Consider the following 68,487-nt stretch of genomic DNA (forward strand, 5'->3'; position numbering starts at 1 on the left):
GAGAACATGTAGAGAATTTCCTTTCCTTCCTTCGAAACTCCAGCCAGGTACTCCGTTCGCCAACGTTTTCTTCATCTGTGCCTTCGAACTGTCGGCGGAAGATTTCTGAATTATCGGACCTCGGCAGCGGTTGCTCGTCAGGGCTGACGAGTTGTTTCGGGGACGAATCACGAATGCGACCAACGATCATTCATCACTACGATTCACATGCGTTGCATTCCATAATCGCGCGCTGAATGGGCATCTCGCTCCTCGGCGATTGCGTGATCCGACAGAGAAATCGCTGCGAGAAGCTCCACAACTTATGAAATTCGCGCGGCCTCCCGCTCCCATCCCCCGGCTTTCGGAGCAACAACATCTTCGAGGAAGGAGTTCTCTCCGATCATGACCCCGGCAGGCGCAGAGGTTCATTTCGTGGAGGTGGGTATCGTTCCGCGGACAACGGGGAAAACAGAACCTTAGGTCCAAAGATTATTATCCAATCTGATTTATTGTATTTTGTAAGCATTCCATCGACATGTAAGAATTGATCCAATCTGCGAAGTTCAAGGCACACTTGCAAACACAGAGAAGGCTGTGTAACGCCACTCCCGCTTCCGAATGTTGAGATATGTCAGTCCCAGGCCGAGCAGACGATCCGTAGTCTTTGGTTATGTATCTCTCTACTCCGATGACTTCAAATAAGCATAAAGCGAAGGGATTTATTCTCTCCGGGGCCGACGAGAAGGGGGTACCAAGACTTTTTTCCCCGGGCCCAGAGTCTCCGGAGGGGTCCCTAGCTCAGGCTTTAGTCTAACGATTTAGTCTCCGTCTTAAATTTCCCCCTTTCTGAAGTATGCATGAAAGAGGAACTGCTGCTCTTACCCATTTGTTATATCACTTTTCTAGTGACAGATCGCAGACCATGATCGAGAGGGGCCCACGACCGAATTTCCCCCCGGGCCCGGGATCTCTCTCTGCGACCTTGATTTTCTCTGAGCCTTTCGAAAGCCAAAAGATTCAATAAGTTCAATAATTCTCCGAGGTATTGCTACTTCTAGCGATTCCGGGCTTGATTCAGTCGCTGAATTCCCGGATCCCGAGGCGCAGTCAGCGGAGAGTCTTCCCACAAAGTATTGCCGGAGAACACGCGTCGCCTGGCGACGCGTGTCCTTCTGTCATACCCATGGACTCGTAAGATGTCGCGGGGGTGCGGAAGCGTCTAATCCTCAACTTGACTTGTACAACAGAAACAATGTCTGATCTCGAAGCCGGCGGAGACGGCGAACGCGAAACAAACAAAAAAATGAGTCTGCGGAAGCACCGCGCCACTAACATCCGAGCAAGAGGAGCTCAGAATCAACCCGGAAGCGCTTCGGATTCCGTCCCCGGAATTTGAGAACTCCGTCGCATGCGGTCGGGAACATACATCCGGAATCGGAATCGTAATATCATCGTTCGACAGCATTCCAGGGCTGGAGAATCCAAGGGGTGCTGTTCGCTCAATATGATCTTTCAGGTCGGGGGATTCCGAGCGAGAATTTCGATTTGGCGCCCCAGAGGGCCGATCCCTCCAATGCGATACTTTTCACAAGAATCCTGCAATTCGCTCCTGGCTGTGTCCTCCTGTACCCACTCGAAAATTAGGTCGCTCCGTAAAAGCTGTCTGACTGAGTATATACTCACTCTACTCCGTGGCTTTCGATTTCCATGATGGATCAATCCGTGTAAGCAATGTCACAGCAATGAATTCCCCAGACTACACGGATGAGTTCCTCGGCTCCGGAAGGTCGAGCTTTTGGAAGCGATGAAGCCATCCCCTACCCCAAACGTCGAAATCCGGCCGCTGCCCGCGCTCTTCCCGCGCAGAATGTTCAACGTGGTCGAGAATCTGAATCCATCTCGAGAGAGAGGGGGACGACACTGCTGTGACATCGGAGGGATAGCAGATGAACCTGCGTTATGGCTATCGCGAGACGACGCGACGAGATGAAGAGACTGGATCCCTCCCGGCCGGCCGGTGCATTAAAGGCACGCGGGCACCCTGTAAACTAGAAAGGAGAAGGAACATAAGAAAAGCCCGACATAGAACATTAACTAATGCTCCTTTCGGGCAGGACCCGTAGACCTAGCTCTAGCTGGCACAACCACGTACTTTCTCAGCTAAGTCAACCATTGGTGTTTCTACTCCCTTTCTCTGCCTTCCTACCCCAGCTAATGCAGGACAAGCACGACACCTTCTCCTGTCGAATGGCTGTGTACCTTTTCCACCTTCTCTGTCATTACAGCCGAAGCCTATCCGGAGTCTTATCCTATCAAGGATCCATGGCGGGGCTTCGGTTGCCTGACCCGTCCCCGTAAGAAAAATATACATGGATCATCATCCGGGTCCATCCCACAATGAGTCAGCCGTTCGCCAGATCCCTCTAGAATCCTAGCTAGCTCATTCGAATCTCGAGGAAGCCGGGATGGAAAAAGGGCGCGGCGCTTAAGCTCGGGCGACAAGGCTCCGGCCCGATTCCTCGAGGCGGTTCCGAGTTGCGGGATACCGCAGCTCAGATGATCGCTCGGTTCGTCCTTTCTGGCATATAGGTACGTGAAAGAGGATCCAGCGAGAAATCTTTCGAGATAGATATACGAGATTGAAAAAATGTCTTGCGAGCTACTCCCCATCTTCCTCGCACTTAGCCTTGACCAGGGTCGACATGACCCGAGTCTCAAGCTTGAAAATAAATTTTTGCGCTCCTAAAACTCGTCGCGTTCGACGGGCTGATCCGAAGCTGCATCGTCGTGAGTGCTCCCAAGGGGTGGGGACATTGACCCATAATTTGCCAGCAGGGCAATCAACTCATCGGAAGGCTGAATCGCTCGGCTTTCGCTTACCACGTGAACCCCCGACGATTGATCGGGGCTGTGATTTCTCGCCGCTCTAAGCGTGCCGCCGCAAGTTCCTTACGCGATATAAGGAATCGAAGTATACCTACACGGTGACGTTTCGCGATGACGCTTCTGCGATGTAGCACACAGCAGGTCTTCATACTCACTCAGGAAGCTGGTCCACCCGAACATCGAATTATCGGTCAGACCCCTAACGGACGATCTGGACATTGAATCGCTCATCGAGTGTTCTTTTTTTCCTGATCGGACGGACGATCGGAAGTGCGGAACGAATGCATGGGACAAAGGTCCTTGATCCACCTGCGCTCACTTCGCAGGATTGGACGAGGAATTCCTATTGTGCGTGCCCATTGTTCGCCGCGAAGTAGGGCTCTCGCCGGCCGGACGGACGGTCCGCACGATAGAGCTCTCAGTGGGGTCTGTGCTTCAATGATTTGATTTGATCTTCAGAACTCAATAGAGCTTCAAATTGTCCCCCAGGAATTCACGTACATCGTACAGAGTGCTCGAATCTAAGAAGTCGCGTCTCAATCATTCTTCGCTCCCGAGCATGATTTTCCGTAAGCCCATTTCGATTGTCGGATGAATGAAGTTTTGAAACTCATTGGAGCGCCACTCACCTGATTTTCTCCGCTGTTCCAATTTCTCCGCACCTTGTCGCGTCTTCATCGCCGACCAGAAGATGAGTTCGCTTGTAACATCCATCTCGTATGGATTGGTTTTCTGAGCCGGCGTTCGAAATTCTCTTTATCACGGCTAGGAGAACTAGTCTCTCTTCAGCACAATAAATTTTATGACGGTAAACCTTGCTCTCCCGGGGATCGAATTTTCCTCGAGGGAATTTTTGGAGCTCTTCGCAGAACAATTCTCGCTGAGCGGCCTAATGGGCTCTCAGGGGTGGATTGACTCAATGTCTCCTGCGAAAACTTCCTCATGTGCTCTCTTTTCCCCAACGCGAATTGAAGTCTGGTTCTCCTCCGGTGATCGAGACCATATCTCTTCTGGATGAAATCCCGAAACGCGTAGAAAGCGAAAGCTTGGCAAAAATCAGGTTTGTTGATAGTAGGTCACTCTGACAACGCAAACGGAACCAAGCACAGATTCTGCACGGAAAAGTTGATCTCGTGAGTCTCTGTATCATTTCATGTGGAATTGTCGGAGCGCCGGCAAAATCATAGTCCGTGGCCCTGAGGGACAGAGGTAGAGTTTCAATTCTCGACATTGGACGCTCAGAGGGCCTTTGTTCTCCGCTAGAGAAAAGATTCGAGATTCGAGGAGCTTGTTTAGCCCGACGAGATCGCTTCGTTCCGATGAAATGCTTACGTAGGTGCCAAGTCCTGTTGACCTCCAACGCAAGAAGGGGGACCAGGGTGGGACTAGGGTGAATCAGAAGTCTGAACTGTCTCTGAAGAACTCTATAGAATTGCAAGAACCCGATCCCCGTCGGACTGGCGATCTGTGCTTCATTGCCGTTTTGGTCCGGGGACATCTATCAAACGTCGAAGTATTTCACGAAACGTTCCCGGAGCTCAGTGCTTTCTCGAATCTCCAGAAAGAACTCGTTTACTTGCGAGGACTCAGCTCCATGGACTCCCGATCAATGTCCTTTGGAGGATTCATGCTGGTGCATCGGATGTCGTCCGCGGGCCATCGCTCCCGCTCGGGCACGTAAGGCGATTTCAGAATGCTGCTTGCTCTCTGCGGAGAGCAGCCATCCGTTTGAGAGCTCTCGAGGAATTGTCCTCGTCATGACCGACTTCTACGTTGCCCCTTGACTCTTCATAGTCCGTATAGCTCGTACGAGCGCATTCTATCGAACCGAGGCCTCGAACGTATACCTCATAAGTTCGTGATATTGTCATGCCATGCTTGTGTGGAGTGAAGAGCAAGGTGAACACACTACATATTCGGGGTTCTCCTTGTTTGCAGCTAATACTCATACATAACATTGCAAGCCTTCCGTTTTCCTCAGGCTTCCGAGGAGCGTTGGAGGAATGTCTTGATCATATTCCCATTCCGAGAATTGCACTTGACGGTCGGACAACCCTTGCGGTGATCGGGAACAAATCTTCCTCGTCTGAGACACAGGCTTCACGGTAGCTGCGGTGAGTCGTCGGAGAGAAAGCGTTGCCGGCTTCCGATTACCAGGTCGGATCCTGCTAATGGTAGATTAATACTCATGAACAGCCTCAGCAGAGTTGGTCGCGATCAATAATGAACCAAGGACCCGGAAGCGAACCGGGGAGTCCGTCTGCTGCCGTTTTTCCTCTCGTTCCACCGGCGTTGATGCACATAACCTTGTATATTATACATACAATTACTAACTTTCGCCCCTCTCCCCACTCGGCAACTCGTATGGAAACTCGTCGGAAGGCCGGTCGGTCGGTCGGTCAGCGGATCGAATCGGAAATTGACTTCGTGCTGACTACCTCGGGAACAGCAGATCAGCATGTCCGGCGAGACCGCAATCCCGCAGGGAATGCCGTTTCAAAGTGGCCGGGTCAAAGTGGCGCATTTGACCATTCGGAGGATCCGGAACGAATGGTATCACTGACTGAGAGGACGGGAAGGACGTGACGAATCGTGCGCCGCTCATAAACGGATAATGGAATCAAAGGAGGGTCTACTATTCATTCATGATATGGGCGACCGGATGGAGGCGTAGCGTCCCCGCTGCCTCGTGACGGATTTTTCGCAGAGGGATCCAGACAGGAGAGAGCCACATATATTATGCATTATCGCTTCCCCTTTTCGAGCTCGAAAGTGAAATTTACAAATTTTGTCGTGCCAATCACGTTCCATAGACCTCAGAAGCAAGTTGGGAGAGATCCGGGAGTTCTCATACATTCTCTCCGGCGCGGCTCTCCGGAAATCTCAGCGCTGATTCCGATGCCTGGTCAATAGAGACGGAGCACGAGCTAGTGGTATGGAGCATCGCGTCGTTCCCCAAGTCAGCCATCTCTCTCATTAAGAAAATAATTTGCCTCAAGCTAGCATATTTCGGAGTCGCTGAAGATTTCGGAACATTGTAGCCGACTCGGTCGACTCATATACGACGAACGCAGCTCGTCACCGTCGTGGAAAAGTTCAGCCGAGTCCATTACTGCTGTATTCAACATAGAATGTGAGACGTCCAGCACATCTCGCAAACGACCACTTCCAGTGCCTCGAGAATTCGTCTCCGTCTCTTTCATGCTTTGTTTACGAGCGAAACTTTTGCGTTGGAAATTCTGCTTGACTCCTTGATCCAGAGCCGCACGTGCCGGAACTTACCTTCCTATAGGTCAGCTCGGGCTGGACCTCACGCGGCGGAAATATCATGCCGAGTCTCACGAGTTCTCTGGGACACGTATACGCGGGTCGCGTCTTGCGAAGGTTGGCTTTCCGTCAGCCGAATTGTGTGGAGGTTCGAATCCATCGAGGCTCTCACTCAGATCAAAAGGCTGTGTTTCCACGTGTACATACATCAAGGTCACCTTCTCGAATACGATAGTAGGCCGAGACGCTGCGAGACCCAGAATGATCGGGAGTATCGGATGTGTCTGTAGGAATCCGCTGGCTGCGGCCTGAGCGTCTCCACGAACAGCTTCGAATATGGAACTCCTCGACGGTGACTCGATTATTATCCATCGCTCGAGTGAAGCAGTGGAGCAGTGAAGCCTCCAAGTTCACTCCACGAGATCTGGATTCTGGAGTTGACAAGTCCAGAGCGAAGTTATGGACTTGGTCACACTAAGCTTTAGCCCCATTGAAGCCACTTCCTCAGTCGGGTGCGCCTCTCACATTTCCAGCTAGCTCCAATCTCGTCACTTGCCGGTCGCGGGTCGCGGCCACGGCCAATCCCTGTGTGGGGCCCGCCGAATCATCGAAAACATCGGTGTGCCATGTTCTATATCGACATTTCCAGCTGGTACAGATGAATCCGAAGGAGTTATCTGGGGCTTAGGGGCTGATCATTCAATGGTGCTACTGGTGTTGGACTGAGCCCCACGCAATCCCTGCCGGAAGATAATCCCTAACAAGATTCAGTCTCAACTCACATTCCCGATCATAATCGATGCTCCTCGAGGTTGAGGATCCACGCAAACTTCTCCACCCATCGTCCATGATACAAGAAGCAGCTTACCATTTTTACATGTGGGTCTGTTTTTTATTTTATTCCGGCAAGATTTTCAGCGAGATTATCACCTCATGACTTGATCATCGGGGACAATCCGATGTCGATTCGGAGCCGGAAGGAAGCCGTGAGTTGTTTGGAGTGCACGACAAGAATCCAGTGCAAGCAGATTAAAAAGATCGAATCCCACATCTTCACGTGGGGGTACGTGTTTCTGGGCGACGATACAGGCGTCGTCACAGTGCAATTCCATAGCATTTCCTAACTATATCTACAAAATCGAAAGCATCTCCGAGGGTACCGGATTAACTTGAATCTGCGAAAATGTTATCAGCTCTTTCGTTTTTCTTCCGGTAGCCAAATGTCATATCGTTTTTGAATTGTTCATCTTGACTGAGCATAGTTTTGAAGAATTCGCTATTATCCATGGGACCAAGATCACCGCCATACTCGGCGGGGAGAACGGACGCGGGGATGTGTTTGTGCAAGGACGAGTAGTCGTGGCCGTGGAAGTGGATTCTCTCATGCAGTTTGGTGCTCAAGAACCTGCAAGGGTTCAACCCGAGATATTTCCTACTCGACAGATGATTTGTATCAATTATGATTATTAATTATCATAGCGACAAATACTACGATATAATAAATACCAATAATTATACAGCCTAATTATTAGAATCAATGGCGGTACGAGGTGCTTCACGAACCTTTTGACGATGCTGAAAAGTAAGCTGAAAACAGTTGGCTCATGAATTATGTGAATTGCCTTGAATCGCGCGGGGAAGCAGTCTTGGATCAACTGCACGACCTGTAAAGTCAAGATTCGATGCTATCAGGGAAGGATGCCTCGAATTCTCGCTGTGGAAATCTCCGGTATCCTTCGGAGCAAAACCCGAACGCGTGTTGAGTGAAATTAACCTTCTGGAGGTGTGCAGGGGGACTGTGTCTCAATTGCAGGAGTCCGAAGTGCTTCATGTCCATAATCGCGCAGATCCCGTTGACCTAAAGTTTGAAATTCAATCAGGCACCCAGGAGAGCAACATAATCGAGCCGCAGAATCTGATCTATCTATTGCTCCATCGATCAGTCAGCCCCGACGATCAGCGATGGGAGCTTATTTTATCGATTATTATCATTATACCCTTAGTTATTCATACCTGAGTGACAGGATCTTGGATGCTTTGCTCCAGAAATAATACGTTTGACTTGAAGATGTCCTCTGACTTGGTGGACTTGGGGTCCCACAGGCCTCCTACACGATGGAATGAGAGCGTCAAAGGATACAATGTCGGCAAACATCATGTCAATGTCCAGAAATGGATAATCACAGGTCGACCGGCGATTTCATGACGAAGGCTCATAAGGATAAATATCGTCCCCGCGATTTTGATCCATCGCGAGGAGGGGGGAGATCATGCTGGTAAACTGTTTGGGAACCTTTGAAAATGAAGACTGCGCAGCCTTGACGATCCCGTCCTCGAAGGATGGTCTGAAGGTTCCTATCGATGGTGTTTTTCTGGGCGGATGGATAGAATTCTCCGTAGATGTTCGGATGACTGGCGCGGACCCGGTAATAGTTCTTCAAAACCTGGCCAAACCCAGATATCCCGTTAATTTATTTGGCATATATCTGAATTTTCATGTTTGTAGAAATAACTTGAGATCGCCGAATCCACATAACGGAGCCGGCCACGATTTCCGCTCGAATCGTCCGCCTGAATTGAAGTCCGTAAAAAAATGCTTTCAGAGAATGACCAGATATGAAAACATGGACAAGAGGGAGCGATCCGCGACCGATCGAGGTGCGAAACTTTAACACTGCATTGACGGGATATTTCTAGTCACGGTGTAAACTCTGAGAATCCGGACCGACATATTTCACGCTGGGGAGCTCCATTCAATGTCTAATAGGCGCCGACCCGCGTGACCGGTACAAGACCTTCACGTGTTTCGAAACCCCGGCGCTACTGAATCGTATTCGTCCGATAAAAGGGTTTCTTCACAGCGATCTCTCGGGCCCACCGATAGACCACAAGGATTTTTGCGTGGATCCGAAAATGGACCGCCTGTTGCACTGATCGGAAACTCTAGCCCAGGCGCTGGACCGTAATAGTCGCCCCGAGTGAAAACAAGCTGGACCTGAGCGACTGTGAAGCAGTGATAGGCGATCCTCCGGTGATTGTGGAATGTAGGAGGGGATGAATCAATAGAACGGATGGGAGAAAGGAGTGGTTCCGAACTGCTGACGTCGCGGGACGCTCGTTCAAGTTTAGCGTTCAAGTTTCAAGGTTTGATACTCGCGCTTAAGCAGAGGAGTGTAAATACATACCTTGTACGCTCTCTCGGAATCGTATTTTCTGCACCGAAGAAATCTCAACAAAAAGGCTTCATCCGTCCGTGGTTGGAAATCGGCCTCGCCGCTTTCTTTTATCATCCGTCGCAGATTCTTGAGCTCCGTCCTCCTCCTGGTCACCGTTTCACCCAATTCACTCTCAGCGACAATTCTCACAGGAGCGGGGAGGTCGGACATCGTCGATTCACGCTGACGGTTTCACAAATTTTTCCCTCAATTCCCGAATGGGAGAGTATCCAATCGATGGGGATAGGGCCCGGTGGTCGGGAAATTGCCCAGGAATTTAACACTGTGTTCTCACTGTGTTTGCATGATCTGTTCACACCTGCGGAATGGGCATTTGTTAAGTATTTCTCGAGTTACTTGATCCGAACTTCCCGGCTCCAAGAAAGGTCTGCGAAATCATTGGTTCAGTTATTGAAGCTATATTGCCATAGGCTCACAGTCGCTTCGTTTACTCAGAGATACCGTATAAGGTTGCGGGAAATTACTATGGTCGTAGTTTCCGGAACGGTTCGCCTTGGAGCGGACTATCTCTCGGCGTAGTGAATCCCAATGCAAAAATGAACGTCTCTGCTCTGGGGAGTCGACGGAGAACCTCGAGGAACAACCACAGTGGTTATATCGCGCTTCGGTGGACTAGATGTGCCATACAGAGGAAGGTACCGATTCCCAGTAAATCAGCGTACCCACGATCTGTCTGAAGCCTCGAAATTTCTGGGCATCATTTCTGTGCGGGGTTTCAGCGCTCGAATATCGTCAGCTATCATTCCCGTCGTCGATTGCGTGAGGTTCGGAGCTCAGTCGAAGGGATCGTCAAAATTCGAATTCGGTATGGGAGCGCATCACCAGAATCGAGCATGTCACCCAGCTTCCGAATTGAGACGACTCACGTCGATTTCCGCTGCCAGAACGTCAGGCGACTTGCTTGCAAATGAGATGCCACTCGGACTGTGGAAAACATGGGCGTCATCGCTCCGTCTCGAAGTGTGTCGCTTGGCGTAATTCCAAACTTTCACTCATGGTCTGAATAGGGGCACCGTAATCTTTTGCTTCGCTAGATGAGGAGCGTTTTCCGGCCTGCATGCGACCGTCGAAACTTCTCGCACTTGTTCGTCTGTGTGGAAAAAAACACGTATGGAGAATCCGACCTCAGAGAGGCTTAACCTGGTCCTCGGTTTCGCTACGCGCAGCGACAACCGATTCCAAGATAACTGTTCTTCTGCGAGACTCGCGGTCGGAGCTGTGTCGAAATAGGAATCTGGCGCCGGATCATGATGCTCGCTTTCGAACAGACACAAGTTTCCCAACCAAGTATCGCAATTGAGGCCGCAGTTACAGTTACGATGTAACTTCGATCATCCGAGAAAGCTCCTCCATCAAGACTCCGCAGACTCCCTAAAACTTTTATCTCAGGGTACATCTGAGGCCGAAGATGCAACGCCGACACGGACTTTCATCATTCGGATGAGTCCATCGAGAATTTCCCTCACACGGAGCGAAAATCTGGTTCAAACACTTCGATCCGGATTCCTGATTTTCACTTCGGTTCCCCATGTCTCTCTCGGCCAGGGCACGACCGATTCCGAATCGCCTCCGAGGACGGAAACTCACCTCTGAGTCGACCTCTTGCAGTTCAAGGTATTCCTGTTGTTATTGCAGCTGCGGACACGAGTAGTGAAAAGCTGAGCCGTGGGCTTGAAGTCTGCAGCGGCATCAGCGGCGGCGGCAGCGGGATTTCACCGTTGGTCCGTTCGTCTGAAGAGAAAGTGATTTTCCCTCTTGCCAACCGCTGCGCTGAGTGACCCAGTTCGGAACGCGACTTCGGCCACAGGCAAAAGATTCGACCAGACTGTCGGCGAGCCGCTCAGCGAGCAGGCAGCGCGTGAAACAGCCGACTCCGGAGACGAAGCTTGTCTTCAGACAGAAGGGTCGTCCTGGTCGCCATCGCTCTCTCGTCTTCTCCTCGCCTTCGTCTCCCTGTTTGAAAGAGTAGGTAAACGGATTTCTGTTCAGAAAGGCTTTAATGAAGCTGAAAGTGCGTTCGGACGCACACGCAATCGGAAACCCTAAAAGACGAAGACTTTTGCTTTCTGATCGTGGCGTTGCCGATTCTGCAACGCCGCTCACCGGAAACAGCAACGTCTCCCCTCGAGCATCTTCTGATCTCGTCAGCGGAATTGACGACAGCCTTGCGTGTGTTTGAGCGACGGTGTGGAGTTATGATGGGTGAACAATACAATAGATCCACGACTAGCAGGAAAGAGACAAGATAAGGATGAAAAATATTTTCCTCCTTCTCATAGCTCCGGATGACACTTCTGTGAGGGGCCAGGGTCAGGGGAAGTTCGCTCGGGCCTATCTTCGTAGACTACCGTCTACGAAGAGTTGGTACCACGCGTCCGGGAATGGAATTCTGATGCTTCACATCGACGAACACTCATAAATACATATATGAATACTATCGGGAGGCACAAACATTGTTTGTGTACCTCTTCTGGTCACACAGTCGAAGGTTCTGTCGATGCCTCAGTCTGCCGCTTGGGACCAGCTCGCTTATCCAACAGTCCGTGTTGCGTTCGCAATCAATCCATTCGCATCCGTTTCCTCACGTCTGGCTGAAGGACGCACAGGTGAACAAAAGCGTACGCGATAGAGCGCTTCTTGAATGAGCGACGTTAGCTGTCAATCAGTTACGCCGCTCGATATATGTCATCTTTTTCGGCAAATATTTCCCCCTTCGTGGAAAGATACCGTTGGTCATCGGAGTTGTAGTCTTCCGTCTGTGGACTTCCGCGACTGATGGCCCACTGCCGGCCTGGAAAATGGCCAACGACGAGGAAACATTTTTCCTGGATCCTTGTAACCCTCGTGCGTTGAGTGACTTGACGTTCGAAAGTCTACTTCTCGTAAGCCTAATTTTGGAGATAATAGAAAAAGAGAGTCTGCAATGAATAGAATCACCCCACCTGGGACTCTCGTCGGCTGTTCTAAGGCTAAAAGCAGGACCGCCTTCGGTAAATAGAATCAGAGCCGGAGCTCGATTCTTTAAATTTATTAGCCAAAGTAATTGAGTATCACAGAAAATCGTGTCGAGAACGATCCACTTACATTTAGAAAGAGTATAAATCAATTTGGTCTTGATTTCCGCCCTTACCGCAACCAATTCCAGCGATACAATATTCTTCGATCACTCCCGAGAATCGGAGTATGAGGAGCCCAGGATCGAGATATTTAGAACTGTCTCCCTCGATATGAGTACGTATAAGGAACACGAGGGAAGGAGGCTAGTTTCTCTCATATGAAATCCTGTGACTGCATAGACGGTATCCTACACCTGACAGATCCGGATATCATTGATTTCAGGAACATGCATCATCACTCATGGGCCTCGGATGCTAAATCAAATATCTCTACATGTAGTGGTGCTTGAATCTAGACGAGCGAGACTCAAGATAAGCTTTTGAACTCAAGTAGAACCTAACCTGTGAGCGCCATAGCTCCGACAGGGAACCAGAAAGGGTGGAATGAATCAATCTACAAGAGGAGACGACTAAATACAACGTTGAAGACAGTTCTCGCCATACATCATGTCAGTCTCGTGCTCGATGGGTGCTCCACGAATATCGTTCAAGCTGACCGTCCCGATGCCATCTCGGAATGCCTCCTGGATTCAGCCAAGCAGAAACGACTGGAATTCGGGTACAACGACTTGACGAAAGGTACCGCTACCATTCAGGATCAACAAGCATCAACACAGACTTGTGCCGTACGATTCCTCCGCGCGGATCTCGAGAGCATCCGGCACATCTCCCTTGTCAGGAGGGTTTTATCAGTCTTCGAATATGTGTGGCTTGAATGCATCTTGCTAGAACTAGAGTCCGTTGTAATACGATTGGGCTTCCTGCGCGCGTCGAACTGGCGATCTTCGTCGGCGGACGTGGGCTTGGTCTCGATCACCGAAGAAAGGCATCACTTCGATCAGAGTGGCCTTATCAGAATTCTGAGATAATCGGGAATTCCCCTGAAGTAACCAATTGATCACGCATCGGAGATATCTGCAAAGATTTGCCTTTAATCGAAAGCCAGCCGATCTCCAAGAATTCAGGAGTCAGAAAGGAGCAGATCCGAGTGCTGACTCTCAAGCACCTCCCGACGAGAAATCGGTCACTCCGCGGGGCACGGAGATCCTACCGTTGCAGACGTTTCCTCCGCTCCTGGACGAGCTTCGCATCTTTGTTGCCAAGGCTCTTCTTTGGAGGGAAATCGAATGAGTTGAACACACTCTGGCCTTTCGATAAAGCTTTGTGGAGAGAGTAGAATTGCGAATATCGTCGGTAAACGTTCCATTCATCCTCGCCGATTCGGATGTATATCTGTAATTAGCTCCGGATAATTCCCTCGAACTTGCGCGGCTCGACCCGAGCTTCCGACGAGGGGAAGGAAGCTGCAGCTATCGATGAGGTGAATGAGCCCAACCTGATATACGTGGAAGGCGTCAGAGCCGTGACCAGCAAGGAAGGCTGAAGGAATCCATATATTGATTGTGGGTCTGAACTGTGAGGCAGTGTCGTAATCAGATGTCACGGAATGTGTGTCGGAGGACGAGTCTTCCTCAGCCAATGGACCTCTGGAATTCGATAAATCTGCTCAGACATTGATATCGCAGGGTCGGTCGAAGGATTTTGTCGGATGTTTCCGAACGAAGGTTGGCCGCGATCGAATGCAATGAATAATCGTACCTCAGGTCTGTGAGCTCTTCTCGTAGCCGTCTGATCGTGGACTCTTTCATGGCGAGCTGTTTCTGGAGTCGCTCATTGAATTCCATGAGCTCAGCATGCATTTCAGCGACCTGGGACGGCAAATCGATTGTAAAGAATGGCATCAGGTGTATGAGTGCCTCTTCTCATTGGCTCTCGCTCGGCATTTTCCCGAATCCGAACCCATATCGATGCAGCAAGATCGCTACTCGCGAAGGCAGGAAGCTGCAGGTTCTGTCCGAGAGTCTATTGCATCACGCAACTCCATATCCTCGCGTTGCGCGGTATCACAAATGCACTCGTCTCTTCACTATTTATTACCTGGACAAGCTTGGCTTCGTAGTTTGTGGGATCTTCGACGGCGTAGCCCATGCTGTTGTTGGAGGCAGTGCTCGACTCCAGAGAGTTCTCCGGTAACATTTCCAATGATCGAAGCTCTAATTGAGGATAGTAAGAGAAATACAGATCAGCGAATTTGTGGGTCTCAGCTCTTCGAGAACAACACGGAGGGGGGATCCCTCCAGGAATGAGGGTGAAGAGCATGTCGCGACCTCATCGTGACGTTGCAAAAGAACTGAAGTATAGTGACAGGTGGGAATTCGGAAAGTTCATTCTCGGACTCCGGGGGTGGTTTCTGTCGAAAACTTTCTCCACCAGGAGAGTTCTCACCCGGTGACACCACAAAAAAAGTTCCCGGCGTTCCTGCTCAGCGGACGGTGCTATGTGCTTAACTCGACGACTGGAGGCATTCTGGTCGGACGATGAGCGAGAACCTGTGTCAACCGTCCTAATCCACAGTATTACGGGAGAATCGGGGAGATGCTGCCGATCATATCCTCTCGATCAGGGCAACGGTCGTCAAGGGATTCACCGCTCACGTCTCTACCTTTTAATCGTGGCTCTCAACGACCAGCAGCTGAGAAGGACGCGGTCTCGCCAGAGGCCGAAAAACTTCCCTTCTCACTCACCATTATCTTTGATCCCGTCATCCTTCAGCATCTGGACGGCATGAACGTATTTCTTCAGTTGATTCTTGACTTGTTCTAATTCACGGCTGAGATGAGTATTCTTGTTTTCGGCACGAAGGAATTTCTCTTCGGATCGCCGGGCTTTCTCACCCTCCTCCAATAGCTGAGCTTTCAGCCTCTCGATTTCCAACTCCAATTGTTTCCGTCGCTCGACTAATGTTTCCAACGCCTCCCGTAATTCACCTTCGAGGAAAACGGAACAATGAGCGTTCCGGTAAGATGAGACGCCATTGGTACCGCCTCGCCGGTTCGAGATGCTGTCATTAGAGATCGGCGGGGAGAGGCTGCTCAGAGAGATCCATCTTACCTTCTGACAGTGACGTAGCATTACTCTTGACCGAGACTGTCCGCTCGCTACGCCCACTGATGGTACTCTGACCATCGCCCTCGGTCTGTTCCTCGAACTTCACCGGGATCAAATCCCCATACGAGAGTCCCAACGAGTCGCTGATGGGCGTCAGACCGGCCTTCATCGATGGAGATTTCCCGAAAGCCTGCGATGAATAGAAAGTCTCGATATCCAGCACTGAGTCTGGGGACTCGCTACCGCGGCTCCGACTCAATTGATGTCCAACCTACCTGAAGGAAAGCGTCTTCACCAGCTTCGACAGGACTCGCAACAATCGAGGAAGGTGCACTATCTAAAGTTACCATTTGAGACGTGGGTTTTTTCTTCTTCCTCCTGATCTGGCATTCTCGGGCATCGGGGGCCATCACAGGTGCCGGAGCCGAGATATCTACGAGACACAAAATCTCTTATTTTTCTTCCCGCCGTTCTTCTTTGGAGCTGGATGAAGAGATTCTCCTGACAATATCATTTGTTCGAGCAACGGCATAATCCGAACCTTCTTTATAGCTCGCTTCCACAGCTGGACCGACGGGTTCCTCTGGATCCAATTTCATGCTGTCGACGTTCAACGCAAAGAGAATGCTTTTCATCCCTTGAGAGATCGTCTCAAGCACGGCGCACAATTCTTCGTCCCTGGAATATCAGAGCAACTCGATTTAGCGTCGGGATCCGAGGACCATTAGAGGGCGAGCGGATCTTTAGTTGCGCCGGCTAGGGCCGATGAGCGCTTCTCTCCGAATCATCAGGGCCGTTAAAAGCGAGATCGTACGCGAGATCATCGATCATACTATCACACAAGTTCGTAGCACCTCATGAAAGCCCACGGCTCGTAGAATTTCTCCAGCTTGGGTTTCTCCTGCGCAGCAAACATCTTCCCGCAGTACTTCTCCAATGTGTGTTCATTCAGAGTGCAGCGAATCCAGGCTCGAGCTTTGCCGATCTCAGTAGAAACATTTTTCAACATCTGGAACCTTAAACAACGCAGAAAGCGCTCAAAATCAAGATCTCCACAGCGTCATGAGCGGAATTCGAAACGGGGAGAGCACGACTACTTGCGGACCCCAAGTCATTTAATCTCCGTCAAAACCGAAGGGATTTCGGGATGACTCTACGTCGAGCCCCCATGAACAACTTTATTGAGGAGCTCGATCGCGAATATTCTCGGACTGATACTAAGAATTATATTAAGCCGGTGTCCATACCTTTCAAGCTCATGCTTCGTGAGAAAACTCGCAATGAAGCTATACAGCTCACTCGAACCGCGCGGATCGGTTTGCAAGAGGCCACGCACCTGCAAAGAGAACGGCAGTCGATAAAGTTCGAAATTCTCTCATCATGGATGGAGTTCGCTCCACACGATTCGAACACAAACTCACCATGTCCGTCAGGGATGACTGCTTCGATCCTGAATGGGGTCTCAGACCGTGACCCAGAGCCCTCTCGATGGAGCTGCACAGTATCACAACTCGAGCGTCGCGCTCCGTGGCGAGCTCCTGTCCGGAGCCGAAGCGGGTCTGACACTATATGGAGGGACGGGGAAAGCTAATTGAAGCTGACCAGATTCCGCTCCGAGCATCTCTCTGTTATCTTTCACGCCGGATCGAATTTTACGATCCACGAGGGAATCATTACCTCTTTCAGAGCTTCAAGGAGATTCTTCTGAATGGCTCTCCGTTCCCGCTCGTATTCCTCCATGTCGTTAGCAGGGTCGACGGACTCAACCGGAAGAGTTCGCAATCCGTTTCGAGATCCCGAGCTTTCGATTCTCTGCTGAGACTGGAACAACGAGCGCTCGTGAGATTGGAGAATCATCGACGCCATCGAGGACTCACGCAAAGCTGATGACAACAGAAATCGCGAAAATGATATTTTCAGCGTAGAGTTTCAGAGCTCGATCACGTAATCTTGTTCCTTGAAAACAAGCAAACCTAGTCTATGCGGCGAGGTATCGACTACGACTTCTGAGTATGGTCGAGGGAAACTCCAGGATTACGGACGCCCCTCACAGCCCATGTGAACACAGCTCATCAAAGGACAACGCCCCCTTTCAGAAACACACTCTGACCTCAGACATTTACCCAATCGAGTTCCCTCTAAGACTCCTGCAAAATACGCGTCACGGATAGCGTAATTGCTGACCTAATGGGATATGTCGGATTAGGGAGCTTCTGTTGCAGTCAGCGACGGCTCTCAGCCAAAGGCTGAACATACAGCAAGCCCTTAGCATCCATGAAGACTTATAACACGCTTTGGTGCGAAACAGTGTCACGGGATGACGACAACTTCCGTCGCGTCCTTACGGCTCGTGCGTACAAACGGCATCGCAAGAAGTTCCCATAGAATTTATTTCGAACCAGAATGCTGTTTTTTTTCGCGACTAGAATCAGAGAACTATCCCACGATTCGAGCGCGAAAACAATCGTAGCCGAGAAAAGAGCCGCGCTCCCTTGGAGCGCTACCATGTCGAGCTCGATGTAGTCAAATGAGACACTTATCTATTCTCGCCCTCGCTGTAGTTTCACGCGCCTGCGAGATGATCACGCCGAACGGAACCGGTCGACGTTTGTGAGCCTTGATACCAGCGAAAGATCAAATAGCACAACTCCTGTTTGCAGATATCGTTCCACGCTCCTGCGAGAGCCCCGATATTCGGAGGCTACGGATCGATAAACGGAACACAGGAGCACCTTAGAGCGATTCGTGAACAATTGTCCGAAATCATTCGACTCCCAGAGAGCGTTCTCAATCTCGGGACTACCGGGGGAACGGATTTCTGCGTAGCCCGCAGCTCTCGGTTCGAATCGAGCGCCAAGTATTCGGACACCACCAATAGACCCTCGTTTGGGGAAAACCCACAAGACCTCGGAGTCAGCAGGGAGGCATAAAAAACTAATGAACACCGAGCACTCAAGCCCCCGGATTCTCCGTGCGATTTCGAGCTCGTATCCTCGGTTGCACCGAGGTCTTTGCAAGTCTTGAAAACTATCTGTCCCCGGTCATAAGGAAGATGAGATTCTTCGATAAACAAGGGAGAACATCTCCTGAAGTTCATAGGCTCCGAAGAAAGGATCTCTCGATCATTTTTGACCTTCGATGCATATTCTGCATTCCGGGAGTGCTACAGATGTAAACTAATGGTCAGCGGGAAGACATGGAGAACCCCGACTGCGTTGTTCGATGAATGTTCCGGATGATATGTCAACGATTCCCGAAGAGCCCGAGATGACACGGCTCCGGGAGTTTCTAGCGCTGTCCCTACGTTAGGACCTCATAGATGCCTCATACAAATCGACGCAGAGCGGAGCACGGGAAATCATCGATTCTGATATTTTCCGTTCGGAACATCGATCGAACTCACCGCTCAGTCCAACAGATTGTCGAAACTCTGAACTAACACCGACGACCCTTTAGTTTGTTTCCTAAAGCCTGTTGCAGAGGTGAGTTTGTTGGGACATATGTCCACGAGAGATTCCACGGAGACTGGGAAGTTTCTCTCCCTCTAGACTCTATCCCTCATACATCCGTCGACCACCATCATCACCACTGACCACTCACCACCGACCACCACCATCACAAACACAGAATGATGTCTTCCAAAACAGCTGACGGCATGGCGCCGGAATTCGAATCGCTGTCATGGCGATGGACGTTCCTTGCGACCAGCGTTCCAAAATATTCCCTCTGACACACGAACATGTATCGTTTTTGGCAGAATCCATCGCCAGAAGCCTCGTTCCTCCTCATCGGCGATTTCGGAAACACAATTCAGAGCCCAAATTGATATTGGGGCGATAGCAGACAAATTTGACTTAATGTATGGACTCGGGATTGCCAGGGACCAGGGACATTCGGAGTCGGAACAGCCTCCTCCAGCACGGGAGCGTGCGCTCGCTCAAAAATCAAAGCGAGCCCTCCAAAATAAAGCTAAGCAAGAAGAAGAGAGGAACCGGAAAGGAAATTGTTGGGAAAGTCGTAGTCATTATCTGACACTCGCAGGTCTACATTCGATTCCCCCTATAGAAGCCAGGCAAAGCTCGCTCGGAATACAGTCGAATATAACCTCGTTATTCAACTGGTGACTTGTCATTTTCTTGTGGTCTCAATTCTCGATTCGCAAATCTTCCGAGGCAACTCGAACTCTCATAGAAATCCTGAGGATACTACACCCATCCTCAGGGGGATTCCTCACCAGCTTCCCATCCATCCGTGGTCCTAGAGGCTCCGCCGGTATGTGTGGTCACCCTAGATCGAACGATCTTCGCCGCCGCAGAGAACGAAATTCAGTCTCGAGCTTCGCTCACGTTGCTAAACCTTTCTTGCCCTCTGCAATCTGACACATATTACTCTCTAAGTATTTACGATAGAATGGGAAATCCAGCCGGTCAGAACTCGTCCCCTAAGCGTCCGGAAGACACGGACACTGATGAAGCTGGTTACGATTTCGGCGCTCGACTCTTCGTGGGCCAGCGAGCAAAATTCTAACCCCAGATCGGATCACAACAACCCAAAATCCAAGTGAAGGATCCTAAACCTCATTGTTCCCCGAAGTAGGAAGCGCGAGGAACTGTCGAAGATGTCTTCCGTCGCTATTGTCCACGAAGACGGCGGGCGACAGCCTTGATTTGGGTCCGACACGCAGACAATGATCGTGATGAAATATCCCCAGTTCCACTCTTCTGGGATACAGAATCTGACGTTTGACATGAGATTGTTATATATGTTGCAGCGTCTGACCGAGCCTCTTTTGGCCATCGAGGCTCTCGAATTTGCGAGGCTTGGTGGCATGGTCCATGGCGTATTCCGGCTGAGTTGGTTTCTTCCGGCTTCCGGTGTGCTCATGGACTAGTCCTGTTCCATAACGATACGACAAGAAGAGGATTTTCATTCGTCATTCTACGGCGATCAGCAAACTCTTCCTGAGCTTGTTGGCGCTCAGTCATGCGGGCCCTCGTTTCCTTGGTTGGAACAGAGTAGAGCGACTATCCTCGATCCAGTGGGTGCGGCAAACTTCGCCGCAGTCCGAACTGGGCAGACCGGCGACGAACAGATCAGGAACCGCACGGTGCAGGCGTGGCAGGAAAGGTGGGACAGGCCGCTGGGCTCACAGTTGCATACCGAAGTTGAGCAGGTGGCTCTGACGGGAGCACGGAGAGCTCCCCTATTACAAGACGCAGATTTTATCACGGACAAGGAGATTCCATGCAATACCTAGCGGCGAGGAGACTCGCGCCGTCCGAGTACCGCCCTGGGTGCCCCAGCGGCAACAAGGACGACGTGCCCCACACAGTTTTCGAATGCCCGAAATTCGCTTCCCGGAAACGAGGGATCACGGCCCGAACGACACCAAAGGTCGTGGACTGAATGCTGGCGAGCGAAGCAGAGCGGGAAAGTAACTCGCAGATTCTGGAAGACATCATGGAGAGAAAAGAAGGCATGAGTAGAAGAGTTCGTGGGAGACGAAATAGCACGACGAGCGGCCGAAAGAGCCTACACATGAACTACAAGCAGGACGGAGGGGGAGCCGGAGGTAGTGATAAGAGATGGCGACAACGGTCCTTTGCCAGTTCCCGGCTCCCTTTCCTTGGTATGGCGAAATGCCTCCTTCAATGAAGAAATCGGCAAAAGAGGCACTAGTCCCCTCCTGGACTACAGGCGCGATAATGGCGCTACTCGAAGCGCAGCTTGCCCCAAACCCTGATCCTAGAGTCCTCGGTGGGGCCCTAGGCTCGGATTGCTGTCAGACTTCTCGAATATTCTGAGGAAATTCACCCCTTCCGTAGAGGCGTGGAGTGCGATGAACACCGGCCGCAAGCCGTGACCCGCGATCACGATCCCATGGGCGCTGACTTGCTGACGGCTCTCGATATCCGTATCAGGGGCTCCTGGACAGGATCCACCCTGAAGCATGAGATGCTTATTCCTAGGTGCAAGAATTTTGGACCTGATGTCCATCGGGGGTGCGGGATGCGGAAGCGTAGATGTGAATCGATCCCCGGAAATCGTATTCGTGATGCGAGCTTCCAAAGAGCTCGGGTCCGCTGAATGATTCACGCAGCTTCTTCGAGCGCTGCTGAGCCGCAATCCCTCATCTTGATACCTTCAGAATCGAGACTCTCCCTCACACCCAGGATCCCCTGACAAGATCCGGATTATGGTACATTCAAGTGGATCCAAGTTTCCCCGGCAAAGATCGTGACAGAACAGGAGCCTGGCATACCTACTCCGACTCGCGCCTGGAGAGACTCAGGAGCCCCCTCTTTCCAGAGGAGTTTCCCAGTGGCGAATCCGGGACAAGGGCGCCATGGGTGATTGCTGCTATCTCGGGATCTAAACGTGTGATTCTACCTTGGCTCTCACGTGCCATCAGGCGGGCATGAGCCTCTGATGCTTTGCACCGGTGAGCGAGGGAGCCATTTCCCCCGGGAGTTTTCCGTACGTAATGCTCGAGCATGGACCTTGCGAAGAGGCGTAATCATTCCGGTACGTGAGTCCGGTCGCCTGGCCCTTTCCGAAATTCGAATCGGGCCCCTTCCGGGAATATATCCCGTGCGCGCCCTTGCTCATGACAGCCCTTTTAGCTTCCATTTCGAGGGACAGCTGAGGTAGTATTCCGTTCCAAACGAATCGTAGACCGCCGACCCTCTCGGATATATCTTAGATCCGTCACTACGATTCACAGAGAGAAACGGGGTTTGCCGGACCCAAACGAGCGAACCAAGAGGTGGAACACATCTTCAATGCGGCTAGCGATGATAGGCATGAGGATATCCGCGGGGAATGGCATATCATCTCGGCACGCTGTCACGAAACTCACGGAGTCGAGAGTAGTCGGATGCGCGCCGTAATTCGAATCCCTGTCAATGCGATTCGACCACTCCGAGTCTAGCGCAGCGTCACATCCTCCTGGATCGACGCGAGATCGTCGACCCTTGTTGCCAGCGACCCCCGCAGCCTCGTGCGTGGATATCCGATATGTTTTTACCGCATCTTCGGAGCCTTCGATACTATGAAATCGAGTCGATAGCAGACGACAATTTGGTCAACATTCGAAAAGGCGACAGCCAGCGATTCTGCCACTTTGGCACCGACAGGAAATGTTACCCACCGGTTAAGTTCCCCGCGCGGTTTCTAAAGTAAATTCAAAGTATTGGATCTGCGAGACTGGCAGGGACGCCTGACATTCGACGCTTGATCGGGGAAGGAAGCCCGGCAAGAACTCGAGGAAGTGCATTCGGGTTGAAGAGCGCGGGTACACACTCAAGCATTCCTCCGGAGAAGCTTATGTGCAGAAGGTCAGTTTAGTGACTAATTCTTATTGGGCTCGGTCTTGAGCCGCCAGACTCGAAGGATGGTCAACTGGGAGTGATCCAATCCCACCTCTTGGTCGAGCTGTCGACGGAACAAACGTGTTCAAATTTTTTCGGTTTGCCGACACGCCGGGCCGAAACTATTGCGATTTGTGGTTCTTCGACGGCGTGATTCCACACTCCGTCGAGTTTCGTATCGGTTAGGGCTTCCCTCGAAGTTGGTGAGAATATTCCGGAGGCTCAGGATGGGAATTTCCTCCCTCTCGCAATTCCAATCATGGAACATCGAATCCCTCGCGGGATCCGTGAAAATCTTCGACGCTGTCCCAACAGTGTCCCGATCGTGAGCCGATAAGGAAGGAAGGATTGTCAATTGTTCCAATGTGCTCCAAGAGCTGCCCTTTAGCTTCGCCGTCAGGGATTTCAAACAGAAAGAAAGCTTGCTCGGTCATCCCCCAGCCGCAGTCGGTACGAGTCGGAGAGAAGGTCTTGGATTCCTGGAAATCTCAAGGAGTGAGGTTCTTATATAATTTCGGCAAACGGCTCCAATCTTCCAACTTTTGGCGAAGCCATCTCCTCGGAGGTTTGCGGCGGGGAATATTCAGGATCCAGAGGAATCCCAGCAGATCGGGTGCATCAATCAGCTAATATAATTTTCTTCTGAGGAATTATTCGACATCTTCCCTCAGACGTCTCCCACGAGTCGCTAGCCGCTCCTCTCCGATCGCTCTAAATCTTTACAGGTGAGATGCCCTCTCAACGCACTGAGCATTGGAATTGATCGCGGTATGGATTTCATTCAGGACGTCCCGGGGAGATTCCAAAGCTCGCCGCCTCGGATACAAGTCCTGAAAATCCGATGATCGCTGAGAATACCCTTCTGCCAATTAGACCGACATCAGAGGCTGAATCATGACGGACAGCAGTTTAACGACTCAGTATGCGAAGATTGCGCTAGTGATCGCCGCCTACTGGATAGTTTCCATATCCATGGTGTTCCTGAATTCACATCTTCTGTCTTCGGAAAACCGTCTCGACGCTCCGCTATTCATAACTTTCACGCAATGCGTTGTCACTGTTGCCGTGTGCCTCACCCTGAGCGGCATAAGTAGGGTATGGATTAGTTCTACATACGACCGATAACGATGAAAATCTAAGACTGCAGACCAAGCATCTCAAAATGATAAGGATTCGAATGATGATGAGTCGAAGACTCGATGTAGTGCCCGGCCCAGAATGAAGGCTGCGAGCCAAGGTGAAGAATGATATCCCGATACGCCCCATTCTGATGGAAATTCTCCCACAGCTCTTCCCGAAACTGTGCTGGTTCCCTGAGTGTACATTATCCAGAGATAGAATGCTGAAGCTTCTCCCTGTGTCTATCTTTTTCGTGATGATGATCACATTCAACAATATCTGTCTTAAGTATGTGGGCGTCGCATTCTACACCGTCAGCCGATCTTTGACAACGGTTTTCAATGTGATATTCACTTACATTATCTTGGGTCAACGGACGTCGTTCCCCGCCCTGCTATGTTGTGGACTCATAATCGGTAAGACCTCAATTCACCCACTCATTGAGTCAATGTAAATGAGCGATATCCGCATACAAAGAACAGATCGACCCGAGGCACTCCACCTTTGGGTCGAGATCCCAAACCAAGCGAGGATGATGACTTCTTCTAATTGACGACGCTACTTCCCTACCATCAGCCGGTTTTCTGCTCGGAGTCCAGCAAGAAGATGGAGCAGGGTCTCTCAACGTGATCGGAGTACTGAGCGGCATCCTGGCTTCGGTGTCCCTCAGCTTGTATTCTATATACACGAAAAAGGTTCGTGAATCGCGAAAGGCCTCCAGTTGTCGGGAACGCGTTGAATGAATATCTCGAAAGGCGGAAGAGCATGAGTAGATCGGGAAATATCTCGGACTGTATCAAATCTCCTACTCCTGACGTATGCCGTTTTTGGAGCAGGTCCTGAAAATCGTCAATGATTCAGTGTCCTTACTGTCCTTCTACAACAACGTGAACGCCCTAATCCTCTTCATACCACTCATTGCTGTGTCTGGTGAGCTCTCCTTAGTGGCGAAATTCAGTCTCCTCGGTTCTCCAGATTGGTGGACCGAAATTTTCATCGTCGGAGTCTTCGGCTTCGCCATCGGATACGTTACCATGCTCCAAATCCAGGTTAGCTGAGAGCTTGATCCAGCAAGCGTTTCGTACTGTGTATCAGAATCGTTCAACGAAATTGATGATATGATAATGCTCAGTTCTCGAACGGCTACCGAATGGATTATACGCGTACGGACGATTCCTTTCTCCATCTAGGTCACGTCCCCCTTGACGCACAACGTTTCGGGTACAGCGAAAGCGTGCGCACAAACCGTCATAGCAGTCATCTACAGTGAGCAGGTAAAATCTTAGAAGAGAGGGGGGATAGATGAGTTCCGTCGGCTTCCGAAATCCCGCACAGTCGATGAGTTCTCCAACGCTTCCTGTTGACGCTCCCGATATCACACTTCAGGTGAAATCCGCGCTCTGGTGGACGTCGAACGCTTTAGTCCTGATAGGGTCAGCACAATACACTCGCGTGCGCCAAGTCGAGATGGCGAAGCATCATCAAGAAGCCCCGAGAGCTCAGCGCAGCGGGAAAGGGGACAAGAAGAGACTACTCGAATCTGTTTGAGATCGAGCTTCACGGATCCAAGGGTCAACAAAGCAGGCTGACAATGCAGCGGTTCTCCTCCAGGTGCATCATGAGAATTCGTATCTTGGGCATCCTCGACGACTCGACGCGCAGCGCCGGAAGGATCGCGGTGGATGCATTTGTCGTTCGAGCAATCCGCCGCCTAATCCACACCGACGGCCGGGGCATCCCTCAAGCGGCACCCCACATTTATATAATCGTTGATCGTTACATCATCTTATACCGATAACGTTTCCCCTCATCCCAATTCCATTTGAGCTTCCTATTTAATGAATTATGAAAAAAAACATACAGAATGGTTCGAGATCGAGCTTGTTGAAAGATCCGCGGTTTCACACGGAGGATTCTCCGTGCACTAGTCGAGACGCTCAAGCTGGGAGCGACTTGGATAAAATAAACATTCGACGTCACCGAGACGGGCCATGAGAGACAGGGGGCTTCTTTATCGAATGCCTGAACCGGGCACTGAATTCTATTCCATAACTTTCTTGAATTTCTCGTGCCTGCGTTGTCTTCTTGATCCGAGCTGAAGAAGCCCCTCCGAAAACTTCTCGGGAGAGTTTCGCTTCATTGTTACACCAGACGCGAACGATTCCAACATACTCCGGGAGTGGGACGAACTCACGAAACTTCGGATAGGAGATCTTTCACCTCCCGAACCAATCTCTCGATGTCGCTTCCGCTGAAATTCCGCCGAATCGCGGTGTAAGTTTTTTTTCGTTGAATTATCTAGATCAGGACCGCGGAGTCGTCTAATCGGGGTGATAGATGAATCATACGAATACCGTGACAAATAGCGGAATATGACTCACTTGTTCTTAAGCTTGGTCATGAGCTTCTCGAGCTGTTCTTCATTCAGTTTCCCGACGGGCTCTGCTGCTCCATCGAGAGTCGACCCGTTGAGCGCTTTCAGATCCTCCAGCTCGTCCAGACGCTCACAAGTAGTTTCCAAAACGCTTTCGACTCTTTTGGCACGGCCTTGAAGCGCTTCAACTTCGTTGATCATCTGGGGATCCGTTTTCGATGGATTTTTGCGTTGGACATAATGAATTATCTCGTGCAGTCTGCAGTATCAGCAATATGAGGAAATGCATTAGTACTGGGTCAGTTTTTTCGCGCCTAGGGAATCTGGGGAACTTCCCGCTCAATAATCTGATTCTTTCGGAATCCGCTCGCTAACCTCACTGTGTTGAGATTGCATTTTTTCAGAGCCGAGTCGTATTTTTCTCTGAGCTTCATCATGTTTTTTTGCATGGTGTCGATCTCCTTGGCTATCACTTCCATCTCCTTCCGCTGCTCGTCCTTGGTCTCCACTACGATACGGCTCTTCTCTTCGAGCAATCTGAGAACCGCGGACATCTGGACTAGGTATCGATCCCGAAATCGCTGCGTCGTTTTCAGCGAAAGCTCCAAGAGCTCCTTCGGATTCATGGTCTGGAGGAAAATCCTCGGTTATTTCGTTTCTCTTGGATTCGGTCCTACTGCGGCCATAAGTGTTCTTGATCGAGAAGTACAATAATTCTGAGAACGATCTTGTTCAGAACTAACCTTATCAGACTGAGCAAGCGCCGGCACTCTCGATCCCCCCAAGATGACCTTAATTTCAGTTTCGAAGTCGGTCAGTGGATGGTGGATACGGTTCTCGACATTACCCAAGTCCTCACAGAGAAGATTCTTCGTCGGTTCCAAGGGACAAATCCGATATCTCAACAAGGATATGTCGATAAGTTTCCCATCGGATGTCAAAACCACGAGGGTCGGGGACGGATAAGTTGGGATCACGCAGGCTCCGAGCGGAGGGTCCTCTGGGGAAGTTTCGGTCGTCCGGGTGCAAACCACTTGTTCCGCTATCGAGTGACTGGAAGCATCCTTGTCCACAACGCTAGCGTCCAAATCCGCTGCAACAATGGTATTCGAATCTCGAGAAAAAGGTCGCAGGCGGACCGCGAGGTAGGTTCTTCAAGCGGTGCGAATAAAGTGAGATTCCGGGAATGAATTCTCCTCCAATCCTACCTGAATGACCAACGTATCCCTCTAGTATTTCGTTCAGGGGGACAGCGACTACATGAACGCCGGAATCGTGGATACAGAAGTATCTGTATAGAACCGATTCGTCCTTCTCGAGAATCATTGGGCAGCGGTAACCGTCGACATTGTCGTCCAAGGTGAGGCTCAGGGTTATCTTCAATCGGGGAGTAAGAAGTAATTTACGCTCGAATCCAAGAGCTCTCCGTGTGGCCCGGCTCTCTAACAATGAACAAGATGTTGATCCACTTTGAAACTGACCTTTTCTGCCACATGGAGGGTGGGCTGCTCTTCATCATCTTCGTTGAATAATACGATGCAATGGTACAGCGTACCGGCCGTGCCCGCAACCACGAGCATCACCACTTGACCGAGTAAAAAGGTTAACAGAGAATATCCGTCGCATCCGAAAGTGTCATCGATGTTCGGCCGCATCAGCAACGAGTCCGAAACACACGCTTTGCTGAAAACCATGGCGAGTTTTCAATGTTGTTCTCCGGATGCCGCGAAAGATAGGAGCTTTGCTTTCGAGTTTCGAAAAATCCATGGGATTTTCAGCTCTCGTGGGAGAACTCACTCTTTGGTGAAGTTTGTGATCCGGTAGACGCTCCCCGCTGTCGATAGACAAAAAACTTCGTCTGGAGATCTTCCGAAGTCGAAGTCTATTATCTGTCCGCCTGTGACTGCCGAAATCATGAAGTTGATTTTCGTCAACGAGGACGGCCTTTCCAGCAGGTGAACCTGGGAAAGGATGCTGTTTATCTGACAGCATGGTGTCCGAGAGAATCTCTCGAGCAGTTTTTCGCAGCATCCCTAGTCACTTCGTTACGAACTTACTGCTTTCAGAGCGTGGGTGACCCTCGACGTTATATCGAAGAGTCGAAGACAATTATCGTTGGTGAGCAGCACAACCTCGTTGACGGAATCGGGCAGCCACTTCGCAGCCAGCACCTCGAGACCGGCAATCTGGATGAGGATTATCTCACCAATTGGAAATGTCTTGCACTTGGTCGAGGAGTTTTTCGTCATCGCGATCTCATCCGGGAGAACCACAACCGCTGCTCCTCCAGGCCCCCAGAGGAGTAGGGCACCACTGCGCGAGCTTTCGATCTGTTCCACATTGAAAGCGAGTTTTCGTGAAGGAACGAATTCCTAAAACAAGAGCGTTCCCGGTCAGTAAATGCGGAAGCACAATTTTCGGAAGCTACGTTTGTCGATTTTCTTCGCGCGCGATTTCTCGGTGCTGCATCTGATTGGGAATCTCGACAGCATCGACGAATGCCTCCTCCGGATGCGCGGAGACAACCTCCCTCCCAGCGGTAAGGCATCGGATAGACTCCGGAACGGCAACGTCTATATTTATTTTCTGAGTGCGGGACGTACGTAAGAGTGGTCCTCGGTACAGTTGACGTCGACCGCATGCAGGCTCCCCGTGCCAGGGTTCCACGCGAGGAAGAGATTCTTGCAGTGAGCCACCAACTGCCTCGGATTAGAAGCCTTGCTCTGTGACTTGATGTTACTCAGGAATTTTGACTTCGGACTGCGCCAATCGACTTGAAGGGTCGCCATGGCAGTGTGCCTTTTGAAGCCAGCAGGCTCCGGAGGAGTGACTGATCGAGATCTCCGTCCCGCACGGAGCGATTCACAGGGAAATTCCAAGGCAAAATCTTAAGATCCAGCATTCGCTCAGCGATGTGCCGCGGATTTTCTCTCCGGCTGCTCATTCAATGTTTACATACACAGTCCTGCGGGTTTGTCGCCGCTCGCCGCCGGTGGCTACAGAGTGCGCGCTGATTCGGCGGCAACAGTCCCGAAACCGTGAACTCTGAACGTTTGTCTGCACGGTTGGGACATTGTATGATCTCGATCCCGAGTAGTCGAGAATATGGGGATCCTGTGCGAGAAAGGGACGGGCCGATGTTCTTCGAAGTAAGGGGTCCATGGATATATAGGGGGGCGATGGAGAAATCGATGCTGATGATCTTTGTCGCCGGCTTGAGCCCGCCCGGGCTGCCCGGGCTGCCCGTCCGTTTACCATTCACGACTTCACGTCGGTCCCGGGAGCCAATAACCCGAGAATACCTCAGTCTAGCGCGTCTTATCAGGGTACCTTCACCGTGATCAGGGAATTCCTATCAGAGGCTCTAATCAGGATTCTTGATCTACTTTTTTGATTCTCCTGTTGGAACATCGGAGTCGCTCTCAAGCTTCACATTTCAAAAACAACTCAAAAGGGGGAAGAATATGATGATTGGCTATAAGTACCGAGCTGGAACCCTGATCGGAATCTACTGACTGATTCGATGAGCCGGAGCATCACTTCTTCGCGGGCGTACAAAGGAAGAAACTCACGAGGGATCAAACGATTCTCGATCGTGCATTGCTCCCTCCTCACCCGATTTTCGAAACATTCCACAGCCCCGTGATGGAATTCCGTTAAGGCTGGGAATGAGTTTCCCAGCATCCCCAAGTCCCCACGGATCCGTGGAAATCGGGATGGAGGGCGAAAAAATAAAATTACTCCCCGTCGGGGAATCGAACCCCGGTCTCCCGCGTGACAGGCGGGGATACTTACCACTATACTAACGAGGACTACGACTACGGAGGCAGTCAATATCGGTCAGTTTGAGTGGACTTCGCTGGACTTGTCGCTCAGATGAGCGCTCCCGTGCTCTAGCATGAGCATGATTCTCTGTGGGACGGGCGGAAAGAGCATGAGGACATTGAGGCGGATCCTTAGGGAACGATCTTCGAACGGATGGACTTGCGCGACTCCAAAGAAAGGCTCCTTGCTCTGCGCGCAACCTTTTTTAGACTTGGTTATGATAACTTATGACGACTCACAAGTTATGACCTGGTTCAGCGAAGCCCTAGAGATGAGCCGACTCCACAAAAAATTGTCATCTCCAGAGGAGTAATCACGGCTCGATGAAGGTCGCGCTCCGACTCTTCGACCGTGCCGTGAAGGACATCGAGTCAAGTTCATCAAATTAAACTCTCATATGAATGATGGCATTCTATGGGTATTGAGCAAATTCCACCCCCGCCATGGTTGCGTCTGTTCTGGGAAAAAAGAGCAGGCAGGCAGGTCGACGGTCCGTCCGGGCGATCGACCTGTCGGTCTGTCCGAGCGGTCGGCAGCCGAGCCGAAGTTGTAGTTTGGACATTCCGACGTCATGTCGTGGGGTCCGGCACTCCCCCCGACGAAACGAACCGAAGTCTGTAGCTCTCTAACCCCTGATCTTCGACAGGTGACCTCACGACTTCGTGACCGAGACATCCGCGTGCTGAACTGTTTTGGATCGACGCCACTCCCCGAAGACATTGACGGCGACGACGACGATGAAACGAAGACGACGACGACGTCGTCGTCCACAACGAGCGCTCGCATGAGCACTCCGAACAAGCTCCGAGCATTGCTGCTGTTCCTTATTGGACAAAGTGAGGGCGGACCGAACATGTACGGTCCTTCAAGGAGTGCCTAGGTCGCGAGGTCGGGCCAATCCTATTTTATTCGATTGTTGGCTGCGGTAAAATCGGCGGACAACACGGTCGCCGGGAGTGCGCGGCTCTGGCCAACAACGAATCTACAACGCTGAATGCGGCCCGATGGTCCGGTTCACTTGCTACCCAAGAGGAGGCCCACTGACCTTCGGGTCGTGAAGTGCCTCAGAACGCAATTAAAGTTGACAATATCCTGGATGGAAAGTCTGCAGATTTCCTCGCCAGTTCAGTCTCGGCCGAGCCTCGTAAGCCTCCATTAGACTCTGGAGCATTTCCCGATTACGAAACTCGTGTGAATTTCTAGCTGACGCGGCGAGTCGGGGGCCGAGTCGCCTTGGGTTCTTTATCAAAATTAGTACAAAAGTAAAAGTGTGATTAGTCGGGCAGTTGAGTGAGTTCTCAGAAGGAGGAGGAGAAGACTCTCAAACTCTCGGGGTCACGGCAGACATGACGGAGACACGAGGACGCTGAAATGAATTTGATTGGAATTCCTCAGTGAGTTTTTCGAGGGGGCGTTCACGTTTGACAGATAGACAAAAACAACAACGAGACAAAACCCACCACCTGAGCGCAGCAAATGAAGCGCATGCCGAGCCGAATACCGTAAGCGGCGACCGTGAGGCATTCGCAACCTGCGAGGCTGGTCCGTTCAGATAAGATCCATAGCTATGTATGTATAGGGGCTGGACTGATTTGACAGAAATGCGGACAGAAGAAACAATAAAGGCTCAGCAAGTTGCTGTGGGACATTCCTCGACATACCGACGGAGACCCGCCGCTCCGAACCTCTGAGATACCTTGACTATCCACGGTACCAATTGGAAAAAAATCATGATCGACTCATTCGAAAAAAGGTGCGAATGGATGGCTCGATGCAGAATGGAGCCCTCCCGTTATTCCGAGGTACAACGTATCCTCCTCGGTTCCGTTCGGGGGCCCATAGACCCTTCCGAGCCGACCGTTCATTTTTCGCGGATTTCGAGAACGAGATGGAAAACCCTCCCGGATCAGGGCTCATCTCCCATCGACACTCCTGACCCGCTCGGTTTGATACGAAATCATTCTTCATTGACGCATGCATAGCCGAAGCCGGCGATCGCTTCCTCCCGAGTGGACGGCATCGCTGCTTTTTTGATTGTTCCGCCGAAGGAGTAGAGTAGAGGTCAAGTGGACCTGCCCGGACTTCTGCCGAACTGCTAAAGTATCATAGTTCGAGGGAAAAGAGATACTCGTTGATTGCACAGGCATTCAGCTGACCTCAATCGTTTGCTTAACCACTACGTCGAAAGCGGTTAACTCGAGCTGGAATGCTCGCCGCAAAATCGAGGCGTGACTCCCACACTCCTGGGGGTTAAAGGGTGGCATTCGTTAAGGTGTGTTAGGCATGCCGATGGGAAATTCCTTACGACCACGGATTCAGCTGGACTCCGAGTAGCCATAGCGCCTGATTCGGTTGCTATAATTTCCCTCTATTTTCACTGTGGCACTGTGGCTGTTAATTTCGAAGTAACAGCAAATCCATCACGGAGACACCCCACCAAGAATGACGACCGCGAGAGCGTCGCACAGATCAATCGTGCGCCACTTCGTAGATTGAGTCATGCTCAAGGGGCCAGACGACGAGCAGCGGAGTCTTTCGCCAGAACCGGGGACTAGGGCACTACGATTGTATAATACTACTCCGGTAATTCCTCAGCAGAATCGTTGGGCCTATTCGGAGGGAGCGGGAGAAAATCTCCCTGGGCTAATCCCTTCGACGAGATACCAATGGATTCGATCGTGAATGAAGGCGTCTCCGTCGACCAGCGAGGGCTCAATCCACCGACTGCATCGGTTCCCTCAAAATGTTTTGGGAGAAGGTGAAGTCGTAACGAAAAAACTGAGCGCGGTCAAGCGATATGCATGGACTCGCCGTAAGGCATTCCGATGCGGTAATGATTACGATGACGACGCTCCTAACTGGCTTGGATATAAGGTAACGCCTCTCGCGGAATCCCCACCCAGAACCGCCCTGTTTAGGCCACAGGGACCTTTACCCTTTGGCAGTCGCTGCTAGACACCACATCTGCGGTCGGAGCTCACGATTCCTTTCAGGATCTTCGTCTCAGCCAGTGAGCGTGGATTCCACGAAAAGCGCTCGGGTCATCGAGGATCCAGGACCCGCTCTGACCCTTACGTAGAACATATTACGGACAGGCATTCACACTGTGGTTAAGAATGGCGAGCGGTCGACAACCGCGCCATTAGTGGTTTGAACCTGAACAAATCTTGAAACAGCGGACTTTCCTCTCGGGAATCGATTTTCCGCGCAACGCTCGCACCCTGAGCGACCCGGATACCATCATGGCACATGCGATAGCACAAAATTAGAAAAGTTTTGCGAATTTTCTAAATATTCGTCTCGACAGTGATATGTTCTCCCACGTGAAATAATCTCATCTGTCAGAGTTCAACATTTTCATAGGCATCGTTGAGGCAGAACCCTCTACTATGAGCACCTGTCGATTATTCAGTGGACAACGGTGCGCTTGGGAATGGAGCATACGGCGTTCTTCATCCCGTTACACCGCCTCCATCGGAGTAGCGACTTCCTAAACGGATTTAAAAATACGTTGCTCGATCCACCGACACCTGTGTAAGTATGTATTTTCGCCCAACGGACGAGAAGCTCGACATCCCACGCAATGAGCGTACACTTGGTGCCATTGGCTACTTGACTGTCATCCTGGCCGACCAGTCGACCGAACGAGCGACCGACCGACTTGCCTCTCAGTCAGAGAGACGGAACATACAGACTGACGAGCCCATACGTACTGCACGCATATTCAAGCGCTCGGATACGGGAATTGAAAGCGCATGTCGAGTCATTCAGGCACGCATCATCGAGCCCGTGTACGCCAACGTCGGGGTTTTCTCAGAGATCGGGGGGTAATTGTGTCATTCGAGTGACGTCGATGATAGTTTGAAGCACAGAAAATATAGACTGCTGTCCGAAAATCACAAATATTCCAACGATATGGTTCATCCACCTTGCATCCAAGGGGTCGCGATCCAATAGAAAGATTTATATATCTTCCCTCAGTATGTCGAACTTGTCATGACTGCCCAGGTCTCTGGCGGGCTCCCTACTACTCATTTCGGGGTTTGAGCTACAAGTCACCGATCATTGCTTGCCCGAAGCGGCCTGTGCTCGGACTCTGTTTAATAATAACGGGTTGGAGCGAGCAGCTCTGACAAATTGGAAAGTGTTCGACGTCGCGGATATGAGTGAACGGAGACAAGTCGTTTTATGTCCTCCTTGAGCTTTGTCGGTGATCCGGTCGAAGTTGATTCCGTCTTGTGGTCATGCGGCGGCCGAAGCTAATGACAGGCGAGAAATCGACGAGTTGCTCAACAAATACTATTAGTCCGACAGAAAGACAGAAGGCGAGCAGTCAATATGAAGCCTAGATCCGCTCTTGTGGCCGGTGAGTCCTACTCGAGTAGATGTCAACGCAACCTCCAATCAAACAGGTGACGCGGTGCTATTGAACATCCTGGTAGGCAGTCGTCGTCGGACAGTCGTCAGGTAGGCGAACGCAAGTAGCTAGTCCTCTCGGGTTCAGAAACGACCGGCTTTCGGACCATCGCTCGGTAGCTAATTCGCGTCTAAGGGGCGAACAGGTTCAGACAAATCTCTCGACGTCAAAAAAAAGCTCCCGGCGTTCGAAGAAGCTCGGGTCCTCAATACAACGTGCACGAACCGAAACGGATCCTCCTCGTCGTCTACCGTCTAAAGCAACTTATGATGATGGCGACGTCGACAACAGCAACAACATCAGAGACAACCAGTGAAGTCAACTTCTGAGAAGGAGGTGCACTGTGTCGATTATATTGGCGGCGGCGGCGGTGGTGGCGACGATCGATTTCAAAGAGAGAGCGCCAAAGAAAACCAATCACACGGGCTTTCAACTATTTTAGCTTTTATGAACCCGGTTCTAGACCTGCACAACGCCTTTCACAGTTCCTTTCTATCAAATTAAATTCGTGTCCGGAGCTCCTGCCGGAGCTTTGAGCTCAGTCGGACACCTTCACAAGAACGAGCAAGACAGGAAAGTGTACCTGCTCGTCTCCGGGTGGAAAAATTTAATTTCCGCTTCCGCTTCTTGTTTCCTTCGCAAATTGACGGTCGAGACGAGCTCCAGGCAGGGGATCTCTCCACGTCCATCGAGAGCATGAGCTCAGCGGATACGCACCACCCGCATACCGTAATGGCGAGAGCACAGATGGAAGCGATACCTTCATCGTAAGAAAAACATCATCGTCGTCTCGCAGCGGAACTTTGCCCGGACGTCGAGGCCGCTTCCAGGGGAAGATACGATTTGGCTCCGATGTTCCACCTGCTCCGCCGGTGTTTCCACTCGCCGAGATCCTGTTACCGGTGGCCAGCCCCGTCGATGGATGCTTTCGCGGTCGGCTATCTAACTTGCTGGCTCATCCCATCCTCTCTGTGGTTTCCGCTTCCGTAGGCCATATGTTGCGCTTGTCAAAGCGAGCAGAATGCGAACAGAGAGAAGAAAAAAAAGAAGAACCAGCTATGTATATCTGTCAGTTCGCCTATCGGGCCGTTCGATCCCCTAGTAAATAGTTGGCTTCCCAAGAAATCTCAATCGACGAAAAGGATGTCCGATCGGATACCTACGGCGACTCTCCAGGAGGATTTATCCATTCACAGTGTGCTTCCATCATGATGCCACCCGAGCTCATTCTGGTGTTTTCCCACACCGATTGTCTCCTCGGTCTTTCGTGGTTCGACCGGTACAATCTCATGCTCGTTGGCTAATACGATTCAATCATTTTCGGTTATTCGCTCTGATTACTCGCTGAGCGAGCTGATGTGGCAGCGAGAACAGATTGTCTCTTTGCCTTGTTTCGAATTCGGCACATCTGCCATTAACGCATCTGTTTTCTTCGAGATGAAGCATTTCCGATGAACATGTCCCTACATTGAACTTCTTCTCTGCCGTCGATGTCAGACGTGTACGATCGATCCGGCTAGGTGCTCGGGCGGGACCAAAGGACGAGCATCTAAGGATAGAGGGCCATTCCGATGGAATGATTATAATTAAATAATTTCTAATCATTATTGTGCGTACAATATGCTCCATCTGGCTGCTTAGGATCGGAACTCTCCCCGTACCCTTCTCGGGTCAAGACGACGTGACCGTCTCCAGGAAGAAGATTAGAAAGAGAAACTGAAGCTCAAGGGCGAGCTTTCACGTCGTGGTCGCCTCCCGCGACGTTGCTTCGGAAGACGTCCTGCGACATCCTTCAATGATAGGCAACTTTGCTCGAGATGTGCGACGCGCGGACCTGTCGGTGGAGCCACATTTCCCTACCAAAGTCCCATGTCGAAGAGCTCAACGGCGGAATTCTCTTCTTTGCCGAACTCACATAACTCGGAGCTGGACGAGGCGAGGACCTATCCGCACGGAAGCGTGGCGTGTGCCATGGCGAATAACTCGAAGATCCGATGCCGTTGGTCGGTCTGTTGGGAACTGCTGCCTCCTGCTTCCGCAATGCTCTTCCGTGACTTAGGCACGAGCGGCACTTGCCGCGTGTCCCCGAAGAGCGGAAGGCTCCAGAGATAAACAGCACAAGACGTCTGCAACCTGTTCTGGTGCGATTGAAGTCATCGGTGGGGGAAAATAACGACCTAATCCAATGTACCCCTATCGCAGGCTCACTCAGCAGGTTTTCGTGCAGACCGTCAGCATCGATTCACTGCAGCAGCAGCGGCAGATGTCAGCACCGTGGTCGTTGATGGTGGGACGGACGGTCAACCTGCGCTGTCGGGAAGATCCGATCGATGTTCGCTCGTCAGTGTTGTTCGTCACATGAACCCTCTGATGGGTCTCGACAGTGAGTGGAATCAAACCAATCGAGTCCGGCCCACCGAATGCAGATTCCCACAGGGATCGGTGGAAATTGGAACTTATAGATATAATATAATATCATGTTATAATGTTAATCAATCAATGAATTGATAAATGCCCAAATCGAGGAGTTCAATGCTTGGAGGAATGACGATTGCCGTGGAAAAAGAATTCGCGCAGTGAATGGAGAGGGCGTCCGTTCCGAAATAGATTCTCGAAGATTGGAGGCCTGCTTCGCTTGCGGCGTTTGCCCCCATTGATGACAATCTCCAATATGATGAAGGCTCGTTAATTGAATCGCGTGACGGAGCCACTCTGATCCAGCTGCTATCTGCGAGCGAGTCGGTGCGCACTAGGGCATTAGGGACGACGAGTGGAGCACCTACTTTTGGATAGTCCGCGAGGCAGGCGGGCAGGCAAGTGAGCAGACCGCGGGCGAGTTGGACGAGCGATTCCGGCTAACAAGTCTACGGAGAGATGAAGGAGGAAAAACAACCAGAAGCCCCCGGCTGTCGGTAGTAGGTAAGTATACGCAAGGTGTTTCAGCTCCGGCAGGTGAACCGACTGCAGCTGCGCGTGGCGCGTGCGTCTCGCTGGTGACAACGATACGTTAGCCAGGTTCCTACGACAAGCCAGCAGGTCCAACGACACAAGCCGAACTTCGCACTTTGCCAAGGCTGGCTGACTGCGCTCGACCGGCCGACTTCTGCTTCGGTAGAAGCGGCAACGATCGCATCTCCAAACGGCCGATCCGAACACCGGGTACAGTAATTCCAACAAGCGAATAGGGAGTCCGTAGAACTTCGGAATAGGGACGAGGGAGGGATCTCCGCTCGTGGGGGTCGGGAATTTCGGGAAGCGATTCCATCGCTGCTTCCCCTCGAGCTAGAAACCATCGGGAAAGGTGTACGAGCTTGACGATGAGGAACGGGGGATTATCCCGTTTGTTTCAACCCTAGGTATCTCGCTCCTTGATTCAATTCCCAAGGCGCGATTGTCCCTCCCAGCTACCATAATAATCGATCGAGCTTCCGCGAGCTATCCGGTTCGGATCTGTAATTTCGCCGAAGCCTCCGGATCAGTGTGGACTCGTCGCAATCTTCGGCGAAGAGGAACAAGGACGGAGAATGCGCGACCATGCACTTTCGCTGTCGGCACTTTTCTGATGCATATCGAACCTTTCGGACGCAGACGCTTATCTCTGAGACATTTGAAGACATCATGGACGCATCGGATGCTCTGCGAGCATTCTCGGAGCACAAAAACAAATTGGCCCCGAACGAGAGAAGCTCACATGTACATATGTGTGCGAATCTTCATATGTTCGTATGAAGAAAGCTCATTTGTTTGCCGTCTCGTGGTACGCACGCTCGCAAAGCAATTCGCGCGACATGTGGTGGCCTGACGAACAAACTTTTACAAAACCACTCGCCAAGCTTTTCGTTTTGGTGTTAATAGAAACGATAAATTTGGACACTGATGAGATCGGGGAGTCTCCAGCAGTAGAGCGGCGACATCTCGTTGCTAATGAACGCGGAGCCGAGACTCCGGAGAAAAAATGACCACCTTCTTTCGTCGAGACCAGCCTGACGGGGAACTTCTAGGCAGCGTCCTGAGCATGAAAAGCGTGCTCGTCTGCCGTTTCGCGGATTTTTCCTCGCAAATCCTCCCAGGGATGCCACTCTACAATCGATCTCAGGAGAATAGTTTTCCCACAGAGACAAGGTGAACGGGAAATTCCTCCACGGCGAAGAGAAGTCGATCGTTGTTAGACGAATACTCTAGATCAGACGGTGAATGTGAGTCGTAGCGGGCTTGGCGGCAGCATGGTCGTTCGATAGTGAATGAGCCAAATCCAGATTTAAGGCCGCAATCAGTTGACGTTCACCTCGGAGTGGCTCTCGCGCCAGGTGAAAATTCTTTTTCTTCACCTGTCGCCGGCATCTTAGTCTTCGGGCGTTCGGCGCGACAGAACGTCGTCGCGAGTCGCCGCAAGTTTAATCGACAGAGCGTCGGAGCATCGAGACAACCCGACCGACGTCGGATAACGTTGCGAGAGAGGTAAAAGCGGGGAAAAAACATAACATTCAGGAGCCATCAAATGAGGTTTCTGTCAAGAATTCCGTCGTATACGTTGTCGCCTCCGCTAAGTCGTCTGCAGTCGGAAATTGCCTGCAATCGTAAATCAGGAGCAGAGGTCATCGTACACTTGTTTCACGACTGGCTCTCGGGGGGAAAATCGAAAAGTCATAGTTTTGTCCATCGGCTCCTAGACAGGGCTCACTTTCGCGATGGAATAGCGAAGTCTGATGCTCGTCAAATTAGGTCAAATCGAATGAAAAGGAAATTATTGAGCTCTGGGAGGAGACGCCTTCTCGGGACGAGGGGGGGAACGAGCCGGTTGCGCCAAAACGCGGATAGAATATCATGCCGAGACGCCCGATGTGATAATTCCGGAGCGCGATGAGAATGGCGTCGAGAACCACGGATTCACGAGGACGATATTCGAGCGACATTATGGGGAGAGGAAGTACGTACATTTTTATACGCTATACGAACTCCGGAGGAATCCAGGAGCTTAGGCACAAGACGTCTGCCGGAAAGACAGCTGCCTTACACCGATTCCGCGGTCTGTTTTCTCAAAGTGAGTAACTTTGTTCAGTCTCGTATGCAAATTAGCTCCGAGTGAGTGTTTGATCGCACTCCACTCGCGTAGCGGCTCGTTGTCGTATCCGGTTCGAGTAGTGCTTCAGTGCTTTCAGTAGTTCCGCGACTTTTGGTCCAGAAGACATCCGGTGGCGGTGGAGGCGTCTCTCTAGTGGTTCTGTGTATGTATGTGTTTCTTGGCTAGGTATGTCTGTCTTTCTTCTTGGCTACTCCAGATCCAGCACGTGCGCGGAAACTGTTCGCGCCAGCTCGGCGGCCTGATCCGGGTAGGATGAAAAGCAGGTGACTCGGAGGATGTCCGGTGCTGGCGACGGACCGTACCGAAAAGCGACCGAAACAAGGCAGAAATAAGACTATTGAAAAACAAGAGTGTCTTCCCCGTCCCTATGCCGAGTACACCTGCCCGGAGCCGAGTTCACGGCACGGGGAAAACACTCGGGGCTTCTCCGCCGCCGTCCCTCAGGTGATTCGGTGCTCAGTCGGATAAACGGACGATGAGCGCGCAGGGATTCGGGCTCCGACCCGCTAAGCCCGTACAAGCGGATTCTCGTCGTCGTCGTCGTCGACGGACCCAACAATGGCAACAATCATACGCGGAGTCGATAGCACAAAGAGGAGCCAGCGAGCCAGTAAGTCAACCTGTGATGTTCTTCGGAACATCGAACGATTCCGTGCTTTGTGTGCTCCTCGATGGATGGATGTATGTACGCCGGCCGGCCGGCCGCTGCCCCCGCCGCGGCTGCAAGCCGCTCAGGTGAGTGTGCCCGCTCATGTGTCTGAGAGTGTGTGGGAGTCGCGTTGCAGGTGGACTCTGGCGCCGAGGTGTCTGGACTTCACAAAGCCCTCCTAGGGCGAGAACCCCCGAAGGTGCGAATCTCATTGAGGAGCTCCGAAGTATTCGATTTGTCCCAACAGGAATCATCTGGAGCCTCAGTCGGTCTGAATTTCCGTGGATTCCATTGACTTACGTGTCCAGCCACGAGAAGATTCGGCCGCGAGTGAGATTCTCCGCTCGGCCGGGGCGAGATGATCTTCGAATATCCAACTCGGTGATTCGGCTCCACATTCGGCCGATAGAAGAGAGACCAACGAGGACTTCTGCTAAAATTCCGCTTCAGAATCCGCGAGGTCATGCGAACTTCCGCTGTCTCCGAGATACACATCTGCGGGAAAACTCGTTCGTTTTTCACGGAACAGAAAACATAACAACGGAATTCATACCCAGAGTTCATATTAATTTCGGATACAGGTCCTGGTCGGCACATGTCTCTATTGGGACGTCGTCGCAGCACGTATTGAGGATCTCTGAGGAATTCGGACGCGAGTGGACTGCGTCCGTCGCGACAAATGTATTTAATGATAAAACGGCGATCCCGCCGCGCATCGTTCAGATGTCGAATCGTCTTCTCGATCCTCACGGGGGGATTCACTCGTACCTAAGCAGAAGCGGATAGAACAGAGTTTCATACGGATATTGACTCCGAAGAGCCGAAATAATGCCGAGACAGAAGACTTCGTCGAGCGCTCGAGAACGAGCCTCGATGAAAGCTGAATGAAATGCGACCAAACGGAATGAAGACATTCAGAAGCGCCGTGAATCTCCCGTGGACCTTTGAAAAAACACCGGCCGCCGGAAAAATAAATTGCAGGCTTGGCTCCGAGAGTCGGTATGATCGTAGGCGTTTCCGCTCTATCCGGTTACCCGTTCATTTCGGAGTTCCGGACCTGCCGCCGCACAACCCTCTCGAGTTTCTTGTGGAGCATGTTCGAGTCGCTACCGCTGCCCCGCACACTGGGATGATGCGCGACTTTTTAGGCGTGACTGTGTTTGCAAACTGGCGCCAGCGATCTCAGCCGCTCAAACTTTTGATCAGGTGTGCACCATGGCACTCGCTCCATTCCGAGAGGAATTCCTATCGTCCGCGTTCTCCGGATCCGGGTAGATTTAGGTGCAAGAAACGAATTCTCATCGTTGATTGTTCTCTGAAGCCGATCGATTCCATACGTCACCACGGTGGGATGGAGCAAGAAATAAAAAAAACAAAGAACGTTCGAAAGCGTTTTCCGCTGTCAACTTCAGCCAGGTATCCTGGAAAGAGAAATCTGTCAATCTTAAGCATGCCCCCGCATCAGCGATTTCCCACGGAGACGCTCTAGTGATATCTTCCCGGATACCGTTTAGGAGAGCGAAAAAAAGAAGTTCACGGGCTGAGCCAACGTATACGGAGCGATCCGAGTCGGAACAAGGGAGGGGAAATCGGACCTTTTGGTCGGATCGCATGGCGAATCATATGTTCTTCGAGAAATCGTACATCCTGACATCCTGTTTTCCGTCTGCGATCAAATCCGAGAGCAATCGTGAACTTTACGCAAAAGGATCCGTAAGCCTTCGCTCGAGGTACTCCCCCTCCGCCATTTCTCTCATCCGAGAATATTCTATTCGGCAATCAATAACAATGCTCTTTCGGGCATGCACTCCAAACAAGCGTCGTTTCTAGGAAAGGCGGTCTGATCGCTGAAAATCCGATCATTTCAAAAAAACAAATCCAAGCTCGTTCTCTCAAGTGCCGGGCTTCTTCAGATGAATCGATCGATTAGGCGGAAGTCGTCGGCGATCCCGTTTCATCCCCACATCAGCGATACGGTGATCCGCGGCGTTTCAGCTCTGTAATGTACACTCGTACGTATATCCGAGTTTCCATGAGCTTGCGAAACGAATGGGACTAATTAGAGGCCGTGGAGACTGTGTATGCCCGTCCCTGTCTCGACGAGAGTGATTGCTCGCGGGGTGTGATGAGCCTCACTGACTCAGTGGTCTCCGCTCTTGGTGCCGTTCAAACGGTCGAGGTGCATTCGAGATGGTGCTGTTGCAGGTGTCTTCAATGGCCGTAGTGAAAAGCGCCGTGGAAGGAGGAATCTAGACGACCGCTGTTTGCACTCTGGCGCCGGACCCATGAGCGGCGACAAAGAGGAGATGAATCTCGATCGATGGCCGCTGCCTGACTGGCTGCTGGATCGAGGGATAGACAGACCACAGGTGCCTCCCGATTGCGGCGTCAACGACACCGAGCTTTCTAGGTTTGAGACAGCGAGCGACAAACGCCCCCTCTTTCAAGTTTTTCTTCTTTTCTCGCTCTGCTCGTCTCGTAAGTGCTGTCGACGTCGTCGCAGCCGCTGCCACCATCTTCTCCTCTCGTCGGTTTCCAGCGAGCCCACAGGTGATCTCGGCGGAAGAGTTTCCCGAATGTTTCCGGATCTATGTCCCGTGTCTTCGCTTTTCGAAGTCGCTCCTCCTTCCGAATCTAACGCCGATCGAATCGGATTCGAATCCATCGGTCATCGACGACGGGCTCGTCTTACGCAGTCTTCTTTGTTTTGCACCGACTCTCAAACCCCGGATTCGGGGGCATGTCTCTGTCGGCTCGAACTTGCCTCTGCAGACGCTACAGGTGAATCTCGGGTTTCGCTGATTTCACCGTTGACTGCATGTGATTTCGGAGGCGTTCGCTAAGTCCGTCGAGTTCTCGTAGCTGCTTTCAAATTACTGTTTCGCATACCAGACAGAAACTGTTTGCTCTCTGGCGCCGGACTCCTTCGAGTACATGGAATCCGGCGGGCTGCGACGGTACACATTCTCGGCGGAGCAAACTCAGTCACTGCGGTCAAGATACACCCACGACCGACAGCTCTGACTGAACGAGATTCTTGAAGCAGGTGCGACCCGTAGTCCCACCGATGGCGATGACGATCGAGAACACTTTCGCCCTGAATGACGCGAGTTCCCTCGGATTCTGCGCACGTGCTAACTCGCGCCGGACGAGTGACTTCGCCTCGAAATATCTCCCGGAGCTTTTTCACCCTATTCAGAACGCACATTTCCCTCAATTATCCGTATGCCTGTTCTCCTTCGAGCCAGAGCGTTCATGGAGATTGCGCCGATGGTATTTTCAATCCGATTGGCGATCTCTGCGGACGTCGGCGCCGTCAACATTCAACTCGACGCTGATCGTCGTATATTGGAGGCGTAGCTCATAGGCGGTCTGAAAGCTGTGAATCAAATGTTGGTACTACCCTAGTGACAGATTAATTTCCTCCTCTGCGTGATTAGAAAAGAAGACGGAAAAAAATGGACCGCGTCAACCTCATGTTTTGTGTGAAGACAATATTAGCCGTGGGTTTACCACATGTCGAGCGCTCTTTCTCTGCATGTGCATCTGTTGTTCAATGGTGGTTAACACCTACTACTAGCCGAGAAATGCTCCGTCTGACGTGCAGCAGACTGGGGCGCCTACCGCGGACACGTCCATGAGCGTAGTAGGACTTCTTGTTCAATGACAGATGCACGGGGAGAGAATCGAAAATCGAACCACCACCACCACCACAACAACAATGAGAAGAAGACGAATAGACGCAAAAAAGAACAGTGGATAATGAGCAGAAAAAACATACTTCAGAAATGGCCACCGAAAGTTTTCTGAGTCTGCGGGAAGGTGCGGCAGATTTCGACTTCATCATTTCCGCAGGATCTCTGTAATTATTCACATCTGATCCATATCTCTCCGTGGATCCGAGAAAACGTGAATTGTTTCTATCGGCCTGAGACCGAATTGCGCTCTCTGGGTTTCCGTCAGGTCCGAGCGATGCGATGATCCCCGTCGATTCGGTAAAGTTTTCGAATTAGTCTCAATGGAGATGAGACGAACAATACCGGAAGTCGATCACGAAAATCAGCTGTCGCGACTCTTCGGGAAGCCGCTCCATGGAACTAGGACCGAAGGGACATGAAAACCCGCAGCACCGTCTCCGGAGTTTCCATTAGCCACCATCGCGTATTTTACGCTCGTCAATTGGCTCCCCTGTCAAAAACCAGATCAGGTGTTCCTCGGCTCTATTGTTGCAGTGGCGACGGCAGCGGCACCCTCGTCGATCGGACGAGCTTCTGTTGCAGAAGAGAGATGGACTTGGGCCTCGTCTTTCCGATTCCGTCTGGTAGTCGACGGTTCGAGCAGTCACCGAGCAGCCAGACAGTAAACCAGCACCTAGATCTTGAAGTAAAAAGTTCCCTGTCGATGAATGAGCAGACGACCGTATGAAATAGATGAACTTGGTCTTTTGAGAGGCGGCAACAGCAGTGGGAGCAGAGAACAAAGAAGAGCGCGATTTCAGAAACAAAGTGGTACCACTCTCCCTCTCTCTCTCTCGTCGAGGAAGTGTGCGAGTGAACGAACGAAGAAGAACGATGACTCTTGCCGTTCGATATGTACGTCTTCTCGTTATTTCGCTTCTCCCTCATGATCCAGCTGCTGGTCCCGTCCTCGAGAATGGGCGATTCCCGGCGTAGGGAATTCGTTCGCGGGGAGAAGGCGGACGGCATGATCTGTCGATCACCACCGTCAGCCGAGTCCAGCGGCGATCATTACCGTGCCGCAAAAGAGACTTTGCACCCTCACGACAGACCTGATTGCTGGTTGTTGTCGTCGACAACATCACCACCACCGAATTGACGGGACGTCTTCTACGACACCGAAAAATGGACCGAGAGATGGAGGTCCTTGAGACGTCTGCGATAGCCCGACTAGCTCGAGGGTTCAGGTGATCTGAAGTCCTGTTCGTCGTGTTTACTCTTAAGATAAGCGGAGTGCACTACTCGGATAAGATTCTCCGGGATAAATCGCTGCTAACCAGCTCGTCTGGCTGTCTGCAAGCTAGTCGCTTACAGATATGAGACCTTTCGAATCGGTAGAAGTTCCGCAAAGCGACGGACTGTAGAGAGTACTTCATCGATTGGAGCAGTCGCATTGCCCTGGGCCTCCGTTTGGTGGCGACTCGCTTCCTCGCCCGCTCGTTCGCCTGTTCACTAATCACACTCGAGAAATAGGCACTACTAGTAAGTGTTTCTCCTGAGCGGTGCTTGGTTCACCTTTAAAGACGCGTAAGCTATCGATTCCGTCGTCGACGTCGTCGTCGTTCCCACAAGTGCGTGCTCCACTCTTCGACAGGTTGCGGAACTTTCCCGTAAACCCGATGCAAACTCTCCCATGCCTGTCGTTGAGGATCCCTCTTACAACGCGTCGGGGATAAACTGGTGTTTGACGTTTGGCACTCTGGACAGCTCGAACACCCATCGTCGATGGTCACGACCACTTCCATCGATTGTAGCGAATCGATCATCCTTTCAGAGCCGTTTAGCACGGAGACTCATAGAGAGTGACTCGTAAGAAAAAAATCAGCAGAAACTCCGCGGACTGCAAATCCGAAATTAAATTCTTCATCGACTGCAATCCCCCGCAGGATTCTCGATCCTAGATGCGGAGGTGAAATGCTCCTCGTGGGTTTACTCTTCATCGCGAATGGATGGATGCACCTCCGACCTTCATTATCTCATCCTTCCTATCTCTGCTTTCTCTTGACGTTAAGGCACCAGCCCCGAAGATCGCTCGCCCGGAAGAAAGGCAGGGGGAGCAATCAGAGGTTTATTCGTCAGCGACAGTTCATACTGGGAGTTTATCTTGAGCGGCCTCCGAACGGAGAGTGGTTTCCGTTTGATGAATGATGGACGTCATTGAGAGAAATGCGGTGCGTAGAAGGGAGTCTATCCAGAGGATCTCTCGTCATTTTGAAGGATTGGATCACTATGTACATACCACTCCTGATGAGTGTGGCCGGCTGGTGCACCGATATCAATAACGTCTGGAATCTCGAGTGCGACCCGAGAAAAGCCGAGTTCACTGGCAGGGGCTGTCAAGCGTACTCGTCGAGCCGATTCTGTCGAGAGGAAAGCAAGCTGGAAAAATATGTGACCACCTTGCATTTGAAACACTCAAAAGGCAGAACTCGCTCTTAGGTTAGGCTCGACGCGCACTCTCCAACGAGCACTCTTCGCACCTGTGCAACAACGTTGCTAAGATTAAGTCTGACAGTTGGAAGCTCAACGACTATTGATTCCCTGGCTTATAGCTAGAGGTTTTCCGGGGAAACCTTGCGCTCGCGAAACGAAATCGGCACCGGGTCGTTGAGAAATTCCGAGACCGGACTGCACTGTTCGCATTTTGTCTCCGAGTCTCGTCGGTCTTCGACGACAACTTCTCGACGAAACGAAGCCACTAAATCTGTCAACAGATCCAATGAAGAGGAGGTCATAGTGACTTGTGGGCTGGCCTGGCGACCTGTGTCGCCAGAGAGTTTCCTCTGAGCTCATCGGGTAGATGACGAGCCGTGGAGAGTCGGAAATTCTTCATTGTAGAAACGATTTCCAGCGTGCGATTCTCTCGGCTACATCTCTCACGTCGCCCTGGATGTGTCGGTGACGAGCTCTTCGCCATACTCCACTGAATGCTTAGATTCATTTGATACACAAGAATTTTTTTTTTTCAAATCCAGATCTCCTGATGATTGAGCTCCCCAAAAGCTATCTCTAACTCTTCGATGTCAAATTAGCGCAATAAACTCGCAGAGCTATAGATGATAATCGGAAATTCATGTCTGGGTATCAGAACCCGGTTCTAGATTGGTGATCGTGCTTTCTCCCAGACCTCCATACTCTGCATCCGTCTTTACCCTGAAACTGACGTTTCGAGATTGTCTCGAGACCTGAAACTGCTGAGTCTGGAGCCCGTATTTGGGAAAACGCCAGTTTGCCACTCACCCAAGTTAACCCTAGTGGTCCTAGAAAAAGACCGACGTGATCTTCCGGCCCATGAAGTATTCTATCGTAGAGGGTGAAACCAGCTGAAAGAATGTATCGCGAACACATGCCGGGGCCGGGGATGGAGAGCAGTTTCTCAATCATTCCACCCGACGAGACAAACTGCATTCAGCGAAACTTGAGGCAGCGTCTCCTTCAGCTCGGTCTCTAGCCTTCCCTCCCGAGCCTTTGACGGCCGTGCAAGCCTTCACGTAAGCTGGTCCGATGCGACACTTCGACTTGCTGTTGAAATGGCTTTCTTTATGACCGTTCGCTCTGGTGGTACGCTGTGACGCACGCTTCGTGTATGTCAGCGTATCTCGGTGTTTAGTGCCGCAACATCAACACCTTCCGCCGGGGACCAGAGTGCGAACATGAGGGAAAAAATTCTGAGGAATTTACCCGAAATTCCGACCGAGAGGGATATCGGCCGAGCATCTGAACCATCCGGTGTCATCTCTGCTCCGCTCGAGAAACGTGAAGTTATTTTCTTTGTGGGAACGAGGAGGTTTCCCGAAGAACGATTCTGACGCGTTGACTAATTTTCGCACGAATGTCGCGCGATCTCATTTTTCTGTCAATCACCTGGTGCTTTCGAGGAGTGCTTTCACCTCTCGTGTATCGGACAGGCTCCCACAGGGTGCTCGACGGACTCGACCTGTTCGAAGCCGATGCTCCTAATCTGTGGAAGAAGAATATTTCCCATAGTCAGTCGAGCTCGTGTTCTGCCAGGTTTCTCAGACGAGGCAGACAGTAAGGTAGGTGAGTAGGCAGACAGGCTCGATGTGGTGCTGTGTGGAGGTCGCACCTTTCTTGAGAGACACCCAGTCACCTCGGACTGTTCTCAATAAACTTTTCACCACCGTAGTGTTGTTCTTTCGCGCTGAGAAAGTGCGAGCACCCGCGCCGTGCTCGCGTGCGTGTCCTGTTCGGCCAATGGTCGTTGTGACTACTGTCGGCGATCGTCCGCAGCGCCCCGTCTTACCGTTCCAGTTAAGCAATCGAATTCGCGCACACCGTCCCGGAGTCGTTCCTCAGGGAAGCTTCCGAAATCCGCCCACGGGCAGAGCCCGAAATGAGCAGCAGATTCCGAGGGGCCGATGACGCGGGGGCCACCGATGAGATCTCGACGAAGTTTTGTCTTGGAGTTCGGCAAAACGAAGTCGGACGAATGAAATCCCGCACTCGCTCTCTCCCTACTACTTACCCGATGACCTCGGTGAGAAGCTCGCAGGTGATTGCGGAGCAGGTTGCTAGGCCGTCGTGGGAGCGAACCATAGAATGCTCAACCTGTGTTGCAGTATACACACATGCATGCAAGCATGGAGTCGGCAACACCTCCATGGGAACAGGTTCATATCGGGTAACCTTGATTCAGCGACAAACATCCTCCGAGACTCAGTCAATTAGGCAGGACTGTCGGAGGAGTCCGTCTGCCTTGACCATTCTCTCGTCGCGCTGCGGAATCACTGCCTCAGAGATCGACTTCAGCTTTAGAGAATCAAGAATGAATTTCGAAATGAGTTAAATCTAATCGTCGGTTTCACTCGATCTAAGAGCATGGTCCCGTTGCTGGCGCCGTCGTCGTCAACGGTGGGATACCTTTTGTGTTCTCGAAAGTTTGAATCCACAGGTCGAACCAACGATGCGGGATGCACTCTAACTGGTTGCCCTGAGAAATAAATGGGGCCCGCGATGCCTACCCACAATACAAAACTGCCAATACGAATTCGACATGGCCTCCGCGATTTTTTTTTGTTATCTCGTTTCGAGTGCTTAACGCCTAAAGAAATCCGAAGACAGCGCTCGTTGGCAGCTTCGTTGGTTCGTTCGTTAACGGCTTTGTTGCCGGCGGAGCCTCCGCATGGAATCGCAAAAATCCTTCTCAGCTGACGAAGGGTTTGCGCTCCGGGTCTGTCTTGAAGACTCTAGCTTGGCAAGTGCGCTGAGCCCACGGTGAGGCTTGCCGCCCAACGGCTTGACGCGAAAGTCGACCGTGAGCGAGTCAGGCTATCGCATGCTCGTCGACAGAGACCTGGAGGTTCGGGCCGGGGTTTGCCGAGAGGGCGAGTTCGGCGATGAATATTGTGACCTCCGACGCCGACGATCGTAGAGGCCACACGACACCATCTGTCGGACAGGCCTGGATGGGCGGCAGGTGCCCAGGGCTTCTTCTGAATCAGCGTAGAGAGCCCCCACCGGCCTTGTGTTGGCCGCCGGTCCGTCCGTTCGTTCTTTCACTAACTCGCACTTACACTCACTCGGTCGTCGCTCCGCTTGCTCGCTCACTCACTCAGTATATCGAACACAACAGCCACCCCCGAAACAGATGGTTTCTGGCGCCAAACGCCAGGAACTTCAAATCTTCGGACCGGGCTCTCGAAGATTATCGAGTTCGTTGCCGAGAAATTCATTCAGTTGGAGGAAACAATATTTCGAGAGTTTTCCCTAATTTTTTCCAAGGGGCGAGCCGTTCTAAACCAGGTGCGAGGCGTTCCGGAACGGGGAATTTCTCCGCGTTCCCTCGCTCCGATCCCATTCCTCGTTCTGGAAATGCGCTGTTCGAGGCAGTGCGCGCGACTGTGACTGTGTCTGTCGATCAGCTGTCAATGCTGCTACAAAATTCATCGTCCCACGTAGAAACGGGCGGGCTCGCGCGGCCGCCGCCCGCCAGGTTATGAAAACAAGCGCTTATGCTTCGTTCCAGCTCTTCAAGGCAAAGGTGTCTGCGAAGCGTTCGTGTGACTGTATGTGCAAGTTCTTGTCGTGATCTACAGCAGCAGCGGTAGCGACGGTAACACCACCAGCATCACCAGCACCATAAGCCGGAGGTAGAAGAACTAGAGCCAGTCGAGTCGTCGAGAGCATCATAAACACACTAGAGATGCGAAGCACCACGAGCGCCTGTCGCCGATCCCGAGGCCAAGCTCTGTAGTAGCGAGTCCGGTAGACTCGGGCTCGCGCTACTAAATCAACAAAATTCCGCGTGTCTTCTCCATTTCCACCCCCTCGTGCCAAAGGCTGCCGGGACGCCCGCCTCGAACTCTGCCACCAGCGACAAAAGCACCAGCAGCCGCCGACACCGGCGATGGGAGTCAACCGGCGAAGACAAGAGTAAAAACAGTGATCGACAACGCTTCCGACCGTCTTGGTGTTCGAGACCGCCCGCCCGACAAGGGACGCGTCCATTAAAGCGATCATCGCAATCGCTTACAGTTTCCACTCAGGGGGAGCGGGGAAATCGGGAAAAAAGAATTTTCTACCTTTGCCAGGCAAGGATTCGATGCTCGAAAATCGTAAATCGGAAGAAAGGAGAAGAAGTGTTCGAGCCATGAGCGCTTGAGCTCTCTAGGGGTCTCTCCGGGTTCTGGTATCGGTGAAGGGGACCAATTAAGGATGACGTCGCTCGCACTCAGACATCGGATACTCACGCTTACTCACCGGTGTCTCTGAGGAGGAAAGTGTTTGTTATAACGGAAGCCACCGTGTGAAAACACTCCGGGAAGTCTTTCCTCGCTGTGACGTAACTGTCGAGCCGATCACCGGGCGGACCAATAAGCACCATGCCGGTGCCGTCTCCGCAGGGGTCTTCTGAGATTCATTCCATAGCTACCTATTTCCAGATCTCCTCTTGTTCCGATAGAGCCGGGCGGGAGAGCTATCGTCCCGAGCATCGCTGCCGTGTCGTACGAAATCAACCGAGCGAATAACCAGCTTCGAGTATAGAGCAAGTGTGGGAGTCGCTAACTGCCCACTTTCGCTCTCTTTAGTCTTCGCGCAGCTAGATCGACCTCAAGACAGATGATTTTAGAGAAAACACGTCTAATTGCCCGTCAGGCAATTTTCGTCCGTTCTTCGAGTGAGCAGCGAAGGGGGGAGGGGTACACCGGGACACACCGGGAGCAGATTTTAAATATCAGGGTCTCGGATCCTGTATTCTGGAGCAGAATTTCGGGTCGGACGAAGCTTTTTTGAGCACAGCGCCGTGTAAGGCGACTCCACCGCTCAGCCGAAGGCGAAAGCAGATGTAAAAATGGAGCCGTTTTCTACAATGCAGATCACCTGCCTCTCGGCCGAAAACAACCGTCGATTTTTGGGCCGCGGCGCGTCTTCTAGCCGCACTAAGCGCTCCTTGCTTCTGTAGTTTTTCCTCCGGCCCAGATCTGAGCTGAAAGCACTCCGAGATTAATGAAGGCAAAGGATATCCGAAGTTACGCAACACCGGACGGTGAATCACGACGGAGGAGATCGAGCAAAGGGTTTGAGTCCGAATTTTGAGCAAAGATTTTTTGGTGTCGAAGAGGACTCGGACGAGTAAATTACCGAAGCCTTTTGTTCAGGGAGTCAATTTGCAGAGAGGATCCGGAGAAGCGAGAGCTGCCTGAGCCCCGGCCTTTTTTTTGTATCGAGCTCCGGTTCAGCGGAAGCAGTGCCGTCCGACCCTTCGCTGAACATCCGAGAGATGATTCGAAGTCGAATTTGGCGAAACAGCGCCCGATCTCGAGACTTTCTTTATCGATCCGCGAGTATTGGGCACACGAACATACTCGACGTGCATCTGGCTCCTCGAGATCGAAGATCATCTTCGGTTCCCGGCGCTTTCCCTGATGATCGAATAAGCTGCCCGCTGCCGCCTTCGTGGCTTCCACTCGCTCCCCCTGTCCAACGGGCAGAGCTCGAGCCTCTGAACGGTTTCCCTATTTCCAGCTGCAGAAGGAATCGTCTGGCGTCCACGCGCCCGTGTTTTTTTTCTCCATCGGCCGCGACAACGACGACCAATCCACAAGGGGTGTAGGAGGATCACCTGCGCATGCCGACAGATGCTCCCACGAGCACGAAGGTTCTGCGTCTGCAGTCCCGGTTGGGTCCCGACGCTCGTCTGGGTGTCCCGCGCGATCCACCGTAGATCAGCGCGCTCGTATATCAGCCGGAGCACTCGTCAGCCGGACAGTGACCGCGACTTCCAGTCCGTCGCGAAGAATCGTCTCGGCAGGCAGGTTGGTTGGTCGCTCGCTCGCTTGATCCGAAGTGGACGACTTTTGTCTGGTCTCAACCCGTTGAATGGCGAAGAATAGTGACTGAACTCGACTGCTGCCGCCGCCGTCGATTCTGCTGCGACTGAAGAGACAGCGGCATATGCCACGCGCATAAGAATAACCTACGCTTACTCAGGTCGAACATGCACCTCTATGGCTACCTCTCAGAGCGCCAGGTGCTTCCAACGGTTGTCATTCATCGCTTTCGAAACTCAATACCTACCTGAGAGAAAATTCGAGAAAAACAAGAACCAACCCGGAGGCAAAGGAGTTCCGTCCCGGCTCGAGCGTACGGTTTCCTGTCGCGGGCGGCCTCGCCCAGCCGGCCACAAGGAGCTTTCAGGTGGCCTCCGAAGATTCCCTGAAATATTTCAATATCGCAAGCGGACCTGATTGTGGAGGTGACGCTTCCAGCTTAGCGTTTGCAGCCAGAGCCCTTGCAGAAGAGCCCCATCCGGCCTCGCTGTCAACGGTGAGGGGTCAGACGGATCAAAGAGACCCCTTCTCCGGGTCTCCGCAAAATTATCAACGCTCCGTCGAAGCCTCCAGAGGCGGAAGTCAACACGAATTAGTTCGTCTCCCGTCGAGGGCCCGAGCTTGTGCCCGCACGGTTTATGAGGGATTCGAATGGACTTTAAGGGGGGAAATATCGGGAAGTCTTCCCGGATGCCGAGCAGGAAGGATCGTCCCGGGATTCATCCAGTCCAGCTCGATAGATCGGGAGGAGTTCTACCCGAGAGCGCATGCGTCGCACCTTCAGACCCGGATAGCAATTACTCGTTCCGGTGTCGTTCAGATGTCCTTAAGGAAAAGGGACAGCCTGTTGATTCAGGCTCGTCGAGGGAGGAAAGGGATCCTAGAACAGATCTTCATATCGTCGACACGTCATTTTCAGGTCCCGTCCAGAGAGCACCGCGCGAGCGAGCGTGTTTGCTTGCCTGGGTTTCTCGCTGTTTCTCGTCGTCGTCGTCTCGATGTTTCGCCGAGGGAAGTGGCTGCTCAAATTAGCGGCATCTATCGACACATTGGTCGGACTGTTGCTTTTCCAGCTTCCTTCCAGTCGCCATAGTGGTCTTTTCCTGTTCAGCACCTGGTCTCCATGCGTCACTTGACGGTGGTGGCCCAGAGGGATCCAGAAACTGTTCCGAGGCTTGCTGTGTGAGCTGCGCGAGCTGCGTCCCGGTCTGTACGTCCGTCCGTCCTTTCCTTCGATCGCTCGTTCGTTGGCAACAACTGCTCCCGCTACTCGAAAGCCTCCGAGAGTAAGTGACACCGAATTTCTAGAAGGCCTCCTGTTTGTTTATCACAATCGACGGATCGAGTCTGTCCATCCATCCATCTATCCGGCCACCCGTCCGTCTGTAGGCCCGCCCGCCAGAACGACCGACCGACCGCTCGTCTGGGTGCATGTCTGGGGAATCGCACTTGAACCGCATAGCTCAAGAAGTGGATGGATCGCCTGGGTAGACGGATGAACGCGTCGGATCTTGATCGTTATTACGGTCGTTTCCGTCCGACGGCACACTCCAGCAGAGTATTCCCGCTCCAGGGCGGAGAGACACTCGCGAGCCACAGAAGGGATCACCGCCTCGCTCGGGTGGATGCATCCCGGGCTCGGAATCCTCTCTTCGCCCTGTGAGACCTTTCACGCGCGCATACTTCGTTCCGACGCAACACAATGCATGAATACGACGGCGAGGCGTAATCACGCTCTGGAATCGATCGAATTGATGTCGAAGATCAAATGACACCACCGGACCACACCGTGCGTCCCTCGAAACGGTCGAGAACCGATTTGCAAATGTCATCGGACAATGAGGCTGTTGTCGTGACAAAAAAGAAAAATACAATCCCCGCCGAACAATGTCGCTGACGATTCCTGTCGCGGTCTCGAAAGTTGTCAGAGCCGTCATGTCACTCGTTCGCTCGCGACCGCCGTCGTCGAGGATGTCGTGGGAGGTTAAATCACAAGGAGAACGGGGGAAGGAGAAGCGCTGCTGAAACGGTCCGGAGAAACTTGGAGAACTAGTGAATAGTCTCTGAGGCCTCCAGCGCACGTGCTGGCCGCCGACTACATGCAGTGTGAGTTGTGCAAGAGTTATGGTCGAGCACGTGGCGGCTCAGCAAGAGCTCTTCTTTTTTTCTCGGAGTGGCAAAACTTCTGTCGCGAGGGTCTCTCGATCTCAGATCTTCCTCTTTGTCATACGCTCGTACTAGAACGTAACACGTTCGTGGCTATTCGTTGACCGTTATCTGCGGCAGACATCTTCACGCCCCGTGCGTGTGGTCGCTCGCACTTCGGCTTCCCGGCCGGACCGCTTGCTCCCTGACAAATTAACTCGGTCAGATGCAATAATTCAGATTCTGTGAGTTCGGTTGAGACGTCGAATTTCTGATTTGACAAAGCGTTCTCGAGAGGTCGGATCCCGACACCGACCTTGGAGCCTCGGGCTAACCGACGTTCTGCTGAGTTTTTTGACTTTTTGACTCACTGAATTCAGTGCGGCTGGCGGAAGTTAATCAACGTCAGCCGTCTGGTGCGCATCGCATCCTGTCGCATCTCGGACGTACAAACTCACGTATTTCACCGTAAATACGTCCCCACGTGCGCGCCAATAGGACTCGGTCTCCTCCTCCGGAGCGACCCCCGTAATGGTTGAGAGTTCAACGGGCTCCGACATCGATTTCACGGTTTGTTCCGCTGACGTGGACGTTGTCGGTTCTTCTTCTCTCGCTTCTCCATTCCGCCGATTCATTGTACAGGTTTTGCGTTTAGTCCGTCAAAGCGACGGCGACGGCGGCCGTGTAACAACAGCTGGCGTCTCATCTAAAGAGCCGGAAAAAATTATGGTAGTCTCTCTGGAACCGGCTGACGCTTCCGAGAAGGAGAAAAGAACGATCCAGGGACTAATGACTCGCAACCGCCTAATTTACTCCCCTGGAACTCTTCTTGATGAATTTTCCCTCCAAGTACTGAATCGGCGGATCTCCGTTGGGAATTTCGCTTCCTGCTCCATTCGGAATCTTCATATCTCGAATTTCGACCACAGAGCGTCGCGTTCGGACTCCGGGAAAATTCCCCAAAATGAAGTTCTCAATCTCACCGAGAGAGATCGATGATGATGATAATAATTGTCCAAAGCCGATCATCGAGCCCGCACTAGATCGGGGTTGTATGAATGACTTGCAAAATCAATCGCTGAGACGATAGATAGGATGGTCGGTGCTCGGGATCGGACTTGCTCCTGGCTTGTGCCACAAAGCCTCCGAGCGACCGGGCCAGACGACAGCCAGCGGTGTGTAGTGCTTTCGCAGCAGCCGCACTATCAATTCATATCGTTCGCTCGTTCCCACAGATTGGAAGTCTCGTGACAGGATCCACTCGATGTCGTCCTTTTTCTCCCCCGTTGTCATCCTCAAGGCTAGTGGCGGAGACGGTCGACGGACGGTCCGACAGACAGACGGACGGACAGACAGACGGTCGGACAGAGGCATCGGCGACAGTGTTCTCCTCCCAATGCAAAGGATGCTTCTTCTTGAAGCTTCAGAAGCACGTGCCATCCACGCGCCGAGCCGCCACTCGATTGGTCGCGAGAGAAGGGGCGGAGCGCTCGCTGGGAAAGGACCCGGTCGTCGACTACGTAGCTCGGTCGGAGGGAACTACGGCTTAAGGACGACTAGTATAGGACCGCCACATAACTGTACTCGTCGTGTTCGGGTCTCTACGGCGATGCAGTGACACCGTCGCCGTCGTGGACGACAGAGAGAGACAGCGATGAGCTCGACGCTAAGCGGTGTGAAACGACCGTGGCTCGACGAGCCCGTTCGGACGGTTTCCAGTGATGGGCCCCAGTCCGAGGGTCCGGAAGACCTTTCCACAAACTCTGAGCGGAGTTCTTTTTCTGTGTCGCCTTCGCCGTCCGAAACCGCGACCGTGCCCGGTACGTTCGAGCAGAGAATCGCCGAGCAAATTATGCGGCCGCGGCTCGAGTCTCCGAAGTCGCAGAGTCCGACGCTGCTGGCGCAGAGAAGTCCGCACTCCGATTATCTGGAGCCGGTGCTCAGGTTCCGGAATCAGCTGAGAAAGTTCAGATCGGTGGTTGCAGGCTCGCCCGAAGCGGAGTCGGAGGAGGCTAGTTCGCCGGTGCCGTTGGAAGAGCAGCTCGACGCGGACGAACTCAAGTCGCGAGCTCGGTCGTGGAGCCGGCAGCACATTAAGAGAAACTCCCGTTGTCAATTTACAGAGATCCACTCGACGCCGTTCGACTTGTCCACCAAACGGCAAAGACTATCGTCAGTGTCAAGTGATGGTTCACCGACGTTTAGACTACCGCGTACGCCGCTGTCGCCGAAAACTACCCCGATGATTCCACCGATGATCGCGCCGCTGCTCGATCCCTGGAACCCGCTTCTGTATCCGCTCCCAGCGCTCTACTACAGTTCGCTTTGTGCCAATCTTTCCGCGCAGACGTTCCGACCGCAGATTCTCACCCACGAAAAGCCTCAGGACGCCGTGGTGCCGTCCTGGGAAACCGTCAGCAGCAACAACAACAACAACAGCATCAGTAATAGCCACATCAACAACGGCGGGAACTCGGTGGCTGTGAAGAAAGAGCCGGAGGAAGATGTGCGCTCGCCCACCGGCTCGAACCGTTTCACTTGTGACGACTGCCAGAAAAGTTACTCAACCTTCGCCGGGCTCAGCAAGCACAAGGAATTCCACTGCGTGAACTCGGCGAGCGGTCGCAAAGAGTTCTGCTGCAAGTACTGCTCCAAGTCGTACGTGTCCATGGGTGCTCTGAAAATGCACATCCGCACCCACACCCTGCCGTGCAAGTGCGACATCTGCGGGAAAGCCTTCTCGAGACCCTGGCTCCTTCAGGGTCACATAAGGACCCATACCGGAGAGAAGCCGTTCGAGTGCGAACATTGTCATCGAGCGTTCGCGGATCGTTCGAACCTCCGCGCCCATCTGCAAACGCACCAGGAAGTGAAGAAGTATTCTTGCGCACGCTGCTCCAAGACATTCAGCCGAATGTCGCTGCTGCAGAAACACCAGGACAGCATGTCATGCGTAGCGTCCCGGAGTGAGAGCAGCCTATCGTCGAGGTCGTCCAGTTGAGTTTTTCAGCGCTCGACAACCTGATGGATAGATGAATGAATGTATTTATTTATTGATTAACGATGATGTCCCACCGAAACTTCGTTATGTTTGCGGGTTTTTGGCAAACTGTTACGATCAGTAAATGAGAGAAGAAATTCTCAATGGAGGGAGAAGGTGGAGAAGGACGCAGTCAAACAATTCAATCACTTGTACAGATTGTTTCTAGTCATACTTTGCTAATCTCGTCATGTAAAGATCCCCGGAGCTCGCTGCCGGACTGTGAATACAAATATAAGATCGATACCGAACACGGAAATTCTGTTTTTTCCTTCGAAACTCCGCTAGATCACCGACGGGCACCTTTCACTCGCTCAGTCCCTCGGATTCTCGTCAGTGAGGGTCCGCGGGAGAGTATCCCGGGGAAAGTCCGGGATCTCGGTGGGAGACTCGTTGACGAAGATCGACTTGAATGTCATTCATTGGCAATAATTCAGAGATTCTTCGCCACTCGTGATGTCTGATCCTCTTTCTTAGCAATCACGGATGAAGTTGAGACACCCGAAGTCGGCATCAGGAAGACGACTAGGGTGCATCATCGATGATTCTTGAGTTTGGAAAGCTATTTTAGACATCTTGGAGGAGTCTTACTGAATATAGACCACGACCGACCGGCCCTAGCTAGCCCTGCATGTAGTCGTACAGCTGAGGGAAGGGGGGCACGTGCCGTCTGAGTCAGCCAACCTGCGTTTCCTGTAAGCTTTCGGGGTGCACTCGGCCTGCCTAAGCCTTGTCATGGCAACCAAGCCATTGTCATCCCGGGCAAACACCAGCCAGGCGAACGGTCGTCGTCGAGTCTTCACCGAAGAGACCCGGGTCGGCTCAACCAATTGATCGAGAGGTCGGCCTTGCTGCTGATCTTCAGGATTCTATGCCCCGAGCTAGAGTCTTCTCTATGCGTGGGCGGGTGCAGACTCCAGTTCAGATTTCGCGCGGGAGAAAAACCCCGAATCGAGGCTCGCTTCCCGGCTAAATCTCTCGAAGGCTCCTCTGAAGAGGAGTCCGATCACCTCGGGCTCACTTCTGAAGAGGTTTCACGGTGACGAACTTCCTCAGAAGTTTTTCTGAAGCAGAGAAGAGCCTCGCTGCTGAAACTTTCCCCGAATCTGCCGAAAGGGAAAACTCCGGCGGACATCCCCGATCGAAATGCGAATGTCATGGCGATGATATGCGATCTGGAAGCAGTCGGAGCGCTATCTTGCGCCTTCCGTTCGGGGTGACCGCAAGTTCCCACATTTAAACCCTCCTGCTCCCCGTAGCAGTCCCAAAGGGAGATCCCGTTAGCTAGGAAATTGAATGTCAAGCCCTAAATGCTCCTGGGGACGAAACCCGACACCTGCAATTGTGCAAATGATCACCGCTCCCACGGGGAGTGTGGGAGCCGAGCCTTTTAGGGAGACAGAGGCGCTCAGGGTAAGAGGTTGAGTGAGAGAGCGTGCGAATCCATGGATGGACACGCACACATCCAATGGGAGGGAGAATCGCTCCCGCGACCGAGAGAGTGGGGGTGCGCCTGCTCAGTGCATCGCATAGTGAAATGTCGTCGTGTGCTTCCTACTATTCTCTACCAGCCAGCGGGTCTCGTCGGGGCTCGGCCGCTGCTCCCGCCACTGCAACTGCTGCGATAATGGATTAACTTTTGTTTATCTACTGGGTCACCAGCGCTGAGGCCGCCACGATCTTGAACTTCTCATAACGAACTATATTTACTCAAATACTCGAGAGCTCATCCTCGCGCACGGGTCTCAAGGCCTGAAAAGAACAGCAGTCTCGGCATGGCATTGTGAGGGGAAACAACGTGCGCATGAGGCGTTCGCGCGGCTGAACTGTTTGGAGAGGAATGCCCCGCCTGCGTCTTCGCACTCCGTCGCTCTGCGGAGATTCCCCTCGGAAGCGAAATCGTCGACTTCGTCAAAGCGTCTGGTTCAACTCGAATTTCGCAGCCCCGGGTTCTCGGACGACTGTTTTCCTGACTCCGATTGAGAGTTTTCTCGACCCCGAACCGCCCGGGGTTGCTATGCAGCAGTAGCTCGGCTCGGGCTCTGTGGAAACAAGGCGGACCGTCGTGGTAGCCGCCTGCGACTCGCAAGACGGCGGCTTCCGTGGCCTAAATTCTTCAGCGTTTTGTCGCCGAGCAGATGTCGCGTTCCGAACGTCACCTGCCGCCACACTTCCAGATTTCGTATAGCAGGCAGAGTCCCGTCTTTCAGCCGAATAAACGAGCGCGCGAGGCAGCGAGCGAGCGGGCGGGCAACCGAACAACCACCTGTCTGGGGTCTCTTCTACGTAGTCATCGACGGCATTGACGTGGTCGTTAACGAGCCGCATCAGGCGAAAAACAAGCTGGGCAAACGACCCGTTCCGCTATCTGTCCCCGAACGATCTCATTCTGGAGTTGTTCTTCTCGGCAGCTTGCCTCACCTTCACGGTTGTGTCTTGCCATCGCTCCGGCAGGAGTGCTTCTTGAAAGGTGTTCTCCCTCTCTTTCGGTTTGGACCAATTCGATGGGACGCAACGATCGAGGAACGCCAGAAGAAGGCCACGGACGAAGGAGCAGCCGGCGAAATTTTCCCAGGCTCTTATTGAAAGCAAGTTGTCGCTCAATTGACCAGAACATCCCGCTATTTCACCCCTCCCCCCCTACCCCCTCTGTCCCCCTCCCTCTCTCCCTTTCTCTCGTCATCACTAGCTCGCTCGCTGGTACGGTACACCACCCCCGAGCGGGTAGCGAGAGTTCTCAGGGGTGGGATTTAAAGGCCGGCTCGCTCGTCTGAATTCGGCTTGTCTGGCTGACGGCCAAACAGATATTTGGAGCAGCACCAGTAGTCACAGTCGAGTGCATGTGAACTCAAAGTGCTGGGAGCCCACCAGCTAGTGGCTAGGCTGTATTTCACAATGAAGAACAACAACAAGCGACCGATGCACCTCCTACGCACGCCCGACGAAACGTCATCTGGTGCGCTGCTGGGAGCGAGAGCTCAGACTCGTATCATCTCCATTCTGCCATCGTCATCGGTACGATTATCGTCGACCTTCGGTCCTCGCCTCCGCCCTGCTGGTCGGCAGTTAACCGGTGGAGTCGTGAGAACTCGATTGGTGACGAAATATGGAGGACTCTCCCCAATGGAACGTTTCTGGCTCCCTCCCGCATCGATGGCGGGATCTCGAGCGTTCCACGGATACCGACGGCGCGGCCATCTTTGGAAAGTTCCGAGAATTCAAGAACCATCGAGAATTCCCACCCGGAACGGAGTCACGGGTCCTGCTCATAAGATTTGACGCCAAGAGGCGAATTCGAATCTTTATTCTTTCTCCCCGAAAATACGTCATCCATGAGCATGAATTTGCGACGTCTACCGCGTTATTGATCACATGTCACCGATTTTTCATCGATGCATGCACGCTTCTTACTGAGCACCGAAATGGAGATTCCTGCGACCCTCTCGTGCCCTGGTGGGGAGAACTCTTGACGAAAGTATTCGCTGATATTCCGATCGATTCGAGTAAGAGCGCTGATGCTACAACTCCGAAGATAAGCGGCATCGCTGCTGTGCTCCTCAGATTGCTTCCCATATCGCTCCGTTATCTAATCGAGAGCACACAAGCCGGGCTGATGTCCCCTTTTCAACTCGGAGGATTTCAATATATCGTTGTCGGCTCAGAGACTCGGGGTCGGGGAACACTTGCTGTTGACACTTCTCATGGGGAATTTCTGGCCGCCGCTGCTCGATCGTGCATTGCACGAGTGCCTCTGGTGAGAGAACAATCGGCTGAAGCCGCCGCGGCCGGTGGGAGCGCTTTAAACAAGGCTGTAACACAGGGTCGTCACCGTAGTCGGGTGGGAACGACTTTCGACGAGATTGTCATGCTTAGCGCGAGGACATACGAATCAGAGAACGGACAAGCGCAGCGGACTATTTTCTTGGTGACTCCGCTGATCTTCAGCCGCAATTTCAAATTGAAGCTTTTGGTTCATCGGGATTCGAGGTGATCTGGGGGGAAAGAATGCCCCTTCTCTTGAGGGAGCTTCCGAGGGTTTCGTCATAATTCCGGCGTGGGCCGCGGCGTTTCTGGTCCGCTTTTCATTATTGAATCGCGGTGGCCCGAGCATTCATTCATTAGGGTGGAATGTCTTCATTTGAAAATCGTTATCAGAGTGGGAGCGCAGCTCGTGACAGCGGTGGTTCCCACCACAGGCCGCTCTCGTAACTGGTTAGTGGTGTCAGAGCACCAGCAGTGGCTCCGGCGCGGCGGCGGTCATGGTGGTGGTAGCAGGCGGGCGGGCGGGCAGGCAGGCAGCATCAGTCAGTCACATCTCATTTCGCTCAGCTGTGTTCCCAGCCTGCTCGGCAGTCAGTCGGTCGGTCTGTTGGCTACAAGCTTCTGGCTCCCTCGAAAACGGGGTCGTTCCCCGATGGAGGGAGCAGATCGCTTTTTAATATGAGAATCGTCTATGGGAACCCACTCTCGCTACAGGACAACTATTGATACAAAACCTGATCTTCTGGGAAAGTGCATCTCTGCTCCTCGATCGTCGTCGATTACACGCATATGTCGCTCTGTATGATATGGTCGTCGGCTGATGAATACGAACACGGAAAACGTTGTTCAGAGAACGCTGCCGACCTTTAGGAAGGAAGCATCATCCCAACGATAAGACATCAAGTGCATTACCTGCAATGCTGAGACTGATGTCGCAGCCCCCAACGCGGTTTTCTTCGAGAGTTTTTCATTCGCTGAATGTCTCCATGAGACGCTTCGATTGTCAGCACTTCCAATCAATGTCTAATCGAGTCTTGCTGTGATTCGACAGGATAAAAATCGGACGGAGCCCGAGGGTCCTGGATTCCTGTGTCGGAGCGCGAGTTAGTAGGATGAGTTGCGTTGCAACGAGTCGTCGTTCGCATGGTGCTCCCAATAGTGTTTTGTGCAGGGCTCAGGGAATAAAGAGTCCCATGAAAGACGGATACGACTTTAAACATCGGCTCGTAACAGGATAAATCCCGAAGCGCCTCAAGGAAAGCGACACGTGACCTATTCGAGCGGAGAGGTTACGATGCCCCGAGCAAGTAGAAAGAAGGGAGCTCGACCGACACCATTCAAACTGGGGACGAATGAGGAATCCGCGGCTATATTGCTTTCTTTGATTGCTGTCAACACTGTTTGAAGCTACCGCTTCCAGATACATAATACATAAAGTCTCCGACGGACGGATCCTGATCGGAGATCCTTCGGTGGAAATCACGGATCAATGAATTACTTTCGGATGAGGCGAGCGAGTGTGTCCTCCAACGACGGGTCGATTCCGGAGTCTTGAGGAGTCGTTAAGCTGGAACACTAGAGCTCGGAACCAAGGTCAGAGTAATTGGTAAGTCAATGCCACATTGTTCGACGGTTCCCTCAAGCCAAATATCCGTTTGATTGTTATGGGGTATGACAGAAGAGTCTGATCGCTCCGTAATCTCTGAGCGAGCATTTGTAGGTAAGTACCTAGCCGGCCTTAGTCATCTGACAGTATGACGAGGATCTCTGTGCGTGTCAGCCCGACTAGTCGTCATTGCGCCAGTCCTTGACAAGCGTGACACTCGTGAAACGCATTAGCCACGCTCACTGGGGCGGTCGGTGGTTTGCCTGCATTCTTTCTCGTTTTCTTCCTTGATCAGTCGCTCGAGCGCCCTTTTCAAATCTCGTCCCGTTGAAATCTTGCAGGTGACACGAGACATCATCGACATCGAAGAGCTCCTCGTTTAATGCTTCACAGCGCTACGGTCTGGATAGTTCGCGTTTCGATAAACACGTAAGTTCATAGCCTCGGCGGACTAGAATGCAGTTTCCGTGAGATCTGTGTCAGCATGGGAGTCGAACTGAATAACAGTTGAGGTTATCGAAGCAAGAAAAAAAATTCTGCTCGGCAATTTCTTCTGCTCTTCTTTTATTTTCTTATTTCTTTCAGCAGGAGGGTCACAGGGTTCATGTTCAGCAGCGGTAGCTTCGTCCATTGACGGTCTTGGCGAGCCGATCCCCTTCCCGTAGACGCGGCACAGACATGTACGCCCGATTTTCCCGTAGATTTCTATGAAAGATTTAGTCCCCTCGGAAGGGTTGTCAACGAAGAACAATCTGCGATGGAGGCGCGGAAGCGGATCGGCGATCTTGAGCAACACGGAAGGTTTCCTGAAGGGTGTTCCGTCCAGTGAGGACGGAGTCCTGGTGATTTCCAGGATGTGAACGCAGCGATCATGCGACTAGGCAATCCGACGTGTTCTTCCTGCGGGAGGTTTTCCTCACTCAGACCGTGGGCTCTTTGGTCAGCCAGTGAATCACCGATCCGGACGGAACATTCGGGCGTCTGCCTTATCTACGCATCGTAAAGTTCCTCGATTCTGTTGGAACTGCCAGTCACACCTGTCTCGTCCATGACGCCAAGAAGTCATTGGATCGATTAGCTGTGTTTTTTTTCCGTGAGCATCCACCATCGATACTCCCGTGGACGGCGACTCTCGGATCGACCGCTCAGCTCGCTTGACGCACCGAAGGGATATTTTACAATGTATGTACTTTTCGGGCAGAAAGTTTCGCTCTTCTGTACGTCTCCCCTTAACAAACGCAAGCGTATCGAATTGCAACGCATGAAGCGAATTCGGGGGCTGCCCGTTTTTCTGCGGGAAACTTCCAGCGCCGGGACTGGAGGAAAAACGGTAGGGAGCCATCCTCGCTCAAATGACGCTGTCCAACGCACAGTGCCGTGTTAAGAAGGCGGAGAAGGCGCGCGCGCGCCTGTCGCGGGCGCTCGACGTTTCTCTTCGGGGGCTCAGTGTGTAGTCCAAACAGACGCGCGCGCGTAGCCCAAACATTAGTCCCTCAGCCGGAGAAGAGAAACAACAGAAGAAGGAGCAGCAGGAAAAGACGACGTAGACAGAAGCGAATGCGACAACGAGGAAGGAAAACTTTAACAGCAACAACGACGGTGGCAGCAGCAACAACAACAACATCAGTGGACTTTGCCTTCTTATCGACCAGCTGCCGCCGTACGATCCACGCGCTAAGGTGCGCAGATGGCGTCGAGGTCTTGGGTTCTTTTGGTCTGTCTGTGATTCCGTCAGTCAGTCAGTCGTTCGGTCTGTTCGTCCGTCTGTCCCCGTATGTCTACGGGGTCGCTGGTTTGTGCGCTCCCGCTCGGTGTTTGCCTTCTAGATGTTCGTGTGTTAGTACAAGAAGTTTGAGCCGAACGCGGACCCGACACTAAGAATGAGGGCAGAGACGCTTCGTTTTCTACTGTCGCGATTCCCCGGAGAAATTCAATATAGGGCTCGGTGGGATCATTGACGCGGCTGGCGAGAAAATGGACAGAATATCGAGAGAGATGGCCGGAAAGCTCGCAGCGAGCCGCATCCGCAGAATCTCCTCGGGGTGCCGAGGGCCCGACGGGGAAACGGTTTCCACCGAATATATTTCCCATATTGGGAGCGGAGATCGAAGCTCCCCAGACGAACGAGCGGTCTCCTATCCCCGTAGTTGTGCTCCCGCCGCCGTCGTCAGCCGCTTTCCAGAGCTGACATACCGCTCTGCGGCGACGATAATAAGTCACCCGGCTAGAAGCGACGAACTTGTTAGCTTTATCAACTATGTACGAAAACTTGCTCGATTGTCTTTATCAATCCTCCAATCGATCCCTCGTTCGCTCGCCTTCTTGGTTGAAAGGCTGCCTGCTCGGTTTGTCGGGCACGCGGTTGTTTGGTCGGCGGCCGGGCCGCGGTATGTCGCCGAGACAGAAATCTCTGTCAGGAAAGAAAAAAAAAGTCGCAGAAATTCCGGAGCCGCTCCACCTGAAACCGCGTATCAATTAAACCAGATTTAGTGCTCGATCGAAATGTCAGAGGTCGTGATCGGAGCTTATCGCGACGCTGAACGTTTTTATCGCTGCTAGTGCTTCTTCTCCTTTTCCTCGCGGACAGCCTGGCTAGGAGCTCGTCCTAGAAAAGGGTTGAAACACAACAGATGTCGGGGTTGACCTTATAGTAAAGCGAGAATTCCACTTGAACCGCTCCCTTCCATGCGCTATCGACCCGGACACCATACGACCGAGCCATCCATCAATAGAAGATTACTTTGGCCAGGAATCGGGTCATCCATATCCACCGAAAGTGAAGCGTCCATGCTCAAAGGTTAATGAGGCCAATTCAGGATTATCGATCAAGTTTCGGCCGAGATTATTTGTGTAACAGGAAGACTCGATGTTTCTTCGCTTTCAACTTATCAACAGATGCTCTCGCATCGTTTCGGGTTTATTAATTCATTTCTTTGATAACTTAGCTTTTATATTACGAAATATCGAAAATTGATTTATGTACAGAGTTCTTTTTACAGAGTGCGTCCGAAGTACACCCCAAAGTGTTCTTCGAGCTTTAAAATTGCCGAAATTTCTCGGAACGGAGAAAGAAGGACTCTCCTCATCTTTCCCGCGCCTAACTTTCCGAATGGCACCAACACACAATTTGTCGAAAACTTCCGTGGACTAGACTCACAACAACGACTGATATCACAGCCTCCATACCGATACCGTATGGAAATCCCCTCTACGTCCCCGTGGGACTGATGGGCATCTCAAGCGCTAGGAACGGCTGCCGGACTCGATTGGGGCGAAGGTCTCGGTAGCACTTGACAGCACGCACCACTGTCCTGGTGTTTCTGGAGGAGCGACATCCGGCTGAAGGTTTTCGAGCATCGGGTGCAGGAATACTTTTTCACTTCCTGGTGGGTTTGCAGGTGGGCGCGGAGGTTCGAGCGGTCGGCGAACGCCCGATGACAGTGTTCACATTCGAAGGGCTTCTCGCCGGTGTGGGTTCTGATGTGGCCTTGGAGAAGCCACGGCCGCGAGAAAGCTTTTCCGCAGATATCGCACTTGCACGGCAGCGTGTGGGTGCGGATGTGCATTTTCAGGGCTCCCATGGAGACGTAGGATTTCGAGCAGAATCTGCAGCTGAACGATCCTTTGCTGTCGGAGGGAGACAGGGGCGCGGCGACGTCTTTCTTCGGCGATTCCTTGTCCTCGGACGCCCAGGACGGGACGACGGCCACGTCCTGTTGCGCGAGCGGTACCATGGGCTGGTGCGAGACGATTTGGGGCGAGAAAGTCTGCATCATGGGATAGTAGAAAGGTGACATCGCGGGCATGGTGTACGGCAGATGAGGTATCGGCATCATGAATCGCGGCCACTCGGCCACCGCCGGCGTCGAGGGAGAAACCACAGGTTCGGAGGCTTCGTTGCATCTGCGTTTCGTTGACAGGTCAAACGGCATGGCCATATCTGGAGAACGAAAAAATAATCCGTTAGATATCAGAAGCACTCATCCTCTCCCCGTCGTTGTTTCGACTCGTTATCAGCTACACCGCATCGAGTTCGGTTCGTCGCTCCAGAAACATACCTGGGACGGTGGCAGAGCAGTCCGAAGGCGCCGGCGAGATCGAGAGCGCCGGCGAAACGGAGGGCGTCGGAGAGTACGACAGGGTGGGAGATGCTGAAGACCTCGAGAGGTCTTCGGGCAACTCCATGTCGTCCAGCCAGGGTCGCTTGACACCTGTGATCTGGGCGGCCAACATGGCCTCGTGTTTTTTCTTGATGAGAAAAGCTTTTGGCATTTTCAAGCTGTGTTTGTAAATCCGTTGCTGGTGAGTGTATCCAAAGCGAACTCGGACGGAGAATGAGCTCTGGTGGCGAGGCGGTGGCTTTTTAAGGCTCCGGCACCTCGACTCCGCCTTCGGGAACCCCCGAAGAGAGGGTTTGGGAGAGGCTCGTGGCGGAGATGTCGGTCGTATGTCGAGCATTTGTCGCGTCGCTCGGGGACACACGCTACGTCACGGTCGTAACGGCGCCGATAACGGACTCACCTGCGCGACATCTGGAATTGTCGTAAATGAGGCTGTCGACATTCCTGACGCAAAGCAAGCCGCGCAAACGATGAATTTCTCGGACATTATGCTCGAGTCCTCGCGAAGGATCCCTCCCACTCGGAGAGTTTCTCCCTCGGAGGAGGGAGCACATTGGGTGTTCGGGATAAGTGCAGGACGTTCCCTATGTGACCCTGAGCAGGGAAACTGACCGCCTAGGAAAACGTATCCGTCAATTCGGGGGAAATCGGCTCATAAATGTACGAAGGTTTGGACAAGCTTTAGACCCTCAACTTCTCTAGAGAAATTACCGTCCGGGAATAAAGCGAGAACGATGGCCGGGAGTCACCAGGGACCCCTCTTCTGGGAAATGCCCATGGAGGTCTCGGGGAACCTTTTGGTGACTACCATCATTAAAAAAACGGAAGTACGATGCTAGTGAACGGAGTTCTGAGTTCAAGGTCGAATGCTCGTCGCAGCCCTATGACGTGCGAGTTCGCATGCCGGAGGTGGAAAAATTCGATCAAGTGCGTCTCGACTCTCTTCGTTTCCCAGGCCAACTCATCCGAGTGTCCATCGATTCTCAGCGGCGGAAACACCGGCGAAGCACGGGCTCCCACAGCTTGGGGACCAGAAGCCATCGAGCGAGCAGGCCAGCTAGCCAGTCACTCACTCGGGCAGTCAGCCGGTGTGTATTCGATGCGTGTGAAGTTGTGGGAACCTGAATCCACCTACTAGTACACCAGCCTTTGGGCCACCACCACAGTGGGGGAGCGCTGAACGCTCCCTCCCTCCCTCGCTCGCTCGTACGCGTGGGTCAGGGGGGACAGCCGAATTCATGGGAACACAGGATGACACGAGGTAATTGCAGCTCAAAGCTGATAATAATGGATTGACTCCTCCTGATGATAAAAGTAGAAGTTTCCCACATCATTTAACGATTTCATATACTCTCGCTCTCAATGCTTTCAGACATACGTTCGTACGATTCGATCATGATGAGCATCCGCGAGCGGACACGTAGGCGCTTACGGTGAGCTGCTGGAATCGACGACGAAGGAGTCCCCATGAGCTCCATTTGAGCGGCCACTGGCTCGCGGCGCTGCAGGGAC

The 68,487-nt window shown here is 52.3% G+C and overlaps 6 protein-coding genes and 1 non-coding gene across 7 annotated transcripts; 2 read left to right on the plus strand and 5 right to left on the minus strand.

The window, feature by feature from the left end:
* Window positions 1-7,115: 7,115 nt before the first annotated feature.
* LOC100898082 (alpha-tocopherol transfer protein-like) lies at window positions 7,116-11,023 on the minus strand. The gene is made up of 7 exons (XM_003746693.2): window positions 10,959-11,023; window positions 9,321-9,669; window positions 8,429-8,579; window positions 8,149-8,243; window positions 7,910-7,993; window positions 7,699-7,799; window positions 7,116-7,540 (listed from the first exon to the last, which is right to left on the minus strand). The coding sequence occupies exons 2-7, from the start codon at window positions 9,519-9,521 to the stop codon at window positions 7,300-7,302; spliced, it is 873 nt and encodes a 290-aa protein (XP_003746741.1). The 5' UTR covers window positions 9,522-9,669; window positions 10,959-11,023; the 3' UTR covers window positions 7,116-7,299.
* A 1,931-nt stretch (window positions 11,024-12,954) lies between these two features.
* LOC100898221 (sorting nexin-29) lies at window positions 12,955-19,050 on the minus strand. Its single transcript, XM_018640781.2, has 14 exons — window positions 18,840-19,050; window positions 17,114-17,257; window positions 16,858-17,001; window positions 16,684-16,772; window positions 16,291-16,452; window positions 15,978-16,114; window positions 15,712-15,869; window positions 15,440-15,626; window positions 15,073-15,315; window positions 14,426-14,541; window positions 14,087-14,196; window positions 13,824-13,974; window positions 13,539-13,720; window positions 12,955-13,402 (listed from the first exon to the last, which is right to left on the minus strand). Exons 2-14 carry the CDS (start codon window positions 17,174-17,176, stop codon window positions 13,219-13,221), a joined length of 1,926 nt encoding a protein of 641 aa, XP_018496297.1. The 5' UTR covers window positions 17,177-17,257; window positions 18,840-19,050; the 3' UTR covers window positions 12,955-13,218.
* Window positions 19,051-22,561: 3,511 nt separating this feature from the next.
* nac (GDP-fucose transporter nac) lies at window positions 22,562-25,918 on the plus strand. Its single transcript, XM_003746627.1, has 7 exons — window positions 22,562-22,773; window positions 23,532-23,901; window positions 24,095-24,341; window positions 24,502-24,620; window positions 24,762-24,974; window positions 25,116-25,199; window positions 25,312-25,918. Exons 2-7 carry the CDS (start codon window positions 23,701-23,703, stop codon window positions 25,471-25,473), a joined length of 1,026 nt encoding a protein of 341 aa, XP_003746675.1. The 5' UTR covers window positions 22,562-22,773; window positions 23,532-23,700; the 3' UTR covers window positions 25,474-25,918.
* On the minus strand, window positions 25,870-29,088 carry LOC100898370 (Nuclear pore complex protein Nup88). Its single transcript, XM_003746695.1, has 9 exons — window positions 28,903-29,088; window positions 28,357-28,671; window positions 28,097-28,260; window positions 27,781-27,982; window positions 27,508-27,676; window positions 27,043-27,392; window positions 26,675-26,928; window positions 26,307-26,558; window positions 25,870-26,176 (listed from the first exon to the last, which is right to left on the minus strand). Exons 1-9 carry the CDS (start codon window positions 29,086-29,088, stop codon window positions 26,116-26,118), a joined length of 1,953 nt encoding a protein of 650 aa, XP_003746743.1. The 3' UTR covers window positions 25,870-26,115.
* A 951-nt stretch (window positions 29,089-30,039) lies between these two features.
* On the minus strand, window positions 30,040-30,111 carry TRNAD-GUC (transfer RNA aspartic acid (anticodon GUC)). The gene has a single exon. It is a non-coding gene; the product is annotated as a tRNA-Asp (tRNA).
* Window positions 30,112-56,100: 25,989 nt separating this feature from the next.
* On the plus strand, window positions 56,101-57,447 carry LOC100898515 (protein snail homolog Sna). The gene is made up of 3 exons (XM_029112419.1): window positions 56,101-56,266; window positions 56,570-56,890; window positions 56,951-57,447. Exons 1-3 carry the CDS (start codon window positions 56,101-56,103, stop codon window positions 57,445-57,447), a joined length of 984 nt encoding a protein of 327 aa, XP_028968252.1.
* Window positions 57,448-65,796: 8,349 nt separating this feature from the next.
* Window positions 65,797-67,126, minus strand: LOC100898656 (zinc finger protein SNAI1). Its single transcript, XM_029112420.1, has 2 exons — window positions 66,913-67,126; window positions 65,797-66,794 (listed from the first exon to the last, which is right to left on the minus strand). The coding sequence occupies exons 1-2, from the start codon at window positions 67,124-67,126 to the stop codon at window positions 66,091-66,093; spliced, it is 918 nt and encodes a 305-aa protein (XP_028968253.1). The 3' UTR covers window positions 65,797-66,090.
* Between the last annotated feature and the right edge of the window lie 1,361 nt (window positions 67,127-68,487).

This window comes from Galendromus occidentalis, unplaced genomic scaffold, assembly GCF_000255335.2.
Source record: "Galendromus occidentalis unplaced genomic scaffold, Mocc_1.1 scf7180000077500, whole genome shotgun sequence".
NCBI classification, from domain to species: Eukaryota; Metazoa; Arthropoda; class Arachnida; order Mesostigmata; family Phytoseiidae; genus Galendromus; species Galendromus occidentalis.

Excerpts from the sequence above, each read along its gene's own strand:
- LOC100898656 (XM_029112420.1), bottom strand. The coding sequence starts at position 67,126 with ATGCCAAAAGCTTTTCTCATCAAGAAAAAACACGAGGCCATGTTGGCC. Across the intron at positions 66,795-66,912 it reads CTGCTCTGCCACCGTCCCAG|ATATGGCCATGCCGTTTGAC; the intron begins GTATGTTTCTGG and ends TTCGTTCTCCAG.
- LOC100898082 (XM_003746693.2), bottom strand. The coding sequence starts at position 9,521 with ATGTCCGACCTCCCCGCTCCTGTGAGAATTGTCGCTGAGAGTGAATTG. Across the intron at positions 8,244-8,428 it reads CGCAGTCTTCATTTTCAAAG|GAGGCCTGTGGGACCCCAAG; the intron begins GTTCCCAAACAG and ends TCCATCGTGTAG. Across the intron at positions 7,994-8,148 it reads TCCAAGATCCTGTCACTCAG|GTCAACGGGATCTGCGCGAT; the intron begins GTATGAATAACT and ends TTCAAACTTTAG.
- LOC100898370 (XM_003746695.1), bottom strand. The coding sequence starts at position 29,088 with ATGGCGACCCTTCAAGTCGATTGGCGCAGTCCGAAGTCAAAATTCCTG. Across the intron at positions 27,983-28,096 it reads ATCACAAACTTCACCAAAGA|CAAAGCGTGTGTTTCGGACT; the intron begins GTGAGTTCTCCC and ends CATGGTTTTCAG. Across the intron at positions 26,177-26,306 it reads ATGACCAAGCTTAAGAACAA|CGGAAGCGACATCGAGAGAT; the intron begins GTGAGTCATATT and ends GCGGAATTTCAG.
- LOC100898221 (XM_018640781.2), bottom strand. The coding sequence starts at position 17,176 with ATGGAGGAATACGAGCGGGAACGGAGAGCCATTCAGAAGAATCTCCTT. Across the intron at positions 15,316-15,439 it reads TGCTACGTCACTGTCAGAAG|GTGAATTACGGGAGGCGTTG; the intron begins GTAAGATGGATC and ends TTTTCCTCGAAG. Across the intron at positions 14,542-15,072 it reads TGACGGGATCAAAGATAATG|AGCTTCGATCATTGGAAATG; the intron begins GTGAGTGAGAAG and ends ATCCTCAATTAG.
- LOC100898515 (XM_029112419.1), top strand. The coding sequence starts at position 56,101 with ATGAGCTCGACGCTAAGCGGTGTGAAACGACCGTGGCTCGACGAGCCC. Across the intron at positions 56,267-56,569 it reads CGAAACCGCGACCGTGCCCG|AGATCCACTCGACGCCGTTC; the intron begins GTACGTTCGAGC and ends GTCAATTTACAG. Across the intron at positions 56,891-56,950 it reads CAACAACAACAACAGCATCA|ATGTGCGCTCGCCCACCGGC; the intron begins GTAATAGCCACA and ends AGCCGGAGGAAG.
- nac (XM_003746627.1), top strand. The coding sequence starts at position 23,701 with ATGACGGACAGCAGTTTAACGACTCAGTATGCGAAGATTGCGCTAGTG. Across the intron at positions 24,621-24,761 it reads ATTCTATATACACGAAAAAG|GTCCTGAAAATCGTCAATGA; the intron begins GTTCGTGAATCG and ends TTTTTGGAGCAG. Across the intron at positions 24,975-25,115 it reads TTACCATGCTCCAAATCCAG|GTCACGTCCCCCTTGACGCA; the intron begins GTTAGCTGAGAG and ends TTCTCCATCTAG.